The sequence below is a fragment of the Tasmannia lanceolata genome, unplaced genomic scaffold (genome assembly GCF_043159265.1).
Source record: "Tasmannia lanceolata isolate RefF3 unplaced genomic scaffold, GAP_Taslan_0.1 ptg000008l, whole genome shotgun sequence".
In the NCBI taxonomy this organism is placed as follows: domain Eukaryota; kingdom Viridiplantae; phylum Streptophyta; class Magnoliopsida; order Canellales; family Winteraceae; genus Tasmannia; species Tasmannia lanceolata.
Genome location: NW_027518685.1, coordinates 35,405,703 through 35,472,500, shown reverse-complemented (window position 1 = coordinate 35,472,500; position 66,798 = coordinate 35,405,703). Strand labels below are relative to the sequence as shown.

The window sequence follows — 66,798 nt, the reverse complement described above, 5'->3', positions numbered from 1 at the left end:
TTAAACTTTTCTGTCCGCCTTGTGATAGCGAGTTAACACATTTTATTGGTTAGTCGTGGCCTGGACGAGTAAACACAAGTCCCATTGATGAGACGATACTAACTGTCTGATCAGTATAGTCAGTTAGTATCGTCTGATAGCGAGGCTGATCGGCTTGTTTGGGAGGGTGCATCTAGGGCGGAGTTGGAAGCCTTTGATCCATATCGTCCAGTGTTTGCTTCTTCTATTTATTTAATTCATTGCCATTCAAAATAAGAAAATATTGTCTAGTCAGTTAAAATTTTCAACAATTCCTGCTCAGGTGGAATCACAAATCAACATCAACTGCTTAAACAGCACCAAATTGCCCAAGAAGCAACAATAAAGAAGAAAAAGAAGAAAGGCCCTTTTCGTCCACCCTCCGTGGTTACTCACATATCTCTAGGAAAACCATTATTTCTCCTGTGGAGATGTGGTTCCTCATCTGCCTTTCCTTCTTATTGTCCTCATACCTCGCTGTCCTCCTATCCCATAAGCAGAAGCAGCTTCTTCCACCAGGCCCATTTAGTCTACCCATCATCGGGACCCTTATATGTCTAAGCAAAAACTTCCACCCGGAGACTTACCTCCCTATTTTCCAGGCCAATTATGGCCCCTTTCTGTTACGTTGACTCCCTTCTGGCTCTTGAAATTCCGGAGGAAGGGGGAAGAAAGCTCAATGATGGAGAGTTGGTGACCCTTTCCATGGAGCTTCATACCGCAGGGGCAGGTAATGCAAAACAACCAATGACTCCAAAAGCTTAAGCTGTTAAGAGTTTATTCGATCATTTATACTTCAACACTGCCCCTCACGTGTGGCCCTTTTTTTGGATTCGCCGTACAAGTGGGTTTTTAATGTCAATGAGATGTTGGGTTTTGAACCCAGGACCTGCGCTGTGGCAATAGCTCTGGTACCATGTGAAACAACCAACTACTCCAAAAGCTTAAGCGAGTTGGTGTTATTTAATTATTTATACTTCAACACTCCCCCTCACGCGTGGTTGCCCTTTTTGTCGTACATTTGGATTTTTAATATCACAACAAATCAGTGTTTAAAAACTCCTTGACTCGGCAAGGAACTCGCCCGAGTCGACTCCTTTTTACCTCGGACGCATTCCGCGTTTCATCACATCCGCGTTCCGCTTTTTGCCTTACAGAGTCAATAAACTCCTTTGACTCTCCCGAGTTATGACATTGTCAACCGTGTTAACCGCGTTCTTGGCCGCGTCCGTGCCGAGTCAACAAGGATTTTTCTTGGCCGCGTTCCACGTCAAATCCGCTTTTTTAAACACTGCAACAAATTACTCCAAAAGCATAAGGTGTTAGAGTTAGTGTTATTTAATCATTTATATTTCAGCACTCCCCCCCACGTGGACCCTGTTTTCTAGGTTGGTCGTATATGTGGATTTTTGATATCAAGGAGCTGTTGGGTTTTGAACCCAAGACTCTTCGCGTACCCTTAATTCAAGGATAGGTAGAGAAGGCTACTTGTTCATTGGCGGGCTATAAATTAAAGGGGTGATTTTTTTCCTTTACGGCAAGAGAAGAACTGCCATGAAGCAATAGTTCTGACACCATGTGAAACAACCAAATACTCCGACAGCTTAGGCTGTTAGAGTTGGTATTATTTAATCATTTATACTTCAACAGGTACGACGGTGAATACACTTCATTGGTTCATGGCGAACATGGTGAAGTACCCGGAGGTTCAGAGGAAGATGTGGGAAGAGATCAAGGGGGTTGTTAGAGAAGAAGAAGACATAGTTAGAGAGGAGGATTTGCAAAGGATGCCTTATATAAAGGCGGTCGTCATGGAAGGACTACGACGGCACCCACCGGGGCACTTTTTGGTTCCTCATGCGGTTTCGGAGGATGTTTCTATAGCCGGGTACGTGATACCAAAAGGAACTACGGTGCTTTTCTCGGTGAAGGATGCCGGATTAGATGGGGACGTGTGGAAAGATCCTTTGGAGTTTCGGCGGGAGAGATTCCTCGAGGGGGAAAAGGTGGATATTACGGGGAGCAGGGAGACAAAAATGATGCCTTTTGGAGCGAGGAGGAGGATTTGCCCTGCAGTGAGTCTTTCCATACTTCATTTAGAATACTTTGCAGCGAATATGGTGAGAGAATTCGAGTGGAAAGCTGCTGATGGAGAAGTGGTCGACTTTGCTGAGACATTTGCATTAACCCGGTCCATCAAGAATCCTTTCCGAGCTATCTTAGTTCCAAGGAGGAGGAAGTGAGAGATAATATCCAAAGAGGTTGTCTTTATTGATGCGAGGTGGGTGCATCAACCAAATCAAAAGCGTGTATTGGGTCCACTTTGTTTTTTCTTATGTTACTAAATAAGGCTATAAAAGTTAGTTTATTTTGCCCAAAGGTGACTACATTGTAAGTCTCAAGTAATTAGCAATAATAAATAGGTTGCTTATATTTGCACTACCCTGATTTAATAATTGAACCAACTTAGCTTGTCTTTTCTTTTTAAATTGGCTTGTAAGATCTTTTTGGGAACAGTAATATCCTAGTTAGTGCAATTATCAAAACATGGTAGTGGCAACATTAGCCGTACAATAAATAATATAAAAATAGTGAGGGATTTGTAGGCAATTTCGCGGAAATTCATTTCACGCCTCACTTTTGCAGGAAAGAACAACCATACATGCTCACTTTTTAGCAGATTTTTTCTTTATCATTTAATACATCTTAGCTAGCTGTTCTCTCCTGCAAAAGTAAGCCGCGATCTAGATTGGAATGTCTCTTCTGTTTAAATTTCTGGTCGAGGTCCGGCCTAACCCCAGCTTGCCCATCAAAAAAGAGAAAAAGGGAGCCGTGAAATTGCTCCAAGGAAAATTGCCTAGCAAATGCCAAATTGTGATGTGGATTTTAATGTAGACAAGCGTGTTTAATTCAGAGAAATGATACTCCCTCAGCATTTTGTTTGTGTTTTCCTGCAAAGTTTTCAAAAGAAAAATGAAAGACATGGAAAAAAATAGCTTCCCCTTGAAGCATCAGGTTTGTAGGACATTACACTTTCCCCACGAAAGGTCTACTAGGGTTTGTTTAGATGCTAAAAACAGGACATTACATTTTGTACTATTGCGGAATTATAGGCTCAAATACTATTGCGAAAAAATAAAGTTTTCTCTCGGAATTTGCCGGGTTACACAGCTGTCAGAGAGAATTGTGTTTCTCTCTCACTCTCCCTCTGCACTGCTCGTGTTTGTGCTTTCCTCTCTATTTGCACTTATGTTTTTTCTCTACACCCTTTTCTTGTATTTATAGTTGCGCGAGGAGGGTATGCGCATGCAGGCGCCGCAGTGGAATTCGGTGCCGAGATCAAAGATCAACAGTCGTCGCATGCACCACGCAAGACATTTTTCAACAAAAATGTCTTGCGATAACTAATACCACACATGTCCACATCTTCTCATTATTACACACACACATTTATTAATCGTGTTCATGACCACAAAAGAGTGTCAGCACTCTAAAATGAATTCATATGGGGCCCACTAGTTTTCTAAATTGAGTTACACCTTGGAATTTGGTTATGGTGGTGCCGATATCAATTTGCACCCACCATGATGGTTAGCCACGCATGACGTTCTTACATGGTGGCTGAAAATTCAAAAGGAGTGCCATTATTAAGAGATGAAGGTTAAATTTTGGTCTTTAGTGGGGTTACTCTCTCTCTCCTATTACCCTCACTTTCCAACCGTAGGATGGAGATTTCCAAGCAGTTTTTTTTAGACACTTGCCTAAAAAAAGACCATGTGTCATAATTGTTTTTTATTTTACAAAAGTAAGACCCTACTATTTATTTCTCACGTTGATATTGTTGACAAGAAGAGGGAAGAAATAGCAATAAGGGTATTGAAATATCAAGCAAGGGGATGAGTGTCATTACTCTCTCCTTCTTTTAATGAGTGAAAAGGAAAATGCATATTGCTATATTCAGGGACCCACCTTGGTGTTAATTTAGAGTGCATGCTATTTACTGTTTCCGAAACAGTAAGCCATTCCCACAATAAATTGGAGATTGCCAACGTGAGACAAAAGATTTATTCAGTGCAAGATGTTAAAGTTGGGAAGGAAACTAGCTATTTCGGCACATGCAGATGGGCCCCATGTTGAAACGTTTCTTTACCAATGTTTATATATATATCTCAAATCATGGCTATTAGTGGGACCCATTTAGGGGTTGCAAATATGGAGATTGGCACTTATTAATCAATGGCTCTAGTCAAAGTAGCAATATGGATTTGTTAAATCAAAAGAGATAATTCCTCAAGATTGCAACTTTTGCCCACCTAAAGCTCTATAAATATTCTTTCTTTCTACCACTCTCAAGCTCTCTCTCTCTCTCTTGTTCTCTCTTGCTTTCTTTTTCAAGTTCTTCTTTCTCTCTCTACCAAGGATCAACCATCCAAGGCTCCACTCCAAGGTGACATCAAGAGACGGAGAAGGACAAATTAACCGTTGCTCGAAGGAGAAAAAGACTAAGTCTTCTTTACTTTTATTTATTATTATTTCAAGTTGATGTAATCATGTTATAAGAGCAATTAAAGAAGATATTTTTTTTTTCTTTTTCTTTTCATTTAGATGGATATGTTTGTGTTCCACATTAATTTCTGGGATTCCTTTCCTTTCTCCATGAGCAACTAAACACCCCTGCTTGGGGTTTAGATGAAACCATGGGAAGGGGAAAGACTTTGATTAAAAATCTTTTATGATGCAAATAAAACGTACGTATATATATATATATATATATATATATATATATATATATATATATATATATATGTTGTATAATTGCTCTATCCCAATCAGTCATGCCATCGACTTCCTCCGTTTGTATGATTGATTGTTGATGAAGTAGATTATATACCCCTATATATTCTTTAAAACTTGTTAGATAATCGATATCAACTCATGGAAAATGACATCTTTCGATCTTATCTTCCATAGACCTTGTTTATCAATTATCTAATGAGTTAAAGCAAAAATTTGGTTTAATTAATTATCCCAACCGAAACCATGGTGGATTCCATTCCCTAAGTAAATTTTTAATCTATCTTTTATTTCTTAAACAAATTTTGGTTTTAGTTGTCTTTTAATTCTAGGTTTCAAGTTTGATTTCAAATCTGATTTTTCCGGTTTTAATGCTGTTAGTCAATTTTTCGAAGCCAATTTTGGACAGGTAAACGACTAAATCAGAAAAAATCATAAACATAAAAGTTGTAAATCTTTGAAAATCCTTCGAAATGAGTACTTTTAGGTTAAAATTAGAGTTTAGATGAGTGCGATACAACTATTTTAGTAAATAGTGTTGTTTATTCTAGATTCTGAAATTTAGATTTTAGTTTTTTTGATTTTCTAATTAGAATAGTTTTAATTTGTTTGTTAATTAGAATTGATTTTTCTTATTTAATAGGTACTTAATAGAATCATTAAATCTTTGGTTCACTTTGCCTAGATATAGGAAATAAAGTAATAATCAAATTAAAGTTAGTTTCGATCTTTGTTTTGTTTAGGGAGTAAATTTATAGTAAGCTGTTGGCTCCGAGGTAAATCCACAAAAATCCTGAGACCCATGCCAGGCAATAACTTATTATACTTTTATTTTCTAAACATTATAAAGATAGAAAGTCTACATCCTCTTCCCTGAGATCGACTCGTGACTGCATAAGATTCGTGCACTCGCGGTTATTTAATATTACAATCATCCACTCTAACAAATTTCCCCCTCATGACCTATTTGCGGAGGCCGTCAAGCCCGGTTCTTTTCTGCAAGCTTGTAGCTTTTCTCTAGGTAGTGTCTTTGTCATTATGTCAGAGCTATTATTATCGGTATGAATTTTCTCAAGCTGTAATAACTTCTCTTCCAACACATTACTTATCCAGTGATACCTCACATCGATTTGTTAGGATCTGGAGTGGAACGTTGAATTTTTGCTGAGATGGATTGCACTCTGACCGTCACAGTATAAGACATACTTTTATTTCCTCTGGCTCAATTTTTATAGAAACTTCTTCATCCACAAGTCCTCCTTACATGCATCTGTTATAGTAATGTATTCCGCTTCTGTGCTGGATAAGGCAACATACTCTTGTAATCGGGACTGTCACGATACAGCTCCCCCTGCAAAGGTTAATAGGTACCCTGACATGGACTTTCTTGTATCCACATCGCCAGCCATATCTGTATTTGTAAAACTTTCTAATACAGGTTTACCATCACCGAAACATAACTGAGTGTTGGATGAACCTTTAAGATACCTGAGTATCCATTTGACTGCTGGCGAATGTTTCTTACCAAGATTTGAGAGGATCTTGCTGACAACTCCAACTGCATGAGCAATATTAGGTCTTGTGCATACCATGGTGTACACTAAACTGCCGACTACCGATGCATAAGGCACTTCATTCATTTTTTATTTTTCTGTCTCACTTGAAGGACACTGTTTCACACTAAACTTAACGTGTCTTGCAAGTGGAGAATAAACTGGTTTAGCTGTGCTCATATTGAACCTTTCGAGAACTTTTTCAACATACCGTTTTTGAGATAGCCAAATTTTGTGATTCTGTCCGTCTCGGGATATCCTCATCTCAAGAATCTACTTTGCTGGTCCCAAGTCCTTCATGGCAAAGGACTTGCTCAACTCCTTCAGCTTGCTAATTTTGCTGGTATCATGACCAACAATTAGCATGTCATCAACATAAAGCAAGAGGAAAATGAAATCCCCATCTGGAAATTTCATAACAAATACAAAGTAGTCTGCAGTGGTTTTGTTGTACTCATGTTTTTCCATGAATGAGTCAAACTTCTTGTACCACTATCTCGGTGCCTGCTTGAGACTGTATAGACTCTTCCTTAGTCTACACACAAGATGCTCTTTTCCTTTGGTTTTGAAACATTTAGGCCGATCCATATAAATCTCCTCATTGAGACCACCATGTAAGAAAGCTGTCTTTATGTCAAGTTGTTCGATCTCTAGATTCACGCAGGCTTCCAAGCCAAGAACAACTCGGATAGAAGCCATTTTTGCCACGGGTGAGAATATCTCCTCAAAGTCAATGCCTTTCTTCTGTCCGAATCCCTTCACAACTAGCCTTGCTTTGTACCATGGTTGTGAGCTATCTTCTTCAGTTTTCATTATGAACACCAATTTATTCTTGAGAGCTTTTCTACCTTGCAGTAGTTTGACTAGGTCATATGTGTGGTTCTCATGTAAGGATTTCATCTCTTCTTGCATGGCTTTTAACCACTCATTCTTGTGCTCGTCGGACACTGCTTCCAGATAGCTCTCCGGTTCTCCCCCGTCAGTGAGCATCACATACTCATTAAGAGAATATCTGCGACTGGGCTGTCGCACTCTGTTAGATCTCTTTAACTCATGTTATGGTGGGACTTGCTCTACAACCGGTTCTGGATCGTCATCTGGTGAAGTATTGTCCCTATCAGCTCCTTGTATAGCTCCCCCGTCTTCCGAATTTGTTGGTGAGGAGACTGGTTCCAAATTAGCTGGATGATCATCTGATGATTGCGGCTCCTCGTGTTTCTTGAAATACTTGATTGTCTGATCTTCAAGAAACACCACATCTCTACTTCTAATGTCCTTTTGTTGACTAGATCTCAAAGTCTATAGCCGAACTCTTCATGGGCATAAACTAGGAAGATACATTCCTTCGATTTTCCATCGAGCTTAAATCTTTCATCTCTCGGGATGTGAATAAATGCCCTGCATCCAAACAACTTCAGAAGGCCATAGAAAACATCCTTGCCCGTCCAGACGGCTTCTGATGCATCACCTTTAAGTGGAATTGAAGGAAAAAGGTTGACCAAGTCAACTGTTGTCCTCATTGCCTCCCCCAAAAGGTGTTTGGTAGTTTTGCATTTGGGAGCACATCTGATTCGCTCACAGATAGTTATGTTCATCCTCTCCGTGACACTGTTGTGTTGGGGTGTCTCGATATTGACTTTTCCAGTCTGATTCCGAAGTTTTTGCAATACTCTTCGAGCGGTCCTCGGTACTCACCGCCATTGTCTGCATGCACAGACATCAATTATCTTCCAGTTTCTCTTTCAACCTTCACATGAAATTGTCTGAAAACTTCCAGCACTTGATCTTTAGCTTTCAAGTCAAACGTGCACAACTTCTTGGAGTGGTCGTCAATAAAAGTTACAAAGTAGAGAGCGCCTCCCCGTGTTCTACTTTGCATAGTGCAAACATTAGTATGTACTAGATCTAGAAGATTAGCCTTCCTAGATGGTGGGGAACTACGAAATGCAACTCTGTGTTGTTTTCCCATGATGCAGTCAACACAGGTATGCAAAGGCATTCCTTTCATTCTCGGCAATAGCTCTTATCTAGCGAGAACCATGAGTCCTTTCACACTTATGTGGCCGAGCCACTTATGCCATAGCTCGGTCGGCACTTCTTTCGCCATTGCATTTACTTCACCTTCACATAGCTTTGCTTCTGTGATGTAGAGAGTGTTACTCTTTACCCCTTTGGCCACCACCAGATTACTTTTGGTGAGCTTCCATTTTTCTTCACCAAAGTAATTACCGTAGCCTTCGTCGTCGAGCTTTCCGGTGGAGATTAGAATAAGGTGAATGTCTTGAACATGCCTCATATCCTTCAAAAATAGCTTGCATCAGATTTTAGTTTCCAAACAAATATTGCCGATGCCGACAATTTTGGATGCACCTTCCGTGCAGTGACGTGGAAGGAAGCTCCTGTGTTAACTACCCAGGTGGAATTCTAGCATGCGAGATTGACACAGTCATCATCTCGAACAATGACAATTTCATCTGTGACTATTGCAGTGTCATTTGTTTTACTATCTTCTCCATTATTTTTGGATTGCTCCGCCGTAAAGTTTCTGCATTCTCTGATGAAGTGTTCCCGATTTGTCACAGTGGTGGCACTTTTTGTCTTGTCTGAAATTGGACTTTGATCGTCATCTTTGCTAGTTTTGGCTGTAGGGATTTTAACTTTTGCTCTTCCCGCGCCAGTTTTGCTTTTCTTGTCTATTAGTGGCAAGTGCCTCTGACTCGGGATTATATCCCTCGTCTTTTCGTCGGGATTCTTCATTTAGCATTCTGTCTTTTACCATCTCCATGGTGATCGTTCCGTCAGGAGCTGAGTTGATGACCGACACAACTAGTGTGTCCCAGTTTTTTGGCAAGGAGCTTAATAAGAGCAATGCTTGCAACTCGTCTTTTATTGTCATCTTCATAGAATTGAGTTGATCCACCATGGAACTCGCTCATGTGTTCCGAGACGCTAGTCCAGTCCTTGTACTTCAAATTTACAAGTTTGCGCATCAGATTTGCTTTATTCTGAGCAGTTGTTCTTGCATCCATTTTCTCCAATTTTTGCCAAAGAATGTAAGCATCGTGCTCATTGGCAAAATTTTAGAAAATGCTTTAGTCAATTCAATGTCGGATCTGAGCGGGACACTTTCGGTTGAAAACTTTCCAATCTCCATCGGACATGGTCTTCGATTTACGGTCCGTTGGCATTGTCGATTTGCCATCGGTTGAGGTTGTCGTTTTGTCGTCGGTCAAGGTTGCCGATTCTTCGACTGGCATTGTAATGGGCTTCCACAGATCTTTGATGTACAATAGATCTTCCATCTTTGGACTCTAGACCGCATAATTAAATGCGGTCAATTTAATCATGTTGCCTGAGCTCTCCTCCATTTAATTGTGCACATAAAAATAATCTAGAGCAACTAAGGCTCTGATATCACTTTGTTGGGAAAAATGTTACTATTGCGTAATTACAGGCCCAAATAAAGTTTTCCCAAATTGAGGCCATGAAATATAATAGATTTAAAATTGGAAGCAAAAAAATAAATTGACAAATGACACCAGACATTTTACGTGGAAAACTCTCCGAGATGAAGGGAAAAACAACGGGACCGTAGTCCACTTGAAAACTTCCACTATAGTAAATAATGGGTTACGACCTCACCTGCAGGGTGTATCTCTTCCTGAGTGCATACAAATATTGTGCCTTCAGTGTATGGTAGCTAATACCCCTCACACACTGGCTCTCTCTATTTTCTCTCGGATTTTGCGTTACACATCTATCAAAGAGCTGTGTTTCTCTCTCTCTCTCTCTCTGCACTGCTCGTGTTTGTGCTTTCCTCTCTGTTTGCACTTATGTTTTTCTCTTCACCATTTGCTTGTATTTATAGTAGCACGGGGAGGGTATGCGCATGCAGGCGCCACAGTGGAATTCGGCGCAGAGATTAAAGATCAGCGGCCATCGCATGCACCGCCCAAGATATTTTCAACAAAAATTTCTTACAATAACTAACACCACACATGTCCACATCTTCTCATTATTATACACTCACATTTATTATTCACACTCTCACACATTCATTACCACAAAAGAGTGTCGACACACCCAAATGAAAGGGACCCACTCCAACACGCTTTCGCCACGAAAGGTCTACAAGGGTTTGCTTGAATGCCAAAAACCAGGTATCCATCAAGAGGCTTTAGGAATTGTGAGGCACCTCCCAAGTAGGTGATGCATCGGGATGTTGGGGCATGTCAGGGGCTTGTCAGGTGATGTGGTGTCCCTACAACACTCCTGAGAAGTTCTTAAAAATCACACACACACACACACACACACACACACACACACACACTCTCTCTCTCTCTCTCTCTCTCTCTCTCTCTCTCTTACACACACACACACAGGAAAACCTGTCCAGCTGGCCGACCCTTCCACCCACTCCTGCTGTCGGCTCCCGTCCAAGCCGCCCCCACTCCAGTTGTCCCTTCCATACTCCCACCACCACTTCCGCCTGGTCCCCCCACCCAACCACATGCCGCCTTTTATTCTGAGACATCGTTAAAAGGGGACAAGGACACAAAATGTCATTTAAAAATTTCTTTCCACTTTTTGTTATTTTCTGATTTTTTACTCTTATCATCCCCTTTTACCCATAAACAAACAACAGAAACACTAATGCTCTGTTTGGTTGCTTGTAGATGGTTGGGAGATTAGGAGAAGAAAAAGTCAAAGAGAATTAGACAAGCATGGAAGATGGGGAGGAGAATAGGAGGATGATTTGTGAGTAGTGTTTGGTTGCGCGAGAAGATTAGCAGAAGATGTAGGGTGTTGTTACCAAAATATAGGGTGGAAGAGAGAGAAAGGGAAGAGAGAGAAAGAGAGAAAAAGAATAAGACAAGAATCTTCTCCTAATTCCCTACACAAATTTCACCATTTTGGTGAAAAAAGGGGAGAAGATTGGGGGGAAATGTTGCTTCCATATAGGCGCCACATAAGAAAAAAAGAGCAATAATGATGTCTAAAAGTTGTCCAATGGTCAAAGTGCAAAATGGCAACCCAACATGCTTTGGGCACATCTTTAGAAGATCTTTGGAAGATCATCTTCCGATGATCCCCCAAAATAAGCAACCAAATACGGCATAAGTCCCTGGGATTTCCCAATTCCAATCTCCTCTATGAAAACTACCTATCCCGGGATTTACACTGCATCCAAATAGAATAGAAATGCTGGAGAACTCTAGTGGCTCCGGCCCCCTCACCCAACACTTGATCCAACGATCATCTTTACTTTTACTTTTTACCTGTACCCCTCAACATCCTTGGGGATTTTTATTTCAAGCACAATGGATTGCTTGGGAGGAACTAATAATAAAATTTTGATTCCTTTAATTCATTTCCCAAGATCCTAGTTACTAGATGAATTGATGGCGATGAAAACAAAACATAGAGATCAGAAATTATACCAAAGGCTGTCCAAACTAGCAGTGCCTGCTGGATCAACTCCTTGCTTCGCTTTGCCCTTTCGATTGCAACAGATGGATGATTGGAGAGAGAGAGAGAGAGAGAGAGAGAGAGAGAGAGAGAGAGAGAGAGAGATGGACGTTTTTGGCTATGTAGATGTACATTGTATTTAAAAAATGATTTTGGCAGTGTATTTATAGAGCAAAAAACGTCCAAAAGTCCTTTTCCAACTCTACTACAATTCTCTTTTTTTATAAATAATTTCCTTAATTATCTAAAAGAGTTTTAAGCCACTTTCTCTCTTTTCCTATTTACCACTTTAATTCAAATCGACCAATTATATTAGCCAATCAACTACCAATAGGAAATCAGTATCCTATTTATCCCTTACTATTTAATTAATCATATTGATTAATTAGATAATATACACTGCAAATACACAAAAGTGCATACACCATATATGGTGTAAATCCTCCCTGTATCTCGATCTCATCCATCCATGCAATTTATAAATCTAGGACCCTAATCCTCCAGGGATCATCACGGGTCAAGCGTTTCGTGAGTGGGATCGTCGCAGGGATCTGACGGTCGATCCTGCGGAACCTAAGATGGGTCCCATTGCGACCTCACTCTGTAGTCACACTACAGTCGCATTGGGCAAGTGGCCACCACTAGGACATAACCCTACAGATGATTGTCAGATCATCAACTATTTGTCCGCTACGACAAGTTCGCTTGGGGTGTTGTTAGCACAGGAGGACCACAATGGTAAAGAGCGGCATATATACTACACTTGTCTCGAGTGTTGAGCCAGCAGAATCACGGTATAGTAAAATCGAGCAGGCTTGTTTAGCTTTAGTCTTTCTTTGCGGTTGAGAAGCTCCGTTACTACCTCCTACAAGCCCGCCGAGTATAGTTCGAACCAAGTCTCAATACCATAAAAACGGAGGTAGCTACTTGTATAGAGTGGTTAGCTAAAGAGAAGTAAGGTTTTGTTGGCCCTGACACCTCTGAATGATAGAGCTCTGATTCTCCCCCCGAGTACTGCTCTAGCCCCTTTCTCGCCTTGGCTGCTTGCTTTGCATGCTAAAGCAATACCCCTAATCACATCTTATGTGCATGTCCCTCCTCCAATCTTCATCTATCAGACTGGGCTCTACGGGGGGTGGACGTTCACTACTCCCCGGGCCTACCCAATGCTATACCTTCCAATCATATAGCCTTGGCTTGCAAATGCATTTGCAAATCATTTAAAAAACACACACAAGTGTTTTTGAAAACCTTTGATAAACCATTTATCAAATTGCCTGGCCAGACACTTTTAAAGGCCCCACACCGTGACTAAAACTGTAGATGACTTTCCTCTTAGTAAGAGGTGAAGGATTCCATGTCTGGCATCCCTATTGACCTTGTAGGTTACTCTAAGACCCAGCACTACCCGAATGTGATCCTGAACCTACAGCCACTATAAGATAGACTTATAAGATAGACTAAAACCAGCATCACACCTGCCTTCATACACGGATTGGGTTGGCTTATCTCGGCCACTGGAGTAGTGGATCCTACGCAGGCAAAATGGGTATAGTGAATGGTTCAGAACCATTCACTATACCCATTTGACCTGCATAGGATCCACTACTGAACCATTCACTATACCCATTTGACCTGCATAGGATCCACTATTGAACCATTCACTATACCCATTTAACCTGCATAGGATCCACTACTCTAGTAGCCGAGATAAAACACCCCAATCTGTGTATAGAGGTAGGTCTGATGCTGATTTTATACATGAGAAGATGTCCAATTTCAACCCCAACCAGGAACATTTAAGGTCTGCAAAGAGCTAGAATACCATATCTCCCCGGTCCTTAGGATTTATGAATCCATGGGCATGATATTCCTACTTTGCTTTCTAAGGAAGAATATGTGTTAATGACTAAACACATCACACACATTGAAATATAAATACCCAACAGATGTCAGGAAATAAACCATTTATTAATAAAATTAGTGTCAATACAATAAATACACTGGCTTTTAGGGCATATACACTAACAACTTTCCTGTCATTTTTTCCTATTATTTATGTTTCTGGCATTTGTAGGTTACTTTCCAATGGTTAAGGTGTCCCAAGTTTCTTGTTCGTCATTTATGTTTAAATCAATTTACATTTCTAGCACTTGTGATTTACTTTCATGTCGTTTACATTTCCCGCACTGTTATTTTTTGTTGCACTTTACGTTATTGCAGTAATTTCAAGCTCCGTCCCGTGCACCCGTACCCAGCTCCGTCTCGCGCACCCGTACCTGGTTATCGACTGAGTAAGTTCGCCACTATCACAGCTTGTTTACCTATACCCTTTGTTAAAAACATTTCTAACAGTCGTACTTCAGATGGGGACTATAGGAGGGAAACCCAAGCTTCCATAATTGCTTGCTTTAGACAAGTGATCAAATCAGCATCTGACTAACCTCGATTATGAGCAATCACAGAACTGACTAATCCTAAGGCAAAGGGTAGAGAAACTCAACGCCACCATTCCACTATTCCTGAACAAAGCGTGTACCCCGTAGATGTATTGGAAATGATACCCTAGGACGGAGGTAAAGCTAAGTGATGGGACACAAATACGGCTGTGTTCCCAGATATTGCCACGTGTCGTCCATGCACAAGCAGAGCCCAATCATCATGAAGAAGGGCGTTGGAAAACGGCAAAGACCATACAATCATGACACGTGTCACCCTCTCGCGGCCCAGGCCTCATCATCACAAATTATGGAAGGAAATGGCCGCCAAAGCCATGCGCGCCGGCGAAGCAGGGGGACGGCCCAATCCTGCGAAAGAAGGTTTTCTCTCCATAATGATGAAAAGGGCCGCGCGCCTCCCTTTAAAAGGGAGGAAAAGGAAGAAGGGAGGGGAGGCTTTTCCGCTGAAAAAAGGACTTCACCCATTCTCCACTCCGGACACCGGGAAAAGAGGCGAGGCAACAACAGAGGAGGCTAGGAACTCAATCCTACTCTCCCTGCTAGTCCCCTCCGACTCACTCACTCACGCACCCAGAAAAGGTTCCGCATACTGCCCCTGGTAACCCTGATCGAAACCCCTTCCCCTTCTCGCTGTTCTTTATATTGATTGGTTGAAGGATCTGACTTGGGTGTCGAAGTGGTCGTCCGGGACCCACCCCGGACCCCCTGACCCCCTTTGTTTGTGATTGCAGACCCCGCGGAGGCCCTCTACCGACCGCGCAATCGCAGACCCGGATTCAGACGCCATCATATTGGCGCCATCCGTGGGACTCGTCGAGTACTGAACGCCTTATGGCGATGAGAAACCACACCCAACAACAAGAGATAGGGGTAATGACCAGAAGCCAGGCTCAACGCGCACAAACCAACACCTCAAGCTCCCGAGAACCCAACTCACCGCCCTCGGGCCGACACCAGTCCTCCTCTAGCGCGCCGCAGATGGTCCCCACCATGGAGATGTTCAACGAACTCCGCCGAGAACTACTCCAGCGCTTGCCTCCTCCGGCCCCGGAGAAGCCCCTGACAACACAGGACCAGACAGAAGCCTATGACGAAGGCAACGAGGAATAGCCAGGGGAGCGTCATCCCCGGCGAAAGCGAGCACCGACTCGCCGGACACCGTCTCCATCCACGAACAGCCCTTTGCCCCCCCGTATCCAGGAGACACCAGCAAGACAGCGGGAGGTAGGCCACGCTAAGCCGCGGCCCCCCTGTCTAGGCAGCCCATCTCCAGGAACCGCCCCTCGCTCGGGCGGAAGAAGTAGCAACCTCAGCACAACCGCCCGGCATGGATCCGATAGCCGACCTACAAAGGCAAATCCGAGAGGTAAAACTGGAGATGAAAAAACCCTACGCCCACGGCATCCTCGATGAGTGGGAAAGGGAGACGGCATCCCCATTCACCTCGGAGGTCTTAAAAACCCCAGCAGAGACAGGCATAGACCTCTCCCGCTTCGGTCTGTACTATGGAAGCACGGATCCTCTCGAGTTCCTCCAAACCTTCAAAAGGGTAATGACGCTTCGAGGCGCGTCAGACGGATTCATGTGCAGAGCCTTTGCGTCCCTGCTAAGAAAAACTGCTAACGACTGGTACATGAGATTGGAGCCCGACTCCATCGCATCCTTCCACGAATTCGGGAGGAAGTTCAGCACAAGGTTCGCCAACAACCGCCTCCGCCATGATCCAGCGAACACCCTCCTGGCCCTCCGGCAGGGAAGGAATGAGACCCTAAGAGACTTCATGTTAAAATTTAACGCTGAATTGGCCCAGCTTTCTAACATGGACGTCCAAATAGCGGTCGCGACGCTAAAGCACGCCACCACCGATCCGAATCTCAAGCTGCATCTCACCCTCAAGCCACCACGGGACCTGCAGGAACTTGAATCCAAGGCTGATAAGTTCGTCCGAGCAGAATAAGCCTGCGCTCGAGAGCAGAATCACCCCGGCCCCGATGAGAGAAAAAACGACTGCCGAAGGGCCATAAGGCCACGTGCCGACGAGAGGCAGGCGAGCCGGAACCCCGTCCCCGTCTTCGAGAGACTGGGAACCGCCCCACTGAAATTCCCCCTCTCCCACGTTCTACTAGCTATCAGGGATCAGGGTCTCCTGACCCCCCTCAAGAAAATGGCCACAGACCCAAAGAAGAGGTCCGCCAGAAAATTCTGCGAATTCCACGGGGACCACGGCCACGAAACTGACCATTGCTTCCACCTCCGCCTACGGCTCGAAAAGCTGGCCGAAGAAGGGCACCTAAATCAATATCTCAGGATCCCTAGCGAAAGCTCGCGCGAGGTCCAGCACCCGCCCGACGAACCCAGAGGTAGGCATCGGTCACCCAACAGACGCCGGTCCAACAACCGTCGCCGATCCACAAGCCGACACCGATCCCCTAGCCGGCATCGCTCCCGAAGCAGACGCCGATCCCGCAGCAGACACGACACGCACCGTCACCAGCGCCCCGGAAAAGAAGAGCCCCCCGGGCCACCACAGGTCCGCGAACAGCCACCCACCATTATTGGAAAAATCAATATCATCACGGGTGGGCAGGCAGCGGGAGGGCTGACAACCGCCGGTTGGCGGGCATATGCTGAACGTGTATTCTCCATGGATATGCTTTCCAAAAAGGCCCGAACAGATCCGCCCCGTGAGGACCAGATCATCACTTTCTTCAACAACGACCTTGACGGGCTACAGGTCCCGCATGACGACACACTGGTCATCAGGCTAGTCGTCGCCAACTTCGCATAGGAAAAATCCTAGTCGACACAGGAAGCTCCGTCAACGTGCTGCACCTCGACACTTTCGAAGAAATGAAACTGGGTAGGGAAAGGTTGGGACCCGCGGAGTATTCCATCTACGGGTTCTCCGGTGTGTCCGTACGGGTGGACGGCAAGATCGACTTACCCGTGACCTTTGGGACATACCCCCTCCAAAAAACCATCCTGACCACCTTCCTGGTTGTGGATATACCACTTACAGCGCCATTATTGGGCGACCCGCTCTCAGAGATTTGGGAGCAGTAGTCTCCACCCCCCACCTCAAAATGAAATTCCCCACCCCAACCGGAGTAGGGGAGGTCCGAGGACAGCAAATGATCGCGCGCCAGTGCTACGCAGCAAGCCTGAGAGTAACCAATGCCCTGGCCGAAAATTTCACGATCGGTAGTGAAGATCGCCGGCAGCAGGCCCGCACAATCAGAGGAGAGCCCGCCGAGGAGCTAGACTCCATCCCCATAGCCCAAGATCAGCCGGAGAGACAAGTCCGGATCAGTTCCCTACTCAAAGGTCCCCTACGAGACCAGATGATCGACTTCCTCAGGATCAACAAGGACATGTTCGCATGGTCCGCTAAAGACATGCCCGGTATACCCAAGGAACTAGCCGTTCACAAGCTGAATGTGAACCCATCCCTTAAACCCGTCCGGCAGAAAAAAAGGAACTTCGTGATAGAGCGTCAAACTCACATAAAGGCCGAAGTCGAAAAGCTACTACAAGCCGGGTTCATCAGAGAAATCCGGTATCCCGAGTGGCTGTCAAACGTCGTCATGGTCAAGAAACCTAGTGGAGGTTGGCGGGCCTGTATAGACTTCACAGACCTAAATCGGGCATGCCCAAAGGACCCCTACCCCCTCCCGCGCATAGACCAACTCATCGACGCCACATCCGGGCACGAACTTCTCACCTTCTTGGATGCGTTCTCAGGCTACAATCAGGTCAAAATCCACGAGCCAGACATCCCGAAAACAGTGTTTATCACCGATCAGGGCGTCTACTGTTACACTGTTATGCCTTTCGATTTAAAAAACGCGGGCGCCACCTACCAGCAGCTCGTAAATAAGCTATTCCAGGCGCAAATCGGAAGGAACGTAGAGGTGTATGTCGACGATATGCTGGTAAAATGTCTGGAAGCCTCCAAACACATCTCCGACCTTCAGGAAACTTTCAACACCCTGCGACGAGCTCGGATGAAACTAAACCCCGCAAAATGCGCCTTCGGGGTAACTTCCGGAAAGTTCTTGGGGTTCATGGTCAGCCAGAGAGGGATCGAGGCCAACCCCGAGAAGATCCAGGCCATCCTAGACATGGAACCCCCAACAACAGCGGTAGAAGTACAGAGGCTCGCAGGTCGAATCACGGCCCTCGGCCGATTCATGCCCAAATCGTTAGAAAAGTGCCAACCCTTCTTCAAACAATTAAAAAACATGCGGGAATTCGAATGGACCCCGGCCTGCCAAGAGTCTTTCGACTCCTTGAAGCAATACCTTCAAACACCACCCGTACTCGCCAAACCCGAGTCGGGGGAAGAGCTATTTTTATACCTAGCCGTCAGCCCCACAGCGGTGAGCGCGGTGTTGGCCAAGCAAAGCGACAAAAAGGAACACCCGGTGTACTGCGTGAGCAAGACTCTCCACGGTGCAGAAATCTGGTACCTAAACATAGAAAAGTTCGCCCTCGCAGTCGTTAGCGCCGCCCGAAAACTCCGCCCCTACTTCCAGGCCCACCCCATTGTGCTTCTGACCGACCAACCTCTGAGGAAGATTCTCCAAAAACCAGAGACCTCGGGTAGGATGGTCAGTTGGGCCGTCGAGTTGGGAGAATTCGACATACAGGTCCGCCCGAGGCCAGCTATCAAATCCCAAGCCCTCGCTGACTTTATAGTGGAATCCACGGCCCTGGCCGCGGAACCAGCACCAACGGAGGACGGCAAGGGCCCCACCAAACAGACGGCTCGCAACGACATCGCACCAGACTTAGCCAGGCAAAGCGACGACGTTCATTGGACCTAGCCGGCAAAAAAGGGCACGGGGCGGGAGTGGTCCTCCACGGCCCAGAAGGATTTACGTTGGAATATGCCCTCAGGTTAGATTTCAAAGCCTCCAACAATGAAGCTGAATACGAAGCCTTACTGGCAGGAATGAATCTAGCCGTATAGGTCGGCGCGGGAAAGTTAAAAGTCCATAGCGACTCCCAGCTCGTCGTCAACCAAGTGAACGGAATATACGAAGCCAAAGGCCTCAGGATGAAGAGATACCTTCAGAAGGTAAGAGAAAAGCTGCAGGGAATGGGAGAGGTAGAGATCCTCCAGGTACCACGAGACATGAACAATCGAGCGGATGCATTATAAAAAATGGCAGCCGAAGAGACCCATGACTTCGGCACCGTGCTCACAGAAATACTGCCCCACCCCAGCATCGACGAGGTGCAAGTTTTGGAGATTCCACCTGGACCAAACTGGATGGACCCCATCATGTGATACCTGAAAGACGGTATACTGCCCACAGATAAGCTGGAAGCCCGACGCCTAACTGCAAGAGCCGCCCACTACGTGGTCCACGGGCCCAGGCTCTACAAACGGTCATACACATGGCCGTACCTCCGATGCCTGGTGCCCTCCGAATCAGACTACGCGCTATGAGAAGTACATGAAGGGATCTGCGGAGACCACGGAGGTGGCAGGACTCTGGCTCAGAAAATCGTGAGGCACGGCTACTTCTGGCCTACGATCCTCAGGGACGCCAAGGAGTTCGTCAAGAAGTGCAGCCCATGCCAAAGGTACGCGACCACCCCCCGCCAACCTGCCACACCATACACCGCGATAGCAGGGCCCCTGCCTTTCGCCATGTGGGGCATGGATCTACTCGGACCCTTCCCAAAAGCCCCCGGGGGGTATACAATGTTGTACGTTGCCATCGACTACTTCACCAAATGGGTCGAGGTCAAAGCCGTGGTAAAACCCAATTCCAAGGCGACGGAGAAGTTCTTCTGTCATGACGTGGTGTGCCGTTTCGGCATTCCAAAGACACTTGTAACAGACAACGGTCCCCAGTTCGCTAGTGCTGAATTCAGCAGATTCTGCGATAACCTAAGCATCGAACATCGTTTCGCCTCCGTAGCACACCCGCAGGCCAACGGGCAGGTAGAGGTAACTAACAGGATCTTGCTTCAGAGCCTCAAGAAGCGACTGGGAGAAGCCGAAAAAAACTGGGTAGAGGCGCTCCCTAGCGTCATCTGGGCCTATCGAACGACGCCACGGACCGCGACTGGAGAATCCCCTTTCAGCTTAACCTTCGGGGCCGAAGCAGTCATTCTGCTAGAAATTGGCCTCCCCAGCTTCCGCACCGCGAATTATGACGAACAGGGAAATTCCGAGCTCCTCCGGAACACCCTCGATCTCGTTGTCAAAAAAAGAGAGCAAGCTCTTCTCCGAACCGCCTCCTACCAGCAAAAGGTGGCACGGTACTACAACGCCCGGGTAAAAAAGCGCTCGGCAAAGCCCGGAGACCTGGTGCTACGGCATGCTGAGGTATCCGACCCCCGCAACACTGGAAAACTCGCCCCTAAATGGGAAGGACCGTACAGGGTCACTCGAGCACTCCGCCCCGGGGTCTACCAACTAGAACGCCTCGACGGGACCCCAGTCCCTCGAAGCTGGAGCATGGACAACCTCCGAGAATTTTACCAGTAAAAAGACAGGGTAAGTTCCGTGTTTTTCTTTAAAAGTATGACGAATGTTTGTTTGTTTCTTTTTGTGTCTCTAGAAGCAAAGATGTATTTTCTCCTTAAACAAATCAATGGAATAGCGTTTCTACTTAAAACCATACGTATCTCCACTTTCCGGCCCATAATAAACGAGGGACCCGAAAGAAGACAGGGAGTGAGACAGAGGTATCATCGGGGCCGATCCCCCCGAGAATATCCTAAAACGCTCCCCATGAAGAAAAGACCTCCCCTTAAAGGGCAGGCGGGACCCATTAACCCCGGACTGATCACTCGAGGGAAAGTTAGTCCTTCCGCAAAAAAGTCACCCCACGGGGTGCACCAGAAATATCCTCGACGGTCAGATTGAAATTCAATACCAAAAGGCTCGGATAACCCGGAGCACACCGTATATATATATAAAAAAAGGAAAGCAGAAAAAAGAAGAAAAGAAGGAGAATTCAAAAGTTATTACAGACCCCGCAAGAAAAAGTAAAATATAAGGTCCAAAATGCATCCTGGCATCACTGAGCCCCCTCAGAGGTCTCAGTGACTACCGGATCCGCCAGGACAGCCACCTCCTCTCCGACCAACTCCGGTGCCTCTACTGGTACCGGCGGAGGATCGACCTCAGCCTCATGCATCAGTCTGTCAAGGGGAAAGGAAGGATCAACCTCTTGAACACTCCGCCGGCATTCAGCAAAAGCATCAATCTCAACATCCACACTAAACGCGGCCGCAGCCCTAAGGAACTCCACTGAGCCACGCCATTCCTCCCGCGCCTCCGCCAGTTCCCGGGCATGCGTTCGACGAGCCACCGCCAATTTGTCCACCGCACGACTTCTCCCATCCATGGTTGTCCGGAGGTCTTCCCGAAGTCGAGCGACAGTATCATCAAAGGTCGCTTTCTCCTCTCGGGCTCTATCCAAATCCTCGCTTAGCTGCCGGTTTCGCTCCTCAAAGGCACTTATCTCAGCCTCATCCTCGAGCAGGCACTGCACCATCGTCCTGGCATAGCTCTGGGACTGCAAAAGCAACATATTAGAAAATTTCCAACGTACGTTCTCAAAATGGCAAAGAGAGAAACGTACAAACAGAAAACCGGCCGCCCGGTACTTACGCAAGATGTTGATTGAAAATACTGAGCCCCAAGGGCCCTACGATCATAGCCCTCTAGCTCAGCCTCGTCGCCAGGAAGGGCGGTCGTCACCCCCAGCTCCACCCCAACCCGGGGATTCATAAGAACGCTATCATCAACGCCAATCTTCCAGTAGGCTTAAACAGCTCTCCTCGCGCCTGGAAGCTCTGCGGAGGAAGCACCACCCGTTCCAGAAGAAGTTTGGTCATAACCGCCCCCTCCATCCGACTTGGCACGTCCTCCGCAAAGGCAGGAGAACGCGCCACGCGAACAGCATCCCCCTGTCGAGCGCTAGAAGGGGCAGCCCTCTTGGCGGACGGCTCCGACTCCGAAGGACAAAGCCTAGCCGCCCCCTTTTCTTCGACCGCTCGAGCAAAGGGGCTAGAAGGCACGGATGCCGCGAGCTTCGCTTGCGACCGGTCCAGCCTGGCCACGGCCATAAAATCAGAAGGGATCTTCTTGTGACTCATCAGACCCTTCGTCACCACCGCAACTCCTTTCCCCTTCCCAGCGTCACCGGAAGAAGACATACCTCCTGCCAAAAACAGGAGAACAACAACCGCTCAGAACGAAGGAAAGTAACAAAAAAAAAGAGATAAAAAAGGGAGAAATAGAGAGGGAGAAAGAGGAGAGGCGCTCACCACGACGGCTGGCGGAACTCTCCCCCGTTCCCTCGCCCATACAGCGGGTCCTCCTCTCCACCGCTCCCAGCAAACCAAGCCTCTTCAAGCTCCTCTCCCATCTAAACTCAGAAACGTCAATAGCCTCCCCAGAGGCGAGCTTCCCCAAGTCAAACTTGCTATAGTCAGACTCGTCAGGGAGGGACTTCCTTCGCCACTCAACAGAGCGCCTTCAAGACCGAGGAAAGTCCCAGCCGGCGTCCGACGGAGGGGTGATGAACACATACTCCTCATTCCACTTTTTGATGGAGCAAGGCAAGTTCGCTGCCATTTTCACCTGAGGACGCTAGGTCAGATATAGCCAGCTGTCCTCCCCCTTCACCAATGGGCTAAGGGCAACACAGGCCCGGAGCATCGGAAGGGTAGGCTGAACCTTATGAAGACCCGCCTTGGCCACAAAGGCCAAGAGAGTGCGCCAACTATTAGGCGCCAGTTGGGAGGGGGCCACCCGGTAAAACTCGAGGGCCTCTACTATAATGCCCAAGAGCGGAAACCTAACCCCCGCCCGAAAAGCCTCCACGTAGAAAGCTACCTCTTCCTCAGTGGTACCTCCACACACCCCGTCTACAAAGGAAGGAACCCTGATCCCATAATCATCGAGAATGTGGAACTCCCTCCTAATTTTCTCCGCCGCCCCTTCTCCCAAAGTGTTCCTGAAACATGCCACCCGACCGGGAAGAATAACGGCACCAGACCGAATATCCCCAATCTCCGCCTCACGAGCAGAAGAAACTCAAGCCATAGATTCCGAAGGAGCGGCCCCACCGATGACCCAGAGATCCCGGAGCTATCTCTCAACTCCGTGGGCTGCCATACATCTTCAGAGACGCCGCCCCCACCCTCTACAGACAACCGCCTCCTTTTTCTTGGCGGAGCCCTCTCCACTACTTCTACCGACTCAGAAGAAGGGCTCTGAGGTACAGTCGCGACAGACATCGTAAACTATCAAATGGCGGATAAAAAGAAAGACACAGAACTCACCGGAAGAAGGTTGATGAACAAGCAACGCGCAGAAAAATCGCCGCGGAGGAAAACCCGTTTAACCCGAGGAAGACGAAGAAATAAAGCAAAGAATGAAATCCCCAAAAGGCTTTAAAAAGGGCTAGGGTTTCGACACGCGTCGTTTGATTTCCCTCCTTTTCTAAATCGATGGGACACGCACACATGTCGCCGATTGGGAAACCCGAGGGAACCGCCAAAAGTCCCACACGGAAAAGACGCCCCTACCCCTACGTGACTTCCCCAGCAAGCCACCCTTAAACCCTCACCGTGCTCAACAGCAAAAGATTCAGACCCCATCACAAGAGCCCGGCATAGAAATCCACTACATGGAAAAAATCCAAGTACATGAGGGAAGGCTCGGACCCGTCACAAGGGTCCGTCATACATATCCACAAGATAGAAAAAACGACGTTCGATGGCAAAGAGCTCGGAACCCTTCACAAGGGGACGGTATGCGGATCCGTGGGGTGGAAAATACTGCGTAAGGCCAAGAAAGGCTCAGAGCAAGTCCCGAAGAACCGACACACGGTGCCACCAGGCAAATAATACCAAACGCAGCGAAAAGGCTCGAGTCGCGCGGGAAAGCAAACACGCAAGGAGAAAGACAAAAGAGCCATTCATAAACCACTTCCTTCTGGCCCACGGGCCTACAAAAGACGGAGGAGTAAAGACAGAAGGCACGCAGGCCCGGACCCCCAAGGCCCCTAACAAAAAAAAAGACACAGAGAAAAGAGGCTTCCTCCAAAATCCTACTTATCCCGCCACCTCGGGCTCAGAGCGATTGGCCGCTAAAAGAGTTCTTTGCATCGGAGAGCTCCTTATCACTCTGCTCCCCCCTCCGAAGAGCTCCCCCAGCGGCGATTCTCAGCAAATCGGGCCTGGTCATTTAGCCAGCGCACCCGATTCCTCAACAAATCATTCTCCGCCCGCAAGGCCGCAATCTCCCGATCCATGTCAATCATCCGACTGCAAACCGCCATTTCCCTACGATGGACATGGGAGAAGAACGACCGGTGGCGATGGACAAAAGCTTCATGGGACTCCCTCTCGTAAAACGGAGGAAGGGGAGAACGCGGGGAAAACCTGGAGGCGGGTTCCTCTCAGGAATCGCTTGCCGGGGCCCCAACCTGTCGGGGTTACTCTCGGGATTGCTGGGAGGGCTCCCCTCGGTAGCAACTCTCCCCCCACCGCTAATAGAGAGACCCTGAAAAGACGACGACATCTCTGACAAACCTGAAGAAAGGCCGGAAGAAAGCAAAAAAAAAAGAAGAAGAGAGAACGACGAAGAACAAAAGGCAATCTGCATGAAAACAGGAGAGCCCACCTCTTATAAAACCCTATGGGAAACCCTGGAGTAGGAAAACGAAGTGATTGCCATCCGCGTGTTCGTTTCCTATTGAACGACCGAGCGGCGCCGCATAATGGCGACACAATTCCTCGGGAAGGAACTGTCGGACGAGACAGCACGTCCTCTCGTACCCCAAAGCTCCCATAAATGCCTTCGTCAAGATATTCTTTAACCAGGCAAGCAAGCCCGCTCCCCGGGACCAATCAATGGACTAAAGGTAATATCATGATGAGATATAAAGACGGCGCTATTCCTAGAACACGCCACGTGTCGCCCCCACACCTATATAAAGCTTAAACTTCATAAAGAAAGGCGAGGAGAAACGGCAAGACCGTACGAATTCAACACGTATCGCTATCTCGACCCCACGCAGGTTCGGGGCCCGGAGCACAGGCCTTCAAAAAGAAAGAAAGAAAGAAAAGAACGAGGCCTGGAGCCCAGGTGCAAGGTCACGACACACGAGCACAATGAGCAACGGAGATTAAAAGTGCCAGAAAAGGCTCGGAATCCCGCGCAAGTTCGGTCAGAACGTCGCAATTCCTTACAAACAAAGATAATATCTATCAAAATACAAAAAGCAACAAAAAAAAAAAAACACGGCACCAATTCATAAAGATCATCCATTCACATCCTCCTGGCCCACAGGCCCACAAAAAGAAAGGGAAACGAGGAACAAAGCACGGGGCACGCAGGCCCCAAAAAATCCCCAACAAGGAAGGGTAAAGGCACACAAAAACACAAGAAGAGCCAGAGATTAATCGGAGAAAGACTCCTCTCCTGAAGGGTTCCCCTCCTCCTCCCAAGAATTCTCCAGCAGGGGGTCCACCTCATATTCAAACAGCTGCTCATTGAGAAGGTCAACCTTTTTCTGTAGAGGCTCGTTCTCCCGCTTCAAGACCTCGATCTCCTTGCCCATCTTCACAATATGGCCACATAATTCCGTCCCCTGGTGATAGGCTCGGGAGAAAAAAGACCACTTCCTGGCGACACGGGAACGAGACGACTTGTCTTCCCTGGGCAAGGAGGAAAGGCGAAGGGGGGGGGGAAGCCGGAGGAAGAACCCGGGTTCCTCCTAGCCTTCTTCTGACGAGCCGCAAGATCCTCCCTCGGATCGGAAGACAAGTCGGGGTCACTCGAAGATTCCTGGAGGAGGCGGGCCTTGCCCCTAACTCGCGAAGGAAAACCCGACATGTTGTTGAAAAAGGCGCGAAAAGACACCTACTGCAAGGCGTCAGGGCGATCCCCCTTTTAAACTCAAGAAGGGAATCCTAGTACCTCGAAACAAGGCAACCCATTTAACGACGCTACCGATTCCCGGGGATGGCCACTGGATAAAACGGCGCGCCTCCTCGTACCCCGGAGCCCTCGTAAATATCCTCATCATGACTTCGCTCGAACAAAACGTTACTCCCTCGGCCCATTCAATGGACCAAAGGAGTAAGGGGGAGTTATGATGGGACACAAATACGGCTGTGTTCCCAGATATCGCCACATGTCATCCATGCACGAGCAGAGCCCAATCATCATGAAGAAGGGCGTTGGAAAACGGCAAAGACCACACAATCATGACAAGTGTCACCCTCTCGCCACCCAGGCCTCATCATCACAAATTATGGAAGGAAATGGCCGCCAAAGCCATGCGCGCCGGCGAAGCAGGGGGACGGCCCAATCCTGCAAAAGAAGGTTTTCTCTCCATAATGATGAAAGGGCCGCGCGCCTTCCTTTAAAAGGGAGGAAAAGGAAGAAGGGAGGGAAGACATTTCCGCTGAAAAAAGGACTTCACCCATTCTCCATTCCGGACACCGAGAAAAGAGGCGAGGCAACAACAGAGGAGGCTAGGAACTCAATCCTACTCTCCCTGCTAGTCCCCTCCGACCCACTCACTTACGCACCCAGAAAAGATTCTGCACGCTGCCCCTGGTAACCCTGATCGAAACCCCTTCCCCTTCTCGTTGTTCTTTATATTGATTGGTCGAAGGATCTGACTTGGGTGTCGAAGTGGTCGTCCGGGACCCACCCAGGACCCCCTGACCCCCTTTGTTTGTGATTGCAGACCCCGCGGAGGCCCTCTACCGACTGCGCAATCGCAGACCCGGATTCAGACGCCATCACTAAGCAAATTGTTGGTTATGAATCTAAAGAAAGAGGTTATAATATTCCTGGAAAAGAAAATCGCAATCTCTAACGAACATGATCAAGAATTATTATTATTTCGGCACAAGAAAAGGGCGAAGAATTCCTTCTCTTGTGTGGTTTGGTAATTCATGTCAAAATTAGCCAAACACGTTGAACTGTGCCACTAGTCCTGGTGTGCCAGTGCACACACACTGTCGGCCACATTGTCGGCCAAAGAGGATGGACGACCGCACCTGGGCTCTAGCACTTCTCTTCCATCATCTAGGCATCTAGCACTTCTCTTCCATCATCTAGGCATCGTGGACTTAGCGGAAAAAAATAAATACCTACTTACACACAACAAATCCTCTTATCTTGTAAAAAAATATGCCAGGTATATGGCATGATAAAGATTGCTTGTTACTTTAATGATGGCCGGCCTAGTCTTTCTTTTTTCTTTATGATTAATAGTTGGTTTCCATGACTTCCTTCTATTCTCCTCCAATAAGACTGATGGAAAGTGATGCCCTCCATGACCAAGTAAAAAGTCACATAATGGGCCAAAGTAATAAGTCCCAATCCATTTACTAGCAAAAATGGACGGTAATTAGAGATAAAAAACTCACTGTCAGACACAAGTCCTCGTACAAAAATACAAAGTCAGTCAACTAAACATCTGGTCCAGTAAACGTAAGAAGCACGACCATAATTTGATATTTGCACGAACCCAGCTGTCTTTTCTTCTTTAATCGGCTCGTGAGAGCTTTTTGGGAAATGTAATAACCTTTCGACAGCTCTTTAAATACTAAAAGACAAGATGGTTTGTGAAAGTTTGTGAAAATATCAAAATATTGCTGTGCTGATATCATTTCCTTACAAAAATTTCCACCCATAAAACCTTCAGAAGATGAGAAGAAAGAAAACTCTGAAACTTCTCCATGGAGTTGTGGTGGTTTCTCAGTGTCATCTCACTCTTCATCTCCTTCTTCCTGAAATCACTCCTTAACCTAAAGAAAAAAAACCTCCCACCTAGTCCACCCACTGTCCCCTTTATCGGCCACCTCCATTTACTAACCAGGCCGCTCCTCGACCTCGAAGCCTTCATCAGAGAACTCCATGAAAAGTACGGCCCCATCGTCACTCTCTACATCGGTCCTCGCCTGGCCATCTTCATAAACAATCATTCCATTGCCCATCAAGCTCTCATCCAAAAAGGCTCTCTCTTCGCGAACCGTCCTCCTCTTCCCGAAGCCAATCGCATCCTTACTAGTGATAGTCACAACATAAGTTCAGCCAATTATGGCCCGCTCTGGCGCCATCTCCGGCGAAACCTCGTGTCGGAAGTCTTCGAACCTTCTCGCATAAATTCTTACTCCCACGGCCGAGAGTGGGCTCTCAAGCTTTTGATCAGCAATCTCAAATTCAAATCTCAATCCCATGATGGATCCGTTTGTGTCATGGAGTGCTTACGCCGCGCAATTTTTTGTTTGCTTTTGTTCATGTGTTTTGGGAAGAAACTCAATGAAAAGGAGGTGGAAGATATTGAAGTTGCAGAAAGAAGGTTACTTGTTAGGACTTTCAAATTGGATATTTTCACTTTTATGCCAAAGATTGGGAAAATTGTGTTTAGGAATAGGTGGAAGAGTTTGTTAGAGGATCGTAGAAATCAAGAAGAACTACTCATCCCTTTGATCGAAGCTCGTAGGGAGGTTCAAAAGAAAGGACTAGAAGATGATTTCGTCTACTCGTATGTCGATTCACTTCTCACACTCGAGCTCCCAAATGAAGGCGGAAGGAAGATTAGTGAAGGAGAGAGAGTGACGCTTTGTTCGGAATTTATCGATGGAGGGACCGAAGCCACTTCGGTGGCGTTGGAATGGATCATGGCGAACTTGGTGAAGAACCAAGAGATACAGAGAAAATTGTTGGAAGAGATTAAGAGGGTAGTTGGAGAAGAAGAATATATAATTAAAGAGGAGGATTTGAATAAAATGCCTTATTTGAAGGCGGTAATCATGGAGGGACTCCGACGACACCCACCAGGGCACTTTGTGATACCGCACGCGGTGTCAGAGGAGGTTTCTTTAGGTGGGTATGTGATACCAAAAGATGCTATGGTTTTTTTCGCAGCGGGAGAGATGGGTTTGGATGAGAAAGTGTGGAAGGATCCCAGGAAGTTTAGGCCAGAGAGGTTTTTGGAGGGGGAAGAGGTGGATATTACTGGGAATAGGGAGATAAAAATGATGCCTTTTGGGGTGGGGAGGAGGATTTGTCCTGGTTTGAATGTTGGAATGCTTCATCTTGAATATTTCGTGGCGAATTTGGTGAGGGAATTCGAGTGGAAGGCAAAGGATGGAGAAGAGGTTGATTTTTCTGAGAAACAGGAATACAGTGTTGTTATGAAGAATCCTTTGCAAGCCATCATTGTTCCGAGGAAGAAACAGAGGTAGAAAGATCTTTTTTTTTTCGGAAATGAACAGAGATAGAAAGATCTTATGATTAGTCCTGCTCCTCCATTTACTGCTTTAGTTTTATATCCCTTTCCTGCTGCTCCTCTTTAGCTTTATATGGGTTATTTTCCTGTTGTAAGATTTTTAATGGACTTGCATAGCGTATGCTTAAGATTTTTATGCCCAATTTCTTCTTGCGTTTAATTTGCTTAATCACATACTTGTGATTTGATCACGCAATGCAATATTAGTTTTAACAACTCTGTGATGAATCTCGCAAGTAATGTAATGAATTAGTATTTGCTTGGGAAGGGGATATGGTGACTAACAGAGATTTATGTTGACTTGAATCCAATGAAAATTGCTCATTTGACGGACAGAGATTTCCCCAAATTATACATGGAGGAGAAGAAAGATGAGTGATTAATTATGGGGATTTCTCATCTGCTCTACCCCCTTCAGCGAAGAACATTATCACCTTCAGTAACCTACATCATGCTTCCTACCTTAAATTAAATAGGAAGAATTACTTACATTGGCAATCCCAATTCATTCTCCTCCTCTCCATTACCTATTTGGATTTCTCACTAACAACACGGCGTACCCTCTGATGTATCCCCATGACTACCCGATTCCTTCCTAGTGGATCCCTCTTACCAGTTATGGCAAGATCAACTCGTCTTGAGTTGGCTCATCTCCTTGCTTGCAAAAGGGCTCACAAGCTCACGCAGTTGTTCTCGACACCTCTCGACCAGTCTGAGTGGCCTTGGAGAAGATGTATGCTTCTACATCACAAGCTTGATGTTACAGTCAAGGTTTTAAATTCGGTTTCGGAATGCGTTTCGGTCCTCACCGAAACTGAAATTTCGGCCGAAATCCAACGAAAACTTTTAACGGCTATTTTATCTCGTACAAAATTTCAACCAAAATTTCGGGATAATATTAAATAATTATCAAGAATCGTGATTTTTGAGTGAAATCCCTTAAATTTCAGACGGAATTTCGGGATAAGCGATATTTCGATCGAAATTTTGAAATTTCGATCGAAATAAAGTACCGTTTCGAGTATTACGCATTTCGATTTCCGTCTCGATCGAAACTCGGAATTCCGGATTTCGGTCGAAATTTAAAACCTTGGTTACAGTCAACCATTGAGGACAATAGATGCGAAAGTGAGGTCGAATGTTACGGTCCTAAGTGGGAGCCTGCCTAGGTATAGGACTAGGTGGGACCCAGCCTGGTATGGGACAGGTTTAAAGGGCCTAGCCTAACACGTTCCATCAGCTTTGGAGCTTTTGGTGTATTAGTGAGGTACCTAACACTTAGTGATGCAAATACATTTGCAATTGCAAACGTTGTTAAAAGGCTTCTTCTGATAGATTGCCTTCAGGACGCCATGATGCTAGCTGATCAGCTCTCCACGACTAGCTATTTATTAGGCTTCTTATGACAGATTGCCTTCAGGACGCCGTGATGCTAGCTGATCAGCTCTCCACGACTAGCTATCTATTTTCTGAATCTGACTTGGTTATGTGTACCATTGTCAACCTTGTGCATGACCTGTAATATGGTCAGGGTGATTCTCAATATAAAACACCATGCCACCCCACAGGGAAGAAAAGAAGAGAGAAAGAAGCCCAATTGAGAATTTTTTTTAGGAGATCAGATTTACTCTCCTTTGGTTTTCAGCTGATAAGAAAACCCATTTTTTAAAGATTTCGTTTGAGAGCGGAGAAGCATCATTCTTCCCGATTGTGCGATTAATATCTACTAAAACTTGCTCCATTCTTTTTAGAAAGCATCATTCATTGACGCATTTCATCGGACATGTCATGATCAGAAAAATATGGATGAATTGGAATGTATTTCTTTGCTGAGGACTTTTATCAAACATGTTAAGAGCAGAAGAACTAGAATGCAGTTTTTCGTTGAGTAGTTTTGTCAAACATGTTATAAGCAGAAGAACTAGAATGCATTTCTTCTTTGAGGAGTTATGTGAAATATGTTGTAAGCATACAAATGGGCTAACCTAAAATGCGATAATAGTTAATCATACGGATTTGAATGGAATAAATGAAGTTAGAAAGTGGTCTGTTGCTAAATGAGATGCATAATTTGAAGAAAAATACTCCACGGCTGAGACTGAGGTGAGGTGAAATAGAAATGCACGTATTATCACAAGCTGAAAGAGAGAAGGTAGGATTAAAGGGCATCCCCCTTCAATGTGAAAGGGATTCATAAAAGGTGGGTGTTGCGGCTCAAATCTGGCTCTCCTCTTCGAGCGGTACCTGCCTTCAGTCTCATCAGGCGTGGTAGAATGAAGAATTGTTGGCTAATCCTCGTACCCTGCGTTCACAGAAAAGGTTAAGGACATCTGGAGTTGGAAGAACCCTTCGACTCAACAGAATGAGAGCTGAACACAAATGAGAGCGAGAGAGCTCTCGGTAGATCGAGTGGCGTGTCAGATATGAACACTTGGGAGTGATTGGAGGTTTGCCAATTGTTGATTATTGCCTGTGAAATGGAGTGGAGGGTTCCCTTTTATAGATGGAGATTTTACGGCATGGTGCCGGTGTGATCACTGATAGGGGTACTGGTATGGTCGGCCAAAGATGGCAGGACAATGTCATCATGAGACATGGGATGTGTAATTTGGCAAGAGATGAAACCTGGTATGGGCCGAAATGGTGACAAATCCATAGGCGGTGGGTGATGGGACCTCGTACGGTAGTTGTCAATGATGTACCAGTAGTAGGTATGTGCAGGGACGTTGTACGGTCTCTTGAAACAATGAGCTAGCAAGTTGGCGGATGATAATATGTAGGATCAATTACTGTTACATGCTGGAGAGTTGAAAAAATGACGAGAAAATGTTGAGTTTCGAAAAAACACTAAGAAATGCTACTTTATTAAAAAAAGATTTTTTAGGACGAAAATACCCCTCAACTTACTTTTATCTTTCTCTTCTTGGTTTTACCTTTTACTCTTTTACTTGCAGGTTTTACTCCGACGCATTTGTGTGAAACGGCCTCATTTTCCGGCGATAGAAGCCTTCTTCTCCGGCGAAACATCGTCATTTCTCAGGCGAAACATCGTCATTTCTCCGGCATATGCTCATTTGTATTGAGAGGGTAGAAGGAGTTCTCTAGAGATGCCCCTTTCTCATTTTCTTTTTCCTCCTCCAAATATTCAAAATCTCATTATCTTTGTAAGTATTTCCCCTTTTCTATTTTGTAATCCTATAACTTTGATTTTTGATTGGACATATTTTTGCCTCTCTCAGTCTAAGGTTTGTAATATTTTTTTAGGGTTTATAATCTTCTCATTCATCTAGACATTTGGCACTTTCTTTTATTGGGTTTCTCATGCTGAGGTCTTTTTGCTTCTACAAAAGGAAATTAATATCAGTGTATTTGTGGCTTTTGATTATGTGGGTTTGGGGAGAAACCCACCTCTTATACTGTTTGGCTAAAAAATAGGTTACTTGAAGCTAAAAAAATGTAACTCGAATCCAAAATTGATAGCTGAAAGCCAGAAAATCGATAGGTTATTTGAAGGCAGAAATGATAGTTGAAGCCCAAAAAATACTAGTTGAAGCCAAAAAAAAGTTACTCAAAGCCAAAAATGATAGTCGAAGCCAAAAAAAATTATAGTGAAAGGCAAAAAAAAATTTCCTTAAGCCAAAAAACAAATTACTCAAAGGCAAAAAAAGTTACTTGAAGCAAATAAAAAGTTAGTTGAAGCCAAAAAAAGAAGTCGAAGATAAAAAAAAATTTAGTCGAAGCCAAAACGTGTTAGTCAAAGCGAAAAAAGAAGTTTGTCGAAGCCCAAAACGTGATAGTCGAAGCCAACAAAAAAGTTCCAAATGTTACTGGAATTCAAAAGTTTTAGTCGCAGCAAAAAACATGTTAGTCGAAGCAAAAAAAATTAGTTATTCGAAGCCTAAAAAAATTTAATCGAAGCGAAAAACACAACGGCGAATGTTACAGGAAACACATTTTTCACTTCGACCAAGTGATTTTTGGCTTCGACCAAGTAAATTTCGGCTTCGAATATCCTGTTTTCGCTTTGAGTACCTGTTTTTGCATTGAAAAAAAGATGGGGAGATCTCGAAACCCTTTTTGAGAAAGATTTGACTAGGCAGAAGGCTGATGGGTCCAATTTTGTGCATTTCAAGCAAAAAAAACCTTTCAATACCCTAAAAAATGAGAGAGAGAGAGAGAGAGAGAGAGAGAAGGAGATGATGTTAATAGAAATATAGAGAGAGAGGGAGAATGAGATTTCAGGCTTACCATGTTACGTATTGCCGGAGAAAAGAGTAGGTTTCGCCAGAGAAGAAGCACTTCGACCCTCTCAAGACAAATGGGCATATGCCGGAGAAATGACGATGTTTTGTCGGAGAAATGACGATGTTTCGCCGGAGAAGAAGGCTTCTATCGCCGGAAAATGAGGCCGTTTCACACAAATGCGTCGGAGTAAAACCTGCAAGTAAAAGAGTAAAATATAAAACCAAGAAGAGAAAGATAAAAGTAAGTTGAGGGGTATTTTCGTCCTAAAAATCCTTTTTTTAATAAAATAGCATTTGTTCTTGTTTTTTCAAAACTCAACATTTTCTCGTCATTTTTTCAACTGTCCAGCATGCAACAGTAATTGATCCTAATATGTATAATCGCCGTGAGCTTTTACTCAGTTAAGGACCCAGGGGCCTCGGCTGACGCTGGTTCGGTATCCTGCCGAACAACGACACTCATTTGTGACTTGCGAGCTATTGAGTGTTGGCCGGGCGAGGGCTCTCCTCTCACCTGGGGGATGTTTGTGCTGCGAGGCAGCTCCTGGATGCGGTTCTTGGCTCTGAGAGCTCCTGGTTCTTGGCTCCACGGAGCGGTCAGCTGTCGCTTGGTACTTGGTCAGCAGAGTGCTTTTATCTCGATCGGAGCCATGAGGCAGCTTGAACGCGGCTTGAATGCTTAAGATTTCCATGGGACCTCTGCCACGTGTCAGTGTACCATCAATAGTCCGTTTTTGCACCCACTAGTGGCCATGATCTATTATTAATGAGGATTTCTTCCCATCACCCCAGCCGTAGTAGAGCATAACAAAAATTCTTGATCAACGCCCATAACATGAATGATTTTAGGTGAGAAGAAATTCTCAAGAACAAATTAGAGGTTCTATGAGATTTCTACACCCTTATGTAACTTAGATTAATGGGTGCACGAAGGGAGAATAGCAGGATGAAAAGAAATAGAAAGCTACAGAGCATAGTTGTCCTAGGAAATAAAAAATTAAAAAAAACAAGGATTATTCCACGTCCATACAAACCATAGCAAAGAGAGATGACTAGAGAATGTGCAGGGATTTGTTTTAAAAAAGTAAAAGAAGAGAAGAAAAGAAGTTAAAATGCACTTATTAAAACTAAAATGAAAATTTAAAGTAGAAATGGAGATGGAAGAGATCTTCTATGAAGGTAGGTTCAGTACCATGGAATGGAGTTTTTGCAGAAATCCAAGCCGTTGACTGCATTTTTCCTTGGAAAACAAAGGATAAACCAATGGTTTTTCCTCCCCTTGAAATAGGAGGTTTATTTCCTATTCAAAGGGAATGGAAGAGGCCCCAAAAAAGTCATGGGCGATGTGGGACTAAAGTTTTACGAAAAAGTCGGGCCAGAAAAAGACAATTTTGGTAGTTTCTAACTATGCGCGACGTTAGATTCGACAAAATAGATGTCCGATCAAACAGAATTATCCAAAAATCCAACAAAATATTTTTGAGAAAATGACCATAAAAAAGGGCTTTGATATGACAATCACCTGTCAAGGGGGGAGAGTTCGAAACTACCAATCCAGAGTGATGGTGACTGGTTTGGGTAGGTTTAGGACAAAACTACCCTTAAAGTAAAGTCATTCAAAATTCAAGGGTTTTTTTTTTTTTTTTTTACTGTTTTTACTGTTTTAACTATTTTTACATTTCATTTTCACCTCTCTCTCTCTCTCTCTCTTGCCGGCCCTCTCTCGCCGGTTCTCACTCGCTCTCGCTGACCATCTCTCTCTGTCGTCGGCACCCTCTCTCTCTTCCTCTCTGGTGTGATTCTCTCCGACCATCTCTCTCGCGGCCCTCTCTATCTGTCGTCGGCACCCTCTCTCTCCCTCTCTCCGGCCCTCTGTCTCTCCGACAGCATCTGATTCTGAGAGGAGCTCCTTTTCACAGGTTAGTACTCTCTCCCTCTCAGTTGTTTTTTGAGATTTTAAGTTAGGGTTTTGAGGAAATCAGTTTAGGAACAAAAAAATAGGGGTTTTGAGAAAATCAGTTTAGACTCAAACAAATAAGTTAGGGTTGGTACTCTTTCTCTCGCTCTCGCTCTCTCAATTGGGAAAATCAGAGAGAGAGAGAGAGTAATCAAACCCCTAATTTTTTTACAAAACCTATAGTTTAAAGCCTTAAAGTTTGGTTTAAACTCCTATTTTTTTTAGAAAACCTATGGTTTAAAGCCCTAAGTTTGGTTTAAACCCCTAATTTTTTTAGAAAACCTATGGTTTAAACCCCTAAAGTTTGGTTTAAACCCCTATTTTCCTGACAAATTATGGTTTTAAACCCCTAAAGTTTGGTTTAAACCAATAATTTCTTAGTAATCATTGGTTTAAAGTTGAGAAAATCAGTTTAGAAAATCCTATATTTTTCCAAATCAGTTGAGAAAACCCTATATTTCAGAAAATCAGCAACTAAACCCCTAATTTTTTTTATAAATCTAGGGTTTAAACCAATAATTTCTCACAAATTATTGGTTTAAACCTCTAAAGTTTGGTTTAAGTCAATAATTTGTTAGAAGTCATTGGTTTAAACCCCTCTGTCACACTATCACTCTCTCCCTCTTAGTTTTAAGTTAGGGTTTTGAGAAAATCCGTTTAGAATTTTCCCTATATTTTCCCAAATCAGTTGACTGAACCCTATAGTTGGAAAAATCAGCAACTGAACCCCTAATTTATGTATAAATCTATGGTTTAAACCAATAATTTCTGACAAATTATTTGTTTAAACCTCTAAAGTTTGGTTTAAACCAATAATTTGATGGAAATCATTGGTTTAAACTCCATTTGTCCCAAATTATTGGTTTAAATCCCTAAATCTAGAAAAATTAATGGTTTAAACCAATAATTTGTGAGAAATCATTGGTTTAAACCCTTAATAATTCGGAATCAGTTGGTTTAAACCCTTAATTGTTCTAAAATGTATGGTTTAAACCTATAAGTTCTCACAGATTAGTGGTTTAAATCCCTAAATGTTGAAAATCAATGGTTTAAACCAATCATTTGTGAGAAATTATTTTTTTAAACCCCTACTATTTCTGAAATTAGCCCATAAGTTTTGAAAAATAATGGTTTAAACCAATATTTTGGTAGAAATCAGTGTCTATAACCCCTAATTTTTGGAAAATATATGGTTTAAACCTATAGTTTCTCAAAAATTATTGGTTTAAACCTCTGTTTTGAAAACCTATAGTTTCTATATGGTTGGCATCACAGTTAAGAAGAATCTTGGGTTTTCATCCCTAATGGATCAAAAGGGTAAAATTTTGGTTGTTAAATAATTTTGGTAGACAACTTTGTTAAATTTTTTCTTGAAATTCTGTCTGAAGAGGTCCAAATCTGATTAATTGGATTGGATTCCATCTTTTCCACATAGTGATCATCTCGTCAAACCATGGTACTGCCTCCGATTATTCTTTTAAGCCTTATTTTTCATCTTTTCCACATAGTGAAAACGTTGTATATATCTGATAATTCTTTATTTTGCAGGCGTCTTATGCTATGTCGAGATGCTGCCCATCCAAGTTTCACGACTTCTTCAAGTTCCTGAAGTTGAGGAAAGCACATACCGATATGCTAGAGAGAAGCCCATTTGGGTCATTGCTTAATCTTGAAGGTGTCAAATTGCACAAGGCAATATTGACCGTCCTTGTGCGATCCTAGATACCCAAGTCGAGGGCATTTAAAATAGGTGGCATATTAGTCCCCTTTGAGGTCAGGGATTTAGCATTGGCATTGAGCCTAAGCCTTATAGGGGTTAGAATACGGATAGACTGGAATTTGACAGAGGAGGTCGAAGGTTGGAGGTTTGCCGGTGCTTGGGCAAGATTTGGTGAGATTGCAGATGTTATCAGGGCAGAGTCTAGATCGGATGAGATTGCATCGGTCCAGGCGACAGTGAGACATGTGTTGCTGCTCCTGTGCTGTTCTATGCTTTTTGCTCGGGGTGACCCTGTGGATCACAGGACGAAATCCTGCTTCTTCCCCTACTTAGGCGCAGAGACCGTGGAAAGAATTGCTTGGGCATACCTCGTCTATGACTTCCTGGTAGAGTGATTGGATTCATATTCCAAAAACGGGAAGACGGGATATATTACCGGATGCGCTATTGTGCTACAGGTAAAGAGTACATATATTATATACATGATTAGTCTTTTGTAAGTTTGGTTATTTGTTCTCTAAATATTGTCTGTCTTCATTCCAGGTATGGCTATTCGAGCATACTACCTTGTGGGCACCTTCAGCTCCAGATGCACATCCACGCCTATTGAAGTGGGTCACAGGGATCGAAACACAGAGGAGTGACCAGGCAGCCCTTATCAGACAGATCCGTGATGGGAGGCTAAAGAAGACCCAGGTTAGACCTAGGGCTTCTGCACTCCCCTAGTACTCACTTCTTCTAACCGAGATTAACTATTCAATTTCAGGTTGTGAGGTGCCTACTACCTCTTCCTCGAGAAGAGGGCCTCCTATCCGTTGCGGAAGATGAGGTCGAGAAGGCTGGTACTCTGATGGGAGAGGTAACGAACATCACTCTTTTTCTTGCATAGGGTCGTTATATTCAGGTTATCTAAATTTCATTAATTGTTCGTAGGTTGGTAAGATAGAACATGTCGGAAACAAAGAAAGTGTCCACGACATTTCCATTTCAGAGGGTTTCGTATCTGCCGCAGCAGATGAGGGCGAAGAGGCTGCTACTCCGATCACAGTGGTAAGGAACAACCCCCGTCTTTCTTACATAGGCTTGTCATATTCAAGTTCTCTAAATTTTCTCTATTGTTCATAGGTTTATAAGAAAGAACCTTCCACGACCGCCCCAGTAGACGAGGAATGCCTCCAAGACATTCAGATTTTAGAGGAAGAAACGATAGCGTCTCTGACTGATATGTTACTAAAGGTTGTAGACACCCCATTTTGACAAGGCCCTAAAATCCCCCAAAATCGAATAAAATCCCAAACCCAAAATTCCTGAAGAAATGGTACCCACCCACTGCAGTGCGAAATTCCTAAGAGCCTGCTAATATCCCTAGGAGTGCATTTATCAAAGCGTACGTGTGTTAAATCGCTTTCCCATGTTAAGCAGGGGGGAGTGAATTAGCCAGCTTGGGGTTGCTTGGAGAAGAGAGAGGGAGCAATATACCTTTAAGAGAAGAAAAGCCAAATAGGGTATAGTGGCAAGAGGGTAAAATTGCCTTCTCCTTAGGGTATTTAGTAAAATGGGCATTACTTTCTTTGCAAGCAACATGCATGGGCCATTGGATTAAAGAGATGAGGTGTAGGGTCTAGATTAGTTAGAACACTTTAGGGTTTTAGGGTTTCTAAAAAGGAATGCTTGTGGAGGAAGTAGATCAAGGGTGGAGATCACCCAAGGAAAGGAAGATGCCACATAGATGGTTAGGATTAGAGCTAAGGATTTAACCCTAAGTATAAAACAAAGTGAGTCTTGCTTGAGAGGAAGGGAAGGAGCTCATCCATTTTCAAAAAAAAAAAAGGAAAAAAAAACAGAGAGAGGGAGCCCAGCCGTCCACCTTCTTCTTCTCCAACCTCCACCACCTTCAACCCCCCTTCTCATCCACCAAGCCACCACCACCAAAACCGATTCTAACCAAACCCACCATCCCTCGCAAAACCCATTCCAAAAAGAAAAAAAAAAGGGGGGCAGCCAACACCATCTTCTCCGGCAAGCTTGCCGGAATCCGGCAAGCCTACCCCCCCCCCCCCTCACCTTCTTCTTCTTCCCCTCTTCTCAACACCTAAAAAAAACCGAAAACCACCACACCTCCCAAACCCAAAACCCACCTCCTCCTCCATCTTCTCCGGCAAACTGCCCCGCTGCCACCACCATCAAACCCCAGCCACCCATCATCATCTCGAAAATCTACCCCAACCCCCATTAAAACCGCCCATCACCCCCACCATCTCTACCATTTTGTATTCTTTCTGCAAATCCAAAACCCATTTCAAAAAAAAAAAAAAAAACACTCCTTCATCTTCTGCCATTAAAACCTACCACAAACTCCACCAAACCCCTCCCCGCCGGCCACCACCTCCCCCTTCTTCTTTTTCTGCATCTCCAACCTCCACCAAACTCACCACCACCGTCGGCCGCCACCCCCATTCTCTCCTCCACCACCGTCGGCCACCACCCCCCATTTTCTCCTCCACCACCACCGGCCACGATCCCCATCTCCGACCACCTCCATCGTCTTCAACCCCATTGAACCCTCTGTCAAAACCCCCATTAAAAAAAAAAAAACCATCTTTCCTCCACCATTGCAGCCGCCCTCGCCGGCCTAAACCCATCTCCGAAGAACCACCTCCACCATCCGACTCTCCCTCCCTGCAACTCCACCAGACCCTAAAAATCTAAAATTTTCTTAGAGAGAGAGAGAGAGAGAGAGGGAGAGAAGAGGGGCTCGTTGTTTTTTTTTATATATATAAAAAAATAAAATAAAAATATAATAATAAAAAAAAGAGCATTTTCCGAAGGGGAGCTCGAGCTCCACTTTCCGGACACTCTCCGATCAACCCCGTTTCATCCACCGAGGCCCCATCTCCCCATTTCGTTGTCCGCCATCTGCTCTTCGCTTAGGTAACTCAAATATCTCATCCATTTATTTATTTTTATGTTTATTTATTTATTTTTATGTTTATTTATTTATTTATTTTGTCTTTCTAATGTTGCATTGCATGTGTGATTGTTCGAAGTTGATTCTTGTTTTGTTTAGCTTGGTTGTTTTGGTGAACTGTAATTGGATCCTAACAATGCCATTGGGTCATATTGGGAGCTTGCAAATGGGATTGTGATGGGTTTAATGCTGTTTCATTTATTGTTTCAAATTTTGTGAAGCCTGATTCATTATCTCCTTGCGTGAGTTCACTTCCCTCATCATTGGTGTCGATACTCATTCCAAGCCCTCATTTGGTCTCCGTCTTAGGATTTATCTAACTCCCTTCTAACCCTCCGACCATAATAATGGATAGATCTCAATCTCTTAGGATGCTTGGTGAATTAGTAACTTGAACTCCATTTGGTCCATGGAATACCCTTACTGATCCGAGTTCCTGTGTGCTTACCTCACCTTTGGTTGTTATGGAACTTCAATCCTTGTATCAAAAGAAAAAAAAAGAGGATCAGGAATGAATTTTGTTCCTTGACTCATTTATTGAACCTCAATTGTGGACAAAGAGAAGAGTCCGGCCTTGTGGTTAAAATCCCATTCTGAGTTTCGAGCTCGTAGGCTATGATGAGGCTACTCGGAGCCCACACTAATCTTCCTCTTTCCTTCCCTTTCGAGGGTCCTCTTAGTTTTAGGATTTTCCTTAAATCTTAGGGTTTCTTATAGGTTTTTGAGAGGTTGTCCATCGATTTCAGAGGTCGTCTCGGCGGGTCCTGGCTATGACGGAACGCATCTTGAGCCAGCCCCTTCCCTTCCTGCCTTAGAATTTTCGCCGGTTAACGGATTTCTTCTTCTTTAGAGTCAGTCCTAGAGAGTTTAGGAGTCAGTCCTACCATCCTAGGGTTTAGGATTCTGTCCTATCCCTTCATAAAGTTTGGGGTTCCGTCCTCCCATCTTTCGGAGTCAGTTTTTAGCGTAGGAGTCAGTCCTTCAGTCTGTCAGGAGTTTATCCTATCATCATAGGGGTTAGGATTCTGTCCATCCCCTCATCAAGTCATGTGATTTTGTCCGTTCCTGCAAGGTATAGGATGCTGTCCAACCCTTATAGAGTCGTGATTCTGTTCATCCCCCCCCGCAAAGCATAGGATGCTGTCCAACCTTTGCGGGATATCAGGAGTCTGTCCTCCCCTTGTGATGATAGGATTCTGTCCTCTTGTGTTAAAAATATAAAAAAACATCTGAAAAATCAAAAATCTCAAAAATCTCGAGTCATTAGAGTGTAGTTAGGAAAATCTGGTCCGAACTACGGATGGCTTGATCCCTAGCTGAGGGGTACGTAGGCAGCTCAGGCGTGCTGCTGGCATCCAGAGTCCAGTCACCATTTTTTTAAATCACCATTTTTGCAAATATCTTTCACAACTTCAAAAACTTCTATAAGCTTCAAAATCTTTCAAACCTCTCAAAACTTCAAAAATTCTTCAAAATAACCTTACCAGCAATTTTCAAAAGATCTTCCCATAGAGTTAGGAGTCTGTCCTAGGCGTGTGGGGTGTCTTAGAGTTATGAGTCTGTCCTGATTATGTTGCTTTGCCGTGTCTGGTCGTGTGAGTGTCCTCAGAGTTAGGAGGCCTCAGGTCGTGGTCGGTTAGACACTTAGTCGAGCCGATGACTAGATTAGAATGCGCTTAGATAGCCCATGGTTTTCCTTAGGACGCACAGCCTAGTCGCACATAGGGTGTCGGGTCTACTTGCATTAGTTAGGGCATATAGGGAGTCCTAAAAATTACCATTCACTTGAACTTAAGTAATGGCGCAAGAAGCTTTAAAAACTAGTCAGGTCTAGTTGATCGAGTCTAGGATAGCGGTCTCAGAAGGTTAGGCATTGTAGTTTAGCATAGGTCGCCGAACTACGTTGGCTCTGATTCTTCCCGAGGCCGGGATACGTAGTGCAGCTAAGATGGATGGTCATCTTGGTCCGAGTCAATTATCGCATTAGAGTCTAGGGTTTGTCATATTGTATGTTTTGCTGTGTTTTCTTACTTTCATGTACAGATCCTATACTTTTAGCTGTAGCATGCATGTGTTTGTCCACCAGAACATAGACACCAATTAGGCATGACACTCATAACCTAGCTATTCTTAGGTGTCATATCTTTCATTTCTTTTTGTGTGTGCTTCTTATTCATCTCCGAGATATGCATGACTAGCTAGACGTTATCTCGGGGATATTCATTCCCATTTCACATGATTTTTACCCAAAACTCTTCAAAGTTAATAATAAATGGCATAAGAGACCAGGTGCTCGCACTTGGGCGAATCGGGGGCGCCTAATCCCTTCCCCATTCGTCATCAAGCACGGACCTTTTATATCTCTGGTTATCTGTTGCGACAGAGCACAGCATGGGATCCAGGGCCCACTTCCTTGGATGGTGACTCTTTCTTTGTTTAAGGTGCGTCTCGAATCCGGGCTAGTCCCCGAATCGAGAGGTATCCCACTTTACATCGCCGCTCATGCTGTGAGGGGCACTCTTTCGAGAGTTCCTTGGCGGAGCTCTCCTTCACGTGGATGATCCCGAGACTCGCGTGGGGGCACGTCCCCCCGCCTCTCTCGGATCAGGGTCCACAGATTGGCGACTCTGCTGGGGAACGTTTGAAACATTGCCTAACTCTGTAAAAATGCCATTTTAATTAATTTTGAAGAAATTTGGGTCAAAACCAAGTTAAATGGGAACTTTATCGTTAGAAATCCAGGGGCACCAAGTAGGTGCGTAAATAAAACAAGGGATTCACACACTGCACATCATGCATTGTCATATTCTTTATTTCTTTCATTATTTTCATTATTGGCCTCAGGGAATAGATATGACGCGTACCAGATGGGTAATTATGACCTTGAGGGAACCGTTGTATCTATTTTCGAGCTATGCGCCGGAGCTGCAGCCGTAGACACTGGGTGTGCTGGTGTTCTACAGCAGCCGATGAGCAATGAACATACTTTGTATAATGCTGGGTGTGCTGGCGTTATACATCAAGGGTATGGTCATAAGCATAGTACCCTGCAGAGATGCCTGGGCCCTACTTTTACTTTATTATATTATGTATGTATATATTAGTTGCTCCCTTTAGAACCAAAATTAGGGAACCCTTGCTAAGACACTATATATATGTACTCTTATAGGACGAACATGTGCGACCAGCATATGTGAGCCTAGGATAGAAGTCAGCCTACCCATGTAGTGTAGAAGGGTAAGTCACACCGTGGTTACCCGTCGCGTTATCTAGTACACTCACAAGCACTTTTGAGTCAAGATTTTCTTGGCTCCGCTAGATCAGGTTAGGGCCGGTGCCCCTGGTTAGGATATTTATGTATATATGTACGTGTATGTGTTATATTTATTCTCAGATTAGGACCTGTCTCTTAGATTAGGTTTCTGTGTCTGTCACAGTCGTGCATTCCTTCAGATCTGATCGATGACCCTTACTCTTGCTTGGTTGTCAGCTAGATCATGATTTACCCTGTGATCTCTTATCATATGGTCCCCCCGGTGTGTTGGGTTCATGTGTTCGAGTTGTTCTGATCCATTATCATCAGGTAGAGTCTATTCCTTCTTTCAGTTTGGGTCTGGCTGACGGTTTTGTTCACCACCTTTCATGGTCATGGTCCAGTCCTTGATTCCTTATTTTCCTGATCGGTCTTTGTGCTAACCTGTTAGACCAGGGTCTGTCTATCAATAGAATTTTCTGGTCTAACTATCAGCTACATAGTTTCATTCCCCAGTTTTCAAAATGGTTAATCATTTTCCCTGGTCTTTGTCCTGATCATGGTCTATGTTTTGTCTCCTGAGTGTACGGTGGTGTTGTTCCTTTGTACATGTATTATTCGCTGAGTCGATGTACAGTTTTGCCATCTTCTTGTACATACCCTATTTGTCGAGTCGGTCGTTCGGGTCAGGCTCCCTTTTGCAGTAGGTGTTTCAGGTCTGATCCATCCTATTTGCACTCCTTCGATGCAGTCGATAGTATTTCTTTTACCTTTGTTGAGACTATATCTGTCGTTTTGTCCTCAGATTGTACAAATCTCTTTGGTATGTTCTGTTTTGTCGGTTGGTTAGATCAGAACCCTCTTTTCCAGTGAGGGATTCCTGGTTCAATCAATCATATGTACATTCTTTCAGAGTCACCTGGTTAGTGGTCTATACTCGTCACTCTCATGGCCATTCATGTGTCATAGATCCGTGTTGTGTGTGGATATTACTCATTGGGTTAGATTTTCGCTACTTGCATGCTCTGTCTTAGATGTGGTTGATGGCTTGTCCGCTGTCTCTATGACCATGATCTATCATTATCGATCCTCTTGATCATACAGTTGTCAATGTCCATCATCAGATTTGAGATCCAGTCTATGACCTACTTCTGTCATTTTGTGGCCGTGGTCTACCTTTCTGATCTATTCGAAAGTCTATGATTATTGATGAACAAAATCAGTGTCACCCGTTGTATCCTTCCCATATGATCGGTCAAATTTATCCCTATTATTTCGTTATTCAAGGTTATCTTCACTCTCTTCTGATCTTATCCTATCTGTGATTAGGTTAAATCATGTCGAACAAAGTGATGAGGGTTTGGATAAGTGAGTCAATTCGAGCTCTCCCGCGCGAGCATGAAGCGTGGAGTATGGCCGACAGGTTCATCAGCACGTTTAATAATTTGAGCGCATCCGGTGTGAATTGGCAATTTCTTCAAGCAGCTGCAAGACTCTGGGATCCTATTCTTCATGTTTTCCAATTTGGTCCCTTTGAAATCTGTCCTATATTCGAGGATTGGTGCGCCCTATTAGAACTCCCACCCGAGGGACTCTGGATCCAACCTTCGAGTATAGCATCTCCTCGTTCCCTTTTCTGTAAGCTTTTCGAGAACAAAACTGTTGATGCTATGCCCTATTTCAAGGACACGTACGTGCAATTCGATGACCTCATTGAGCGTTTTTCTAAAAACGTTGACCCTATCGATTCCCGTTTTCAAAATTGTCGACGCAGTACCTTAATCTTTGGTGTCCTTGCACGTCACGTTGTCCGTGAAGACTCCAGTATTGCCCCTGTGACCTTACTGAGTGTAGTCGATCAAATTAGCGAAGGAAGGAATCCTGTCCCAATCATGCTAGCAGAAACCTTCTCTGGGCTGGATCTAATTGCTCGGCAAGAGGTGAAGGATAGTTTCCATGGGTGCGTCAAGCTACTTTATTTATGGCTCAGTGAAAAACTCACCATCCTTCGGCCACAGAGCTCCCTTCAATACACCCTCAAGGATCATCTTTCGTGGCAACCAATGGCCAATAAACCCCAATCCATTGATGAGTGGCATAATTGGTTGCAACACGTGGAGAAGGATCAATTTCACTGGGTGAGTCATTCATGCTTACATGTCATCACTAGCACCTGCCCGCATCCATTTGTGTATCTTATGGGTTTGGAAAGGTCAACCTTTTATGCACCCACTCGTTTGCTTTATCAGATCACGGGAAATCCATGTCCTCCCGGATTTGTAACCCCTCCTCCTTGCGAAAAGCTTACTCCCGGTCTCATAAAGTCTATTGTAGCTGCTTGGGGAAACAAGGTTACAGTTAAGAGATTCGCTCTATCATCTAAAGTCAAGCGGAAGGAGTTACCAGAAGAGCCTGCGGGAAAGAGAGCTCGGATCATGGAGCATTGAAGACCCTTTTCATACAATTGTCATTTTAATTTCAAGTTTCATTATGCTCACTTGGTTCCATTTACTTGTAATTAAAAGTGACATGTTTTATCAATCGTAACTGCAGTTTGATTTGTGATCAATGAAAATGTGTTCTCTTCTATTTCTCTCGTCTTGAATTTGTGTGAAGTGTTCCATCTCAATTATCAAATGTGCAATCTAACTTATTAACTTCCATTTAGGAGTCTTAGCGGGACATCATCCCTCCCAAGAAAGTCAATTCAAAATCGGCCTGGTCCCGTCAGTCTTCAGATTCCAGGCTGAATAGACTTTCTTTTTCCCTAGAATCCTTCACCTCTCCTGCGCCGCCTCTCCTTGGTCGTCCAGAAATTCTTTCATCCTCTCCACTTGCATCTGAATCAATGGAAGGGACCGGAAACAACAGTCCTGATACGAATGAAATGATGAAGGCTATTCTCCTTCAGTTGAGTGCCATGAAGGATGATATAGCCCTCCTGAAGAATGATCGTCTTTCTACCTCTAAAGACCCGGCCAATCAGCAGTCCCCAGTTATACCTTCTGTTCCTCTTGTTTCTCCCAGGCCAGCTGTATTGCCTGAAATCGAAGACTTTGATGAGTGCCAATACGCAGCAGAGAACTGTCTTCCTAACCTGGGAAATCTTGATAAAGCACAGGAATTGGCTGACCAAATTGAGAAGCTGACCCGGGATATGGAAACCATGAAGTGCCAAGGTCCCAAAAATTTGGATATGTCTGAATTCATGATAGCTCCAGGGGTCGTACTTCCGCCCAAGTTCAAAATGCCAGACTTTGACAAATACGACGGAATGGGGTGCCCTCGTAGCCATCTCAAGTCAGTCATTCCTCTGTTGCAGCAGCACGGTTTATCCCCAGAGCAGATTGCTTTAGTGTTCCCTAGGACTTTGACTGGGACAGCCAAGAAGTGGTTTTTGCATCTGAAACCAGAAGAAAGCAGGACCCTTGAAGGTGTGGCTAACAAATTTGTCCAGCAATTCTCCATGGAAGAGGGGATTGACGTGACAAAAAGGGACCTGAAATCGCTGAAGCAGGGACCCAATGAGACCTTTACTTCCTTCATTCGGCGATGGAGGAGAAAGGCAGCCCAAATGACCCACAAGTTACCGGATGACGATCTTATCAAGATTGCCGTCAAGAATCTTTCCCCCTTTTACTTTCCTCATATGTCAATCCAGTACTTCAATGACTTCGATCATCTGATCAAGACCGGGACTAGAATCGAAGACATATTGGCTAAGGGCGGCCTGAGAACTAGGGCCTCCACATCAGATGTCAGAGAGGGGAAAAGGCCTATGGCGCCTCCGAAGGAAGTTAACAATGTGAATACTGCTCGTCCAGTTAGGAGAGAAGGTCCCGGAGGCGTTCGTCCGGAAAGAAATGAGCCCAGACAATTCACTCCTCTACCCTATTCCTTATCTGTGGCTCTCAAAAAGCTGTTGAGGGACAAGAAGATCACTCTACTAGAACCCCGGGAAGCCCCAAATCCTCTCCCGAAATATTGGAGAAAAGATCAGTACTGCGAATATCACCAGAGTGTTGGGCATTTGACCGACAGATGTATGGCATTAAGGCATAGGATCCAGGATAAGATCGAGGCAAAAGAAATTGCGGTGGAGGCTCTTCCTAATGTCACCAGGAATCCATTGCCAACGCACGCTACGCCTCCTCCGAATGTCTATGCCATTCTTACTGAGGAGGTTGTCCTGTCATTCCCGTATATGTGCCGTTATTTCTAATGAGCCGTATATCCTGAGATGGGAATCCGATGATGAGGAAGTTAAACGCGAAGAGCCTTATGTCTTGTCCTCTGCGCAAGAAGTTGAGGAATCCTCTGGATGCCCTTATGTCCTCAGATTCGAGGGGGAGGAAGAGAAAGGCGAAGTCCCGTATGTCCTTAAGCTTGAGGATGATGATTTGCTTCTGTTGAACGATCCCTGTGATGAGGTTCGCCATCTTACTCGTGGTGGACGCGTCTTTAAGCCTCCCGAGCTGAGAGCAGAGAATCCCGCTGAGATTGCCAAAGCTGTTGAAAATCAGAATCAGAGGTTGCGTCCGGAAGAAGATGAAGACGTTCTGTTGAAGCAGCTTAGAAAGACCCAAGCTAATGTTTCTATCTGGGGTCTGTTGATGTCATCACCTAAGCATCGTCAGGTTATACTTCGTGAACTGAATACAGCACAGGTGTCTGTGAATATAACCCCTGACGAGCTGCTATGACCGTATCTTTTTCTGATGAAGATCTGACTCCGGAAGGTAAGAATCATACAATCCCTCAGAGTTACCGTCATGTGCAATAAGAAGAAGGTACCAGAGGTTTTGGTTGACAACGGGTCAGCTCTGAATGTGTGTCCTTTCAGCACCGCTACTGCCTTGGGGTTTGGGCCAAATGACTACATTCCGTCAGAGCAGGGGATACTGGCTTACGATGGGACCAGAAGGGATGTCATTGGAACTTTGGTCACCGAAATTGAGATTGGAGGTGAAATGTTTGACATAGAATTTCAAGTTCTGGATATCAAGACCTCCTTCTTTCTCCTTCTCGGCCGACCTTGGCTTCACAAAGTCGGAGTGGTTCCTTCCACTGTCCATCAGAAGCTCAAGTTCGTCAAGAATAACAGAATTATCATCGTTAGAGGGGATCCAGAACCAGAGGTTGGACAGATTTCCCAAGAGCAGATCGGTTCAAGCATCATAGATGTCAGTCTGACTGGGTTTTCACTCGAAGTTTCGACCATTACTATGGAAGAAGCTATGAGTGAAGAAATTCTGTTTATGTCCAGTGCAAATGCACAGGTAGCCCGAATAATGCGTCGATATGGGTATATTCCTGGAACTGGTCTGGGGAGAAGTCTGCAAGGTTTAACTGAGTGGCTTGAGCTGAAGGTCGCAAACAATCTGTTTGGGTTAGGATATGAACCCACCAAAAAAGAAATCAGGGAAAGAAAGCAGTACATGCTGAAGTGGGCAGAGCTGCGTCGTCGGGGCCTAGAGCTGCCTATGGGACCGTTCAGTCTGTTGATGAATGGTAAATACAGGAAGGAAGGAGCCGATCGCCCGTTCTATGGTTTTCCCGAGCCGTGGTTTGATGAGTCTGGAAAGGAGCTACCAGGCTTTGAAATCTTCTTTGCTGATGAATTGCCAGATGAGTATTTCTATGGGCAGATTGCAGCTGTCGAAAAGCAGGAATCTGATTGGGCTGAAAACTTAGAGCCGCAGCTTCTAGACTCCCTCTTCGAGGTTGAGGCACCGGTCATTACCGTAATCGGAGAAGATGCGCGCATCCTGAACCCTAAGGGCCGAATTACCCCAGCTGAGGTACCCCTTGATAACTGGACCTCTCAGGTCATTCCTCAATTAGTCCTTCAGCATAGTCATGTTCCTCCAAAAGAGTCTAAAGTTTCTGAGTATGTGTCTGTTTCCGAGTCAAATATAAAGTCTGTTATTTCTAACAATTCTTTGGATGCAGGTACCTTAGGAAGCTTAGACATTCCTGGTGTAGATGGCAAGTCCTCCGGTATAGATGCTGTCTATGAAGATGAGTCTATTATAGAATATACTGCAAAGTCCATACATGGTCCGGTTGAGTCAGGTGTCAACATTTCAGTTGACGATACAAACTTTCTTTTTGAGCATACTGTAAAGCCTGCTGTGGGCCAATTGATCAATGATGTAAATTTTGATTCTATGAATGAAATGAAAGACTCGTTTCAGTATCTTCCTGTCTCTATTTCTGCTTCTCAAATTGATAAAACTAATAACAATGATCAAAACTCCCCCTCTTATGAGGATGCCGACGAAACTCCCCTGAGATCAAACACATGATTACTCAGGAGGAGCAGCGTCGAGCTAAACCACTTGAAGAAGAAATTGAAACCGTCAACATAGGTGATGAAACCTTAATCCGGGAAATACGGATTGGCAAAACGTTATCCCCGGAGGAGCGTGAAGAATTAATCACTTTGCTTAAGGAATACAAAGAAGTTTTTGCTTGGTCCTATGATGACATGCCGGGATTAAGCGAAGACATTGTCCAGCATCGTCTTCCCCTAATCCCAGGTGCCAAGCCCAAAAAGTAAAAACTTCGAAAATTAAAACCAGAATGGGAATTGAAAGTCCATGATGAAGTCAAGAAGCTGTTAGATGCGGGCTTCATTCAAGTGGTTGAATATCCGGAATGGTTGGCTAACATAGTACCGGTGCCCAAGAAGGACGGAAAGGTCAGAATGTGCGTGGATTTCAGAGATTTAAACAGGGCGAGTCTCAAGGATGACTTTCCTTTGCCGAGCATCGATCTCCTGGTGGATAATACAGCTGGTCATGCTTTGTTATCCTTTATGGATGGGTTTTCCGGATATAATCAGATCAAGATGGCCCCTGAGGACATGATAAAAACTGCGTTCACCACTCCATGGGGAACATATTGCTACAGAGTGATGCCGTTTGGGCTGAAGAATGCAGGGGCGACCTATCAGAGGGCGGCTACCACCTTATTGCATGACATGATTCATAAAGAGGTCGAAGTTTACGTCGATGACATGATCGTTAAATCCAAGACTCGACCAGAGCATGCTGTAGTCCTGAGGAAGTTTTTTGAAAGGATCCGGAAGTATAAGCTTCGCTTGAACCCGAGCAAGTGTGTATTCGGGGTCACTTCAGGAAAGTTGTTGGGATTCATGGTCAGCGAAAGAGGGATCGAGGTAGATCCTCAAAAGATCAAAGCAATCCAAGAGATGGAGCCGCCGAGGACTGAAAAGTAGATCCGTGGTTTCCTGGGAAAGGTTCAGTACCTAAGAAGGTTCATAAATCAGTTGACGATGACGTGCGAACCCATCTTCAAGCTGCTGAAGAAAAATTCTCCAAAGAAGTGGAATAATGAGTGTCAGGAAGCATTTGAGAAAGTCAAGCAGTGTCTAACTTTGCCTCCTGTCCTGTCACAAGTTATTCCAGACCAGCCACTGTTGCTGTACCTATCTGTCACCGACACAGCTATGGGTTGCATGTTAGCCCAGCAAGACCCTGAGTCGAAAAAAGAAAAGCCTATCTACTATATCAGCAAGAAGATGCTGGAGTACGAAATCAAATATTCTATCTTGGAAAAGACTTGTCTGGCACTGGTTTGGGCAACTCAGAGGCTTAGGCATTACCTGCTATCAAACAAGGTTCTCTTACTCTCACGGATGGATCCGTTGAAGTACTTGTTCGAGAAGCCCGCCCTCACCGGGAGAACAATCAGATGGTTGCTGCTATTGTCTGAATTTGATATTGCCTATGTAACCCAGAAATCAGTTAAAGGGCGTGTGATTGCTGAGCAGTTGGCTGACGCGCCTGTGGATGAGAATGCAGTTCTGACGGCAGATTTCCCTGATGAAGAGATCATGACTATAGAAGATGAGGTCCCAAGCACCAGGTGGTTGATGTATTTCGATGGTGCTGTGAACAACCGAGGTCAAGGGGTTGGGGCAGTGTTGATATCTCCGAAGAAAGAGTACATCCCCGTATCCATCAAATTGCAGTTCAAGTGTACCAACAATGAGGCCGAATATGAGGCGTGCATTGCTGGTCTCGAAGCAGCTTTGGCTTTGCATATTCAAGAGATAGATGTTTTCGGGGACTCAATCTTGGTCATTTGTCAGATCAATGGTCAATGGAAAACAAAGGAGGATAGATTGATCCCGTATCGCACGCATCTGGATTCCCTGGTCAAGAGATTCAAGAATGTTACATTCCCTCATCTGTCGAGGACAAGAAATCATTTCGCGGACGCTTTGGCTACACTGGCCTCAATGTTAGATATCTCTGCATCAATGGAAGTTCAGCCTCTAGCAGTGCGGTTACAATGGGCTCCAGCGCATGTGAACGCTATAGAGATAGCAGCCCGATGTCCAGATGGAAAGCCATGGTACACTGATATAAAGAATCTCATTCTAGGCCAAGGGCACCCCCCTGAAGCATCAGGAAAAGAGCAGAGGTCTCTCCAGAAGTTGGTGGCTAACTTCATTATCTGCGGCAATGAGCTCTTCAGGAGGTCATTTGATGGAATCCAGCTTCTTTGTGTAGATGAAGATCGAGCAGCTAATCTCATAGAGTAGATGCATGAAGGAGTCTGTGGGCCTCACATGAACGGGAAGATGCTGTCGAGAAAGATCCTGAGACTTGGGTACTACTGGCCAACCATTAAAGCTGATTGCTTCACATTCGTGAAGAAGTGTCATAAATGTCAGGTTTATGCGAACCTCATTCATGTGCCGCCTTCTGAGTTACATTCTCTGACTTCGCCGTGGCCGTTTTCAGTTTGGGGAATCGATATTATCGGAAAGGTGTTTCCGAAATCTTCAAGTGGGCATGAGTACATCCTGGTAGCCATCGATTACTTCACTAAGTGGATCGAAGCCGCATCGTTCGCATCGCTGACTTCAGCCTCAGTTGCCAAATTCATCCGAACAAACATCATCTGCAGATATGGGGTACCGCATGAGCTGATCTCAGACAATGGATCGCACTTCAAGAAAGAAGTGGTACGCCTATGTGAGGAGTTCAAGATTAAGCATCACAAGTCCTCACCATACAGGCCTCAGACAAATGGAGCCGTCGAAGCTGCAAACAAGAACATCAAAACCATCATCAGCAAGATGACAGAGACGTACAGGGACTGGTCAAATAAGCTACCATATGTTTTGTGGGATTACAGAACGTCGATCAGAGCCTCTACGGGAGCTACGCCATATTCACTAGTGTATGGGATGGAAGCGGTCCTACCAGTTGAGCTGAGAATTCCTTCGTTAAGGGTAATGATGGAAGCTGGTTTGCCAGAATCAGAATGGGCAAGGGCCCGGTATCAGGAGTTGCAGATGATTGATGAGAAGAGGCTCAGAGCTCTGTATCATGTCCAGGGATATCAGCGTCGAATTGAGAAAGCCTTTAACAAGAAGGTGAAGATCAGAGATCTCCAGAAAGGTGACCTCGTTTTGAAATCCTACAGGGCACCGGTTCATGATCCCCGAGGGAAGTTCAGACCAAACTGGTCGGGTCCTGTGGACCCCAATCCGGGAGAGAGGCGGCGGGGGACGTTCCCCCACGCGAACAGTCTCAGGATCATCCACGTGAATGGAGAGCTCTACCAAGGAACTCTCGAAAGAAATGCCTCTCACAGCATGAGTGGCGATATAAAAGGTGAGATACCTCTCGATTCGGGGACTAGCCCAGATTCGAGGCGTACCTTAAACAAAGAAGAGTCGCCATCCAAGGAAGTCGGCCAAGGATCCCATACTATGCTTTGTTGCAACGGATAACCAGAGATTTTAAAAAAAAAGAGGGTTCGTGCTTGGTTACGAATTCGGAAGGTCTAAAGAGCACCTCATCCGCCCAAGTGTAAACACCTGGTCTCTTATGCCATTTACTTAATGATTTTGAAGAGTTTCGGGCTAAAGTCATATGAAATGGGAATCAATATCTCCAAGAAGACGTCTATTTAATCATGCATGTCCCGGAGATAAATAATAAGCACACATAAAAGAAATGAAAGAAGTGTCGCCTAAGTAAAACTAGATTATAAGTGACATGCCTAATGGGTGTCTAAGTTCTGGTGTGCAAACACATGCATGTTACAGCTAAATGTATAGGATCTGTACATGAAAGTAAGAAAACACAGCAAAAACATACAACACAAATCAACTCTATACCTGACTGGACAAAATGAGTCCTAACTCTAATGCGACCTGACTCGGACCAAGATGGCCGTCCATCCCAGCTGCTCTACGTATCCCGGCCTCGGGAAGAATCGGAGTCAACGTAGTTCGATGCCCTATTCTAAACTACTATGCCTAACCATCTAGAACCGCTATCCTAGACTCAATTTCACTAGACCCGACTGATTTTTAAAGCTTTTGTGTACAATTGCTTAAGTTCATGTGAGTTGTAATTTTTAGGGCTCTATATGCCCTAACTAATGCAAGTTGGCTAGCCTTAAGCTAATGCAGGTGGGCCCTACATCCTACGTGTATCTAGGCTATGCAACCTAAGGAAAACCATGGGTTGGTTATATGCTTCCTAGTCTAGCCATCGATTTGACTAAGTGTCTAACCAATCAACTTGAGGCCTCCTAACTCTAGGGACACTCACACGACAGGACACACCATATCAATACAAATCAGGACAGACTCCTAACTCTAATACATCTCAAATAGCTAGGACAGACTCCTAACTCTAGAGGAAGATCTTTTTGAAAAGGGTTTGAATATTTTTATATTTTTGGAAGATTTGAAATATTTATTTTTAAAGGTTTGGCTGGACTTGGGATGTGGATCCCAAGCTGCACTACGTACCCCGTGGAAAGGGATCAAGCCAACGTAGTTCGGAACAAAAATTCCTAACTACTCTCCTAATAACTCAAGATTTTTGAGATTTTTGGTTTTTCAGATGTTTTTTATGTTATTGACACGAGAGGACTGAATCCTATCATCATAAGGGGAGGACAGACTCCTGATATCCCGAAAAGGTTGGACAGCATCCTATGCTTTGCGGGGGAAAAAGACAGAAACACGACTCTGCAAGGGTTGGACAGCATCCTATACCTTGCAAGAGCGGATAGAAGAACATGATCTGATGAAAGGTTGGATAAAATCCTAACCCCTATGATGATAGAATTTGATTCCTGAACAAGAGGACTGACTCTCTAGACTAAGGACGGATTCCTATGTTAGTGGGCTATCAAACTAAGATGAAGCTCACAAGTAATAAGGAAAAAGAAACCTTGTGCATATTTGGCAAAGATAAAACACCCAGCCGGGCCGAACAGCTACCTAGCCCTAGGGTGCAACAAATGTGCAACCCAATACCCATAAGGGTAGGGGTATGTTGCCAAGCCGAGTAAGGTGTTCTCCCAAAACCAAACGACGCACAAAGAGGAGGTTTAGCAAGAGAATGAGACTGGGTAAGTCTCCTAGACACAGAGGTAGGATAGAGAAAAATGCTAGCAAGACTGGGCAAGTCTCCTAAGGTGGGCTTGGGCTAGCGCCCTGGCGATGAATGGAAGGATCTAATGACTTGAGGCTATCTTTATAAAAGACAAAAGGAAAAGGGATAATACATGGACCAAGTAGGTCTCCCTAAAAGATGGGCTTGGGATAGCTCCTTCATCGCCCTTGCAATGAAGGGATACTAATATCTAAAGGTCTAAGCAACTCTCTACTTAGAGGAGGGAAGAAGAAGAAAAATAGAAGGTACTACCTTGATTTGGTATGTCTCTAATATGATAAAAAAAAATTTAAAAAAAATGATAAACCTATAACGATCCAACCAAAGTGAAAGTCAATTCAACACATGCCCAATGAGCAACACCATTTTAACAAGAGCATGAGGATTGGTAAAGCTAAGATTTCAGCAGTCCCGTGATTCAAAATGAGTTGCTATATAAAAAAAATCAGTTGTCTACCCTAATGTTCAAAGCTTCTATACAAAGGGGATAAAAATGTGTTCATTATGAAATAAACCTTTGACAAAACAAAATATATATATATATATATATATATATATATATAAATTGGGCATATAATATTTACACTAACTATGAATCAGTTGACAAAGTAATAGAAAAGAATACTCTATAATATATATACATTCTATCGTAGCCAATTATCTTATCTTACAAGAAATCTTCTTATACTAACAGACAAGATACATATTATGGCAATTGAAATATAGTAAAAAAAAAATCAGTTTCAGAAGAATATTAATATTTCCAATGTGCACATCGATTAATAAACTAAGAGAATGAAAAAGCAAGCAAGTTTATATAACTACACAACTATCCCAGCGCTGGCGCATTAGTTATTTGAAAAGAAAAAAAGGAAAAAAGAAAAAAAAAAATTACCAAACACATGTAATAAATAGTGAAACAACATGTAGGCTGCCATGATCAAGAGAACGTGGCTGTCATTTTAAAAAAAAAATATATGTGGGGGCTGCCATCATCAAATGGCGTGTGACTGCTCTTATCAAAAAGGTATGTGGCTGCAATTATCAAGAGAATGTTGGCTGTAATGATCAAAAGAGTGTGGCTGCCATTATCAAAGTGAGAGGGTTAGCTGTCACAGCCAAGTGAAGGTTGCACGGGTTCAAGCCAAATGAGGGAACACATGTCAAAATAAAGTGAAGTTACACATGTCATAACCAAGTGGAGGTTGCCCATGTTAAAGCCAAATGAGGGAACACATGTCAAAGCAAAGTGAAGTTACATATGTCACAACCAAGTGGAGGCTGCCCATATACATAAATACAAGATAAAAAAAAATGCAAATGACAATAAAGTTTTTGGGGATCAACCTGAACATACAAGACACAAAGCAACAAATTAAATCACATGAAGGATCGTATGCATCTTCAGCCACACTTTTTATTAAAAAAAAATGCCTAAGAGTTGTATTACCTTTATGCTTACATCTATACATTACAGAACATGATCATAGATCCCAAAACTTAGCACGCTAGACATATACTCCTAACCTCTAAAATTGTGGATGTAACATTCCCTCTCATCTCTTCGCACCATGCATCCTATGATCTTTTCTTACTCCTCTACAGAAAAGTGTTTCAAAAATAAAGGCCAGAGGTGAAACTCTTCACTGTGCATATGGTGCCCTTATGGACTCTACATTGACATGAACATCCCATAGAGTTTCACACACGCTACTCTTGACTTAAATACTCTCTCATCCACTGTAGCCACATGACCCACATTCATGGCACTAGACATTCCATAAGAAAGAGAAACCCATCGTTCTGAAATCTTTTCTAGAAGACAAAAGATATTTTACAGTGGAATTAGATATAGGTTCAAAACTCTAAGGTTATATCACTATTAAACTTGGCGGGAATTAGCCTTCTAATTGAAACTCTACGCCCAAACTAAATCATACTTCTCCTCAACATGTCACAACTTTATTGCAAGAAGCAAAGGCTACAAAGTCCTTTTCAATCCAGTTCAGATTAGCGAATGATGATACAAAAAATTGTCCAAACAGCTCTATTTATATTCATGTACATTCACTCCTGCCATCTTTAAAAAAAAATCTCATGTATTGACTAAAAGAAAGAAAAGCATGAAAAAAAAAATGTAAAAATGTATGACTCATCAAAAATCTGTTTGTGCCTATAACTCATATTGTCAAGAATAACAGAGCAACAACCAAATCTCATGTAACTATTAACATCATGATCCAATTTGTGCTTATGAATTGAACACAGATGAATTGATCCATGATTAAAAGAAACAAATAAGTAAAAAAAATTCTAATTTGTTTGAAATGAAAATCAAAGAATCAAAATAATTGATAAGGCTAAATTTTTTTTTTTAATCATAGGCTTACACATTCCAAATCAATTCAGCTCTACACAAAATTAGAGGCTAAACATTCATCTCATTCAGCATTTTTCAAAGAGAATCATCAGAGGCATTTATAAAGAGAAAACGAAATCAACTTACCTTAGCAATTTATTATCTTTTCCTGAAATTCGATCCTTGATCTTATCTTTCCTTCCTTAGAACTAAAGATCTTCAATGTAATGGCTCAAATCTTGGATCCGTTCAGAAAAGAGCCGATTGAAACCCACGCTTTGCCGCTTTTGATCTCTTCTCTTTACTCTTCTCAGAGCTTGCCAGAGGAGGAGGAGAATTATTGAAGAAGAGGCAAAGATTTATGGTTAGGGTTTGGGAGAATTCCTCTCAAGCTCTCTTGTTTTCTCTCTGCAATTTGAAATTAGCCAATCAAAACACGGTCAGAATCCGGCAGATCTGGTAGAACTTTAATGGCCGGAGCTTCAATCGGAGAAGATGATAGGAAGATCAGATCAGGTTAAGGCTCAGATTTTAGGGAAAAAGATCTATGGTTCAATTGAAAGTTAGGGTTTCAAAAGGAATGAGAACATGCTAGATTAAGAAGAAAAAGGAAGCAGACGAGAACAACACTACTATTGGTCAGAGATGTGCCTGATCCCGGCCGGAATCTTGGCCGGAGAAGAAGAGATTGGACGGAAAAAATGGAAAAAAAGAAGTTTTGAGTTGCAGATCTAATTTCTCTCTCCTCAGAGTCTCTCTCTCTAGAAATTAGTAAAAAGCTAAGATCCCCTTAAAAATGAGCTTAAGTGAGTATTTATAGGAAAAATATGAAGTTGATATTGGCACCAAAATTGATGGGCGCACAAATGCGCGACTCCTCTGGGATAATGCACCCCCTATACTTGATAACGGCACTAACTCAACTTGTCTTTTTCGAATTTTCTTGGCGGATTTTTCTGAAATTTTGCCGAGACAATTCTGAGATCCTAAGGCTTCTAAAAATGTATTCATGGATATTTGGGGTCTTTGGATAACTTGAATTTTCCCTAAAATACAAGGTTTTTAGGGTAAAATGAAAACCTAGTGGGCCTTCCCTTCATTTGCACTACACACACTATTTCAGCCTGATTGCTGGGCAAACGAGTCCCGATCTAGATGAAATTTTGCAGGGGGTTAAAAGAGACCCTAATCCAGCCTAGGGCGAAGTTTGGGACCCTAATGCTGAGATTTGGATGGATTTGGCACGAGCCGGGAAGGTTTAGGGCTTAGTCAAAATGGGGTGTCTACAGATGCCCCTCTTTGGCAGAGCGTGCTTGTCGCGCGAATGTCAAAGCTGAACAGACGTCACATTTTGACTAGCCCCAAAATTGATTTAGAGAACGGGATGGAGAAAATGACTTGGTGAAGGTTGGATTATAAGAGGGTTGATTTGTTAGGAATGTTGGTTTTCTGCTCAGAGGCGGATGGTTTTATGCTCAGAGGCAAAATGGTTTATGCACGGAGGTTGAAAGGTTTTAGCTTAGACGCTAGGGAATTTTAGCTCGGAGGCCTGAGTTTTTGCACAGAGGCTTGTTTCTATGTTCAAAATCATGGTTTTATGCTCAGAGGCGAGGATTTATGCTTGGAAGCAAGGTTTTATGCTCAGAGGCAAGGATTTATGCTCGGAGGCAAGGATTTATGCTCGGAGGCTGGGTTTTATGCTCGGAGGTAAGGAATTTATGCTCAGAGGCAGAATTTTATGCTCGGAGGCAAGGATTTGTGCTCGGAGGCAGGGTTTATGCTCGGAGGCAAGGTTTTATGCTCGGTGGCAGAATTTTATGCTCGGAGGCAAGGATTTGTGCTCGGAGGCAGGGTTTATGCTCGGAGGCAAGGTTTTATGCTCGGTGGCAGGGATTTATGCTCGGAGGCAGGGTTTATGCTCGGAGGCAGGGTTTATGCTCGGAGGCAAGGAATTTATGCATAAAAGCTTGATTTTTTAGCTCGGAGGCTAGACGGTTTATGCACAGATGCAGATGATTTAATTTGAATGCTTGGTTTATTTATATTTTGTGGATAGAAACTCCACTGGGGATTATGAGATAGGTTTTCAATAAGATGATAAGAAAGACTCCCAGAGGAATTTGACTAAAGCTCTACTGAAGCTCTTCTTATCTTCATTTAATGAAAATAACTATCCCAATTATCAGAGTTCACTTGATATCTTTTATGACCTGAACAGGTTATAAAAGATGCCCCTAGTACGAATTTACTTCCATGACAAATTCATAGGATAGCAAACACAAGGAAAATGGTAAAAAGGGGTTTCATTTCCTGAATTTTTGAAGTTACAAATCTGTTTATATATAACAGACTGAATCTGATAATTTTCTTCTCTTTCTGTCCGCTGTAAACACTTCGAATGGTCTGAGTACTATCCTTCTGAACTCTGTTCTGCTCTGTATCACTTTCGAGGATCCACAACTTCATCATTTTTCCATTACTCCAGCCTTAAAGAGACAGTGACCACACAGGATTCCCCACACAAGATTTTGGAGTTTAACCTTGACTTGACAAGGAATGAACTGTGGCTAACAACAAAGGAGGGCTTTGACCATGACATGACTTGGGTTCTAAGAGAAACTGAATCTGCTTTTCAGCCTGATAAGTATTTCAAAATGGTACAGTCTACCACTTCTTAGAATCTTTCGAAAACCGTATTTAAAGGTATTTCATCCCTCTTTTCAGGTTTTCCGTCATGGTTATTACCCCTTTGGTTTGCTTAGTCTTAATTCCTTAGCTTATAGAGTGTCAGAAGAATCTCTACTGGCGCTTACTCAGACTTCAGAGTAATGTCTCAGAAGAAATGAAAGTCTTGCTGGCATTCAGAGGTTTTGTCCTTTTGAAGTCACTGCCATGACCAAATCGCCTTTTCAGGTTTTTGATTTGGCGGACTGCATGCCTTATTTTGCCTGGACTGTCTGCCCTTGCAGATTTTCCATCCAGCAAGCTCTGCACCTTGATTTTTGCCTAAGCCGCCCTTTCGGGTTTTCAACTTAGCAGGTGAACGACCCTAATTTTTGCCTAGACCGCCCTTTTGGGTTTTCAGTCTAGCGGGTCTAAGACTCCATCATTTTTTCTTTCTTTCTGTTTCTCTACAAACCCGGACCTAAAATACACCAGAAGGACTTTTAGGTAGGCTTGGGTTCAAACAGGTTACATATTGGTGAGTTTTCATGTATTTGACCGAATCTGGCCCTCCAGACTGCCTACGTATCCCCAAAGAAATGGGAATCAGGTCTGCGTAGTTCGCCCATTTGGGTTTCGAGGATGGTTTGTTTTGTTCTTTCTTTCATATTTTTAAGGATTTGAAAGATTTGGAAGTTATGAAGGATTTGAAGGATTTGACCGAACCTGAATTGATCAGGCTACCTACTTACCCTGTAGAGAGGGATCAGGTCATGACGTAGTTCAGGTTAAATATCTTTTATGACGCAAGTCATAAAAGATGCCCCTGGTTTGAATTTATCAAAGAAATAATGTTTTCTCTCTTTTTAGGCTCAAAGGGTTTGCAAATGGTATTTGACTTTTGGGTTGTTAGCTTTTGGCTCTGATCGATCAAAGACGGCCTCCTGGTGTATTTTAAGCATAGTACTTCTTTAGTTGGTCCAGGTTTGTAGGTTCTGTTAATTTTTCTCCATTTTCATTGAGGAGTCTTACGGCTTTTCCAGGCAGGACTTCATCAACAATGTAAGGACCAGACCAGTTTGGCCTGAATTTTCCTCTGGGATCGAACACCGGTGCTAGATAAGATTTCAAGACGAGATCTCCTGGTTTCAGGTCTCGAACCTTGACTTTCTTATTGAATGCCCTTTCGATTCTTCTCTGATACCCTTGGATGTGGTATAAGGCTCTGAGCCTCTTTTCATCAATCATCTGCAATTCATCATGTCTGGCTTTGGCCCACTCAGACTCTGGCAGATTCGCTTCCATCATAACTCTTAAAGACGGGATTCTCACTTCAACAGGGAGGACTGCTTCCATTCCATACACAAGAGAGTACGGAGTTACACCTGTAGAGGATCTGATCGATGTCCTGTAAGCCCACAAAGCAAAAGGAAGCTTGTTTGACCAGTCCTTATAAGTCTCTGTCATCTTACTGATTATGACCTTGATATTCTTATTCGCTGCTTCTACAGCCCCATTTGTCTGCGGTCTGTAAGGAGATGATTTATAATGCTTGATTTTAAACTCTTCGCACAGGTGCACTACTTCTTTCTTGAAATGAGATCCATTGTCAGAAATCAGTTCATGAGGTACTCCATATCTGCAAATGATATTCGCACGGATGAACTTCGCAACGGTATTGGAAGTTATGGAAGCATATGAAGCAGCTTCTATCCATTTTGTGAAATAGTCAATGGCCACCAAGATGTACTCGTGTCCACTCGACGATTTAGGATAGACTTTGCCAATGATATCAATCCCCCATACTGAAAATGGCCATGGCGAGGTCATAGAGTGCAGCTCTGACGGAGGCACATGAATAAGATTCGCATAGACTTGTGTAAGCCCAATGGTTTTTACCTTGGCATTCCCATATTGTTTTGATGATTCCAATACACAAGTGATCATTTATCACTAATGTGTTTGTTTGTCTAAGTTGTAGATCTTGATAAAGTAAGATCAAGGATGCTTGGATTGAAGGCCAAGAAGCCCACATTGGACCACTAATTGGAAGGCCAAAGTCATCAAGCAAGAAGTCATGAAGACTTGAAGACATGAAGAAATTAATATTGAAGACCATTTTTTAATGTAATTGATCCAAACCTAGATTAGGTTTTTAGAGGCATAATTAAGGTAATCTCACACACCCTAAATAGACAAGTGATTATATTTGTGGAGTTCCAACACCTTGGAACCCTCATAGCAATCCCATCTTGGTTGAGAACTGGAAGCCCAAAAACAGAATTGAAAATCTGCTCTGCATAGGCTTCTCGGAACTCCGAGAGTTTTTCTCGGAACTCCGAGAATTCTCGGAACTCCGAGAATTATTCTCGTAACTCCGAGAAATGGTCCAGTAGACTTTTTCCAATTTCTGTGAGGCTTCTCGGAACTCCGAGATTTTTTCTCGGAACTCCGAGAATTAGTCTCGAAACTCCGAGAACACTCCAACGGTCTGAAAAAGAGCCGTTTGGAATTTTGCTGGAATTACCGTAATGCCACTGAACGGTCATATTTTGGTTTTCCTATAAATATGAGTGTTCTAAACATACAAACCATCAATCCTAACACTCAAAAAACTTCATTTGAATACCCAAGAGTGAATCAAGCTTCAATTGTGCCTCTCATCACCAACTCTAGGATTTGGATCATAGGCTCTCAATTGTACATCTTTTGTAACCCTTGTGAAGGGATCTTTTAGTTCTTTCTTTCATCTTTCAAGATTTGTATTCGGGCGAGTATTCGGAGAAGCGGAGCCCTTTTTCTCCGTGGTGAGGATTGCCACCAAGGTTAAAGCAATTGTAATTGGCACCGATCTTCGCCAAGGTTAAGAAGATCAAATAGTGAAGCCATCAACGGGTTTGGTTGGTGGAGTGGAGTAGGCCTCGGGTTTGAGGACCGAACCACTTTAAATCTCGGGTGCACTCTTTCTATCTCTTTGCTCTTTCATTTGCATTGCACCATTAGATTTAACTTGTATGCTTAAAATATTGTCGTTGATCTCTTAATCGGTTTAAGTTTTTCAAATTGGTAAATTCTAGTTTTCTTAAACAACCGTATTCTCCCTCCTCATAGTTGCCATTTCTAATTCAACTTGGGACCCCCTATATCGGATTTTCAACTTGGCATTTATGACATTTCTTCACAAATGCGAAACAATCTGTTTCCATTGAGGGCCAATAGAAACCGAGTCTAAGGATCTTCCTTGATAGCATTTTACCATTCAGGTGAGGACCACAAACACCTTCATGTGTTTGTTCTATGAGCTCTGCAGCCTGATCTTCATCAACACACAGAAGCTGAATACCGTCAAATGACCTTCTGTACAACTCTTCACCACAAATGATGAAGTTGGTAGCGAACTTCTGAAGAGTTTTCCTCTCTTTGCTGGAAGCTTCAGGCGGATGCCCCTTGCCTGAAATGAAATTTCTGATATCTGTATACCATGGTTTACCATCTGGACACCTGGCAGATATTTCAATGGCATTCACATGTGCTGGAGCCCATTGCAACCTTACAGCTAAAGGTTGAACCTCCATCGTCATAGAAATGTCTAGCATTGATGCCAGAGTAGCTAAAGCATCAGCAAAATGATTCCTTGTTCTCGACAGATGAGTAAAGGTGACATTTCTGAACTTCTCGACCAGAGATGCAAGATAAGTGTGATATGAAATCAACCTTGCCTCTTTCGTTTTCCAATCCCCATTTATTTGACAAATGATTAGGATTGAATCTCCGAATACGTCGATGTCTTGAATTCGCAAAGCTAAAGCTGCTTCAAGTCCTGCGATGCATGCTTCATATTCTGCCATGTTATTTGTACATTCGAATTGTAACTTGATGGATATCGGGATGTATTCTTTCTTGGGAGATACAAGCACTGCTCCTATTCCTTGTCCTCGATTGTTAACGGCTCCATCAAAGTACATTGTCCATCTGGTACTTGGAATTTCTTCTTCAAGTTCCATGATCTCTTCATCAGGAAATTCAGCCTTCAGAAAAGCATTCTCCTCAACAGGAGCATCAGCTAGCTGCTCAGCATTAACCCGTCCTTTGACGGATTTCTGAGTGACGTACGTGATGTCAAACTCAGATAACAAAAGCAACCACCTTGCAGTTCTTCCTGTAAGGGCGGGCTTCTCGAATAAGTACTTCAATGGATCCATCCGTGAAAGCAGAAATACCTTATTCGATAAGAGATAATGTCTAAGCCTTTGAGTCGCCCAGACTAATGCTAGACAAGTCTTTTCCAAGATAGTGTACTTTATCTCGTACTCTAGCATTTTCTTGCTGATGTAGTAGATGGGCTTTTCCTTCTTAGATCCTGCATCCTGCTGAGCAAGCATACAACCCATTGCCGTATCCGTGATGGACAAATACATCAACAACGGTTGACCAGGAATGACTGGGGATAAGACAGGAGGCAAAGACAAACATTGCTTGACTTTTTCAAATGCTTCCTGATATTCTTCATTCCATTTCTTAGAGGAATTCTTTTTCAATAACTTGAAGATGGGTTCACACGTCATAGTTAAATGAGATATGAATCTCCTCAAGTATTGCACTTTGCCAAGGAATCCGCGAATCTGCTTTTCTGTCTTTGGTGGCTGCATTTCTTGGATAGCCTTGATCTTCTGAGGGTCCACTTCGATTCCTCTTTCACTGACCATGAATCCAAGCAACTTCCCTGACGTGACCCCAAATACACATTTATTTGGGTTCAAGCGAAGTTGAAACTTTCGGATTCGCTCAAAGAACTTTCTCAAAGCGACTGTATGCTCTGGCCGAGTCCTGCCTTTGACAATCATGTCATCTACATAGACCTCGACCTCCTTATGAATCATGTCATGAAGAAGAGTAGTCGCAGCCCTCTGATAGGTGGCACCAGCATTCTTGAGTCCAAACGGCATAACTCTGTAGCAATATGTCCCCCACTGAGTAATAAATGCCGTCTTCATCATATCTTCAGGCGCCATTTTAATTTGGTTGTACCCTGAGAATCCATCCATAAAGGATAAGAGTGCATGTCCAGCGGTATTATCAACCAGGAGATCAATGTTCGGAAGTGGAAAATCATCTTTCGGACTGGCCTTGTTCAGATCTCTGAAATCGACACACATCCTGACTTTTCCGTCTTTCTTGGGCACCGGTACAATATTTGCAAGCCATTCGGGATATTCAACTACTTCAATGAATTTCACTTCAAGTAGCTTCTTAACCTCATCATGAACTTTCAACTCCCATTCTGTTTTAAGTTTTCGGAGTTTTTGCTTCTTCGGCTTGATGCCTGGGATTAAAGGTAATTTGTGTTGGACAATGTCTTCGCTCAATCCCGGCATGTCATCGTAAGACCAAGCAAAGACCTCCTTAAACTCTTTTAACAAGGTGATTAATTCTTCGCGCTCCTTAGGAGATAAAGTTTTGCCAATCCGAATCTCCCGAATTAAAGTTTCATCACCTATATTTACGGTTTCAATTTCTTCTTCGAGTGGTTTTGCTCGGCGAATCTCCTCTTGTTGAATCATGTATTTGATTTCAAGAGGAGTTTTGTCGGCTTCCTCGTTTGAGGGGGAGTCTTGATTATTATTATTATTAGTTATTTAATCAGGCTTTGAAGTAGAATCAGAAACAGAATTTGAAATAAAGACAGCATCGTACACAAATGAGTCTTTTATTTCTTTTGCAGAATTGATGATTACATCGAATGATTCACCCACAGCGGGCGTTACAGACTCTGAATTCAAATGAAATGACATGTTGACATCAGTATCAACATAGACATGACTGTGTACAAATGAAGAATCAGTGAAAACATCTTCTGACCGAGACTCGACAGGGACTGACTCTTCACCATTTCCGAGAACTACTCCGACCTCTATGGTACCTGCATCAAAAGAAAAGTTAGAAATGACAGACTCTGGGTTGAACTCAGAAACTGACACATTTTTTGAAATGACTGACTCTTTTGAAAGGATTGGACTATACTGGAGGACTACTTGGGGTATAACCTGTGCGGTGCAATTGTCTAAGGGTCCAGTAGCTGGAGTAATGCAGTTTTTGGGGCTTGTGAAAGGCACATCTCCTCCAATCATAGCGATGATTGGGGCCTCAACCTGATATAGGGAGTCTAGGAGATGCGGCTCAATGTTTTCCGCCCAATCTACAGCTGGTTCATCGGTCACTGCTGTTATTATTGTAATCTGCTCTTCATAAAAGCTCTTTGGCAATTTTTCAGCAAAGAAAATCTCGAGACCCGGCAGTTTAGTCCCATTCTCATCATACCAAATCTCAGGAAAACCATAGAACGGACAGTCTGCCCCTTCTTTCCTGAATCGGCCGTTCATAACCATGCTGTACGGTCCTGTCGGAAATTCTATACCCCGACGACGGCACTCAGCCCACTTCATCATATAACGCTTCATTTCTCGAACCTCTTTCGAAGTTGGCTCGTACCCTAACCCGAATAATCCGCCGACGGCCTTCAATTCCGGCCACTCAGTTGGGCCTTGCAGATTTCTTCCAAGACCAGTTCCCGGGACATAACCATACTTT

General features: G+C 44.0%; 1 protein-coding gene, 1 long non-coding RNA gene and 1 pseudogene across 3 annotated transcripts in view; all 3 read left to right on the top strand.

Moving 5' to 3' along the window:
• LOC143883601 (cytochrome P450 89A2-like) overlaps positions 1 to 2,391 on the top strand; it is a 40,162-nt gene extending 37,771 nt beyond the window's left edge. Inside the window, exons 1-2 of one of the 2 annotated variants that reach the window (XM_077386945.1) lie at positions 570 to 748; positions 1,669 to 2,391. In XM_077386945.1, the coding sequence (XP_077243060.1) occupies positions 628 to 748; positions 1,669 to 2,261 (714 nt within the window). In that variant the 5' untranslated portion in view covers positions 570 to 627 and the 3' untranslated portion in view covers positions 2,262 to 2,391. Of the gene's footprint in view, positions 1 to 569; positions 749 to 1,668 lie in introns of those variants that run through there. The other variant, XR_013252438.1, reaches the window with a different exon arrangement.
• A 25,604-nt stretch (positions 2,392 to 27,995) lies between these two features.
• LOC143885279 (cytochrome P450 89A2 pseudogene) lies at positions 27,996 to 29,746 on the top strand (annotated as a pseudogene).
• Positions 29,747 to 38,267: 8,521 nt separating this feature from the next.
• LOC143883600 (uncharacterized) lies at positions 38,268 to 39,468 on the top strand. The gene is made up of 3 exons (XR_013252437.1): positions 38,268 to 38,366; positions 38,441 to 38,557; positions 38,633 to 39,468. It is a non-coding gene; the product is annotated as an uncharacterized LOC143883600 (long non-coding RNA).
• The last annotated feature ends 27,330 nt before the right edge of the window (positions 39,469 to 66,798 follow it).